Here is a 72,089-nt window from a genome sequence, read left to right on the forward strand (position 1 = left end):
GCATGAGAGATCATGAGATAATCTTATGGAAAGTGATAGCTTCACATATAACAAGTATGACGATTGAAACTTGTTGAGAGTAGACCAACATAGACCTCAGTCATTATTGCAATTAATAAGAAGTAATAAGGAAAGAGAGGTTCACATATAAATATATCATCTTAGACACTTTCTATATTTGTGAGCATTCACCAAACTATTAGCCTAGAAGTAGATGTTGGACAAGGAAGACAACATAATGAATTGTGTTTGCTTAGTTCCAAACAATGTTATATGATTAGAGATGCCTTAGCATGTGACGATTGCTTCCACTTCATATTAGCCAAAACTGCTGCACCAAGTAGAGATACTACTTGTGCATCCATAAACCTTCAACCCAGTTTTGCCATGAGTGTCCACCATACCTACCTATGGATTGAATAAGATCCCTCAAGTAAATTTTCATCGGTGCAAGCAATAAAAATTGCTCTCTAATATGTATGATCTATTAGTGTGTGGAAAATAAGCTTTGTACGAACCTGTGATGAGGAAGACATAAAAGCGACAGACTGCATAATAAAGTTCTTTATCACAGGAGGCAATATAAAGTGACGTTCCTCCGCACTAAGAGGACATGCATCCAAACCTCAAAAGCGCATGACAACCTCTGCTTCCCTCTGCGAAGGGACTATCTTGTACCTTTACTTTTAGCCCTTGTAAGTCATGGTGATCTTCACCAATTCCTTATTTAGCCTTTTTCTTGGTGAACGTCATATGCTTGGGAAAGATCTATATTCATATATCAACTTGGAGCTGAGTACTTATGCTTTATTATAGTTGACTTTACCCTTGAGGTAAATGGTTGGGAGGCAAATTACAAGCCCCTATCTTTCTCTGTGTCCAACTAAAACTTCGATACCATGAGTACCACGTGAGTTGTAACAATTGTGGAAAACAAAAGAGATGATTGAGTATGTGGATTTGCCTTACAAGCTCTTATTTGACTCTTTCCGATGTTATGATAAATTGCAATTGCTTCAATGACTTTGGACGGTTGTTGGCCACTTCTCGGTAAGGTTTTTGTTTCATACTTTGCTCTGTGAAGGAATTGTTACTTTCCCATAAGGATCTCTATGATGTATTGTTGTTCTATGTGTGATCATGATGCCCTCATGTCTGTATTTTGTTTTATCGACACCTTCATCCCTAAACATGTAGACATGTTTTGGGTCTTGGTTTTCGCTTGAGGACAAGCGAGGTCTAAGCTTGGGGGAGTTGATACGTCCATTTTGCATCATGCTTTCATGTTGATATTTATCGCTTTATGGACTATTATTATACTTTGTGGAACCTTACTTGTGCCTTTTCTCTCTTATTTTGCAAGGTTTATTTGAAGAGGGAGAATACCGGCAGCTGGAATTCTGGACTGGAAAAGGAGCAAGTCTGAGTCCTCTATTCTGCGCAACTCCAAATGCCTTGAAAATCAACGTGGATGTTTTTTGGATTTTATAAAAAATACTGGGCAAAAGAAGTGTCAGAGGGGAGCAACCAGGGGCCCACAAGCCTGGTTGCCGCGGCCTACCCCCCTGGCCGCGGCAACAGGGCTTGTGGGCACCCTGGCGGCCCACTGGCCCCCCCTCTTTTGCTATATGAAGGGTTTCGTCCGGAAAAAAATCAGGGTGGAGCTTTTTCGTGGATTCGCCGCCGCCACGAGGCGGAACTTGAGCAGATCCAATCTAGAGCTCCGAAATGACGATCCTGCCGGGGAAACTTCCCTCCCGGAGGGGGAAATAGTTGCCATCGTCATCACCAACACTCCTCTCGTCGGAGGAGAGGCATCTCCATCAACATCTTCATCAGCACCATCTCCTCTCCAATCCCTAGTTCATCTCTTGTAACCAATCTCCGTCTCGCGACTCCGATTCGTACTTGTAAGGTTGCTCGTAGTGTTGATTACTCTTTGTAGTTGATGCTCGTCGTACCCAAGCGCCGGTCCACCCACATATCAAACTATCAAAGTAACGAACGCGGATCATATGAACATGATGAAACTAGCATGATAGAAATTCCCGTGTGTCCTCGGGAGCGCTTTTCCTCTTGTAAGATTTTGTTCAGGCTTGTCCCTTGCTACAAAAGGGATTGGGCCACTTGATGCACCATTGATACTACTTGTTACTTGTTACTTTTCGCTTGCTATGTTTCACCTCACTACACCATCACTTGTTACCGCTACTTTCACTGCTTGCAGTTATTACCTTGTTGAAAACCGTTTATCAGAGCCTTCTCCTCCTTGTTGGGTTCGACACTCTTACTTATCGAAAGGACTACGATTGATCCTCTATACCTGTGGGTCATCTTTTACTGGCAAGTCTCTTTACTCGTTCCGTAATACAAGATCCCGTGGCTTACACTAAGTCACATTGCTTGCAAGGCTTGTGTGTGATGTTGTATTACCGAGTGGGCCCCGAGATACCTCTCCGTCACATAGAGTGACAAGTCCCAGTCTTGATCCATACTAACTCAACAGACACCTTCGGAGATACCTGTAGAGCATCTTTATAGTCACCCAGTTACGTTGTGACGTTTGATACACACAAGGTATTCCTCCGGTGCCAGTGAGTTATATGATCTCATGGTCATAGGAATAAATACTTGACACGCAGAAAAACAGTAGCAACAAAATGACACGATCAACCAAGCTACGTTCATTAGTTTGGGTCTAGTCCATCACATGATTCTCCTAATGATGTGATCCCGTTATCAAGTGACAACACTTGCCCATGGTCAGGAAACCTTGACCATCTTTGATCAACGATCTAGTCAACTAGAGGCTTACTAGGGACAGTGTTTTGTCCATGTATCCACACAAGCATTGTGTTTCCAATCAATACAATTATAGCATGGATAATAAACGATTATCATGAACAAAGGAATATAATAATAACTAATTTATTATTGCCTCTAGGGCATATTTCCAACAGTCTCCCACTTGCACTAGAGTCAATAATCTAGTTCACATCACCATGTGATTTCAACGAATCCAACACCCATATATTGATCACGTCTTGCTCGTGAGAGAGGTTTTAGTCAACGGTTCTGAAACTTTCACATCCGTGTGTTCTTTACAAATCTTTATGACATCTTATAGATGCTTCTACTACGTGCCATTAAGAAATACTCCAAATATCTACTCTACTATATGAATCCGTTTCACTACTCATAGTTATTCTGATTAGTGTCAAAGCTTGCATCGACGTAACCCTTTACGACGAACTCTTTAACCACCTCCATAATCGAGAAAAATTCCTTAGTCCATCAGTCACTAAGGATAACTTTGACTGATGTTCAGTGATTCAATCCTGGATCACTCTCTGTACCACTTAACAAACTTGTGGCAAGGCACATATCAGGTGCGGTACACAGCATGGCATACTGTAGAGTCTACGGCTAAGGCATAGGGGACGACCTTCGTCCTTTCTCTTTCTTCTGCCGTGGTCGGGCTTTTGAGTCTTACTCATATTCACACCTTACAGTACAACCAAGAACTCCTTCTTTGCTGATCTATTTTGAACTCCTTCAAAAACTTGTCAAGGCATGTATTTCATTTGAAAGTTCTATTGAGCATATTGATCTATCTCTATAGATCTTGATGCTCAATGTTCAAATAACTCTATCCAGGTCTTCCTTTGAAAAACTCCTTTCAAACAACCTTTTATGCTTCATAGAAATTCTACATTACTTCTGATCAACAATATGTCAACCACATATACTTATCAGAAATTCTATAGTGCTCCCACTCACTTCTTTGGAAATACAAGTTTCTCATAAACCTTGTACAAACCCAAAATCTTTGATCATCTCATCAAAGTGTATATTCCAACTCCGAGATGCTTGCACCAGTCCATTGAAGGATCGCTGGAGCTTGCATACTTGTTAGTATCCTTAGGATCGACAAAACATTCTGATTGTATCACATACAATCTTTCCTCAAGGAAACCGTCGAGGAAACAATGTTTTGACTTCCTATGTGCAATATTTCACAAATAATGCAGCAACTACTAACATAATTCCAACAGACTTTTAGCATCGCTACGAGTGAGAAAGTCACATCATAGTCAACTCTTTGATCTTGTCGAAAACATCTTTGCGACAAGTCGAGCTTTTCTTAATAGTGACTTATCACCATCATCGTCTGTCTTCCTTTTAAAGATCCATCTTTACTTAATAGTCTTACTACCATCAAGCAGTTCTTCCAAAGTCTACACTTTGTTTTATACATGGATTCTCTCTCAAATTTCATGGCCTCCAGCCATTTGTCGGAATCCGGCCCCACCATTGCTTCTCCATAACTCGTAGGTTCATTGTTGTTCAATAACATGACCTCCAAGACAGGGTTACCGTTCCACTCTGTAGTAGTACGCGACCTTGTCGACCTACGAGTTCTGTAGTAACTTGATCTGATGCTCAATGATCACTATCATGAGCTTCCACTTCAATTGGTGTAGGCGCCACAGGAACAACTATAAACGTAGCATATGATCGTGTCAGTTTATTGCTATTGTTTTCTAGATATCAATGTATCTATTCCTATGACCATGAAATCATGCAACTCCCGGACACCGGAGGAATACCTTGTGTGTATCAAACGTCACAACGTAACTGGGTGACTATAAAGGTGCTCTACAGGTATCTCCAAAGGTGTCTGTTGGGTTGGCATGGATCAAGACTGGGATTTGTCACTCCGTGTGACGGAGAGGTATCTCGGGGCCCACTCGGTAATACAACATCACAAAAAGCCTTGCAAGCAATGTGACTAAGGAGTTAGTTACGGGATCTTGTATTACGAAACGAGTAAAGAGACTTGTCGGTAAGGAGATTGAACTAGGTATGGAGATACCGGCGATCGAATCTCGGGCGAGTAACATACCGAAGGATAAAGCGAACAGCGTACGGGATTAACTGGATCCTTGACATAGAGGTTCAACCGATAGAGATCTTCGTAGAATATGTGGGAGCCAATATGGACATCCAGGTCCCACTATTGGTTATTGACCGGAGAGTGTCTCAGGTCATGTCTGCATAGTTCTCAAACCCGTAGGATGTGCACACTTAAGGTTCGGTGACGTTTCGGTATAGTTGAGTTATATGTGTTGGCGACCAAAGTTTTGTTCGGAGTCCTGGATGAGATCCCGGACGTCACGACGAGTTACGAAATGGTCCGGAAACAAAGATTGATATATAGGAAGTTGGTATTTGGATTCCAGAAGGTTTTCGGGCATTATCGGCAGTGTACCAGGAGTGACGAATGGGTTCCGAGGGCCTACTGGGTGGGCCCACCATGCTTCAAGGGGTACACATGAGTTTATTGGATGTGCAATAAGTATTAATGGGCTGACAAGTAATCTAAGGAAAGCCCATGAGAAAAAAGGTGGAAAATCCAAAAGTGGTGGACAATTTAGGAAGGAGTCCTAATCCAAGTGGGATTGTAGGAGGACTCCTCCCTCCTCCACTTTAGTCGAGGCAAGGAGGCTCTCCTTGAGACTCAAGCCTAGCCCCTCCCTCCTCCTATATATACTAGAGGGTTTAGGTCTTTTTGAGACACAACTTTGCCACGTGCAACCCTAAACCTCTACTTCGTAGTTCTTCCTCTAGATCGGATTTCTACGGTGCTTAGGCGAAGCCCTGCAGGAATAGATCACCACCACCACCGGCACGCCGTCACGCTTCCGGAGAACTCATCTACATCCCTGTATATCTTGCTGGATCAAGAAGGCGGAGATCGTCATCGAGTTGTACGTGTGTAGAACACGGAGGTGTTGTCCGTTCGGCACTTGATCGGGATGGATCGTGAGACGGTTCGTGGGACGGATCGTGGGACGGTTCGTGAATACGTACCACTACATCAACCGTGTTTATTAACGCTTCCGCTTAGAGATCTACAAGGGTATGTGGATCCGATCTCCCTATCGTAGATGATCATCACCATGATAGGTCTTCGTGTGCGTAGGAAAAAATTTGTTTCCCATGCTACGTTCCCCAACAGGATCATGTTGTGCGCAATTACTATGGATGACGCAAACTCTTATGGATTATGGCATTCATGTGAAACATGTTCCATTGTTGTGTTACAATGAAAGTGCTATTAAAATTGGCTATAATCCCGTGCAGCATTCTAAAACTAAACATATTCAAGTGCGACATCATTTCATTCGTGATCATGTTGGTAAAGGATATATTAATATAAAGCATGTTCGTACCAACAAACAATTGGCTGATATCTTTACCAAATTGATGAGAAAGTGTTTTGTCATTTGAGGAGTGAGTTGAACATCATTGATACTTCAAACTTGATCTAGACTCAGTCGGATGCATGCAAGGGCATGATCTTACTTGACTATTCCATGATGATATTGATATGACACTATCTTATATCTTGGAAAACTATGACCCCTTGAATTGCATCTAACCTTTTGTAGGTACTTGAAAGAACTACACCTCACAAGATTGCCATCAACTCACATCACAAGCAATCTTGTCATGACCAAGTATGAACAACCCCTTCTTTGGACATGAAGGAAGAAGACAACAAAATCATTACCTTGACAACTACATGATGATAAATTCACTATTGTCATTTGGATATATTATGTTCTTCCTTGCATGACTAACCAATGTAAGTGCAGAGTGAACCAAAACGACAAGGATAGCTCCAAACTCAAGATGATCTTCATCAACATTGAGCATCAACAACAAGTTCACCTACATGCCACATCATCAACATCATTCGAAGGTATGTACTCATATCCTTGATATAGATTTACACCAAGTCATGTGGTAAAGCAACTCAAGTGATATGAATACATTAAAATGCATAATCGAAAAATGGTAACCCCACTTTGCGCTTAACAATGAGTATGACCTATGATCAAGCATTCTTTCTTGACTCCTCAAGTCAATATACTCTAATATAGGTGACCTAGTCACCGCACAACATCTAGATGAAATTCTTGTATGGTTCATGTTATTGTTGCTTGATTTCAACCATTCAATTCTCATCTATATGTATGTATTTTTTTAATGAGTTTTTTTTTCTTATTTAAAGTTTTTGGATATTTTCTGCCTATATGAAGTTGAGAAGTTGAATTTCATTGCAACCCGGTCTCACCGATCTAGGAAACTCGGTCTAACTGATTTCTTCTAGAGGCCTGCTATCATTCCGGGTTCTGCCGAACCATATTGCCTCGGTGACTCCACATTTTATCACTGCCTATGATCTTTTGGTATTTCTGGATTTTTGTCACAAAGGGGGAGAAAGCTTTTCAATGATCCCAAGTTTTATTACCTCCTGAGCTCTTATCGATCATTTCCATTTATGCCAAAGGGGGACATACTCTTGTTTCCCATAATTTTCAAAGAGGAGAAAAACTTCTTAGGAGGAGAAAACTTCAATGACCCTACAATATAAGAGGGAGAAGCATCTATGATTCCTAACAAATGGGGAGATAAATCAAGGGACTCTTATCTATACTTCAGACGGAGATATAGAGCAGAATCCATGATCCCTACTCTCCATGAACCCTTACCCTCTGACCTTTTTGTAAATTAATGTCAAAGGGGGAGAAATAGCAAAGCTTCCAATAAGCTTCAGCCAAAGGGGGAGATATATCAAAACCTCTTGCATTAGAATGAAAGATCTGTGATATATCAAACCTTACACAATCAGGGGGAAAGATACCATTAAGTGGGAGAGATATAAAACTAAAATAAATTGGTTTATTGCCTACTTTGGATTAAACTTGTCTCACCCTACCTACTCCCAATATATACATGCTATGATTCAGGGGGGAGGTAATCTTACATATTCACATTTATGGGAGAAAGTTCTAAGTATTATTGGAGGCATATATTTATCATCAAATCATATTTTCTCATATGTTCTTCATATCTTGGTACTGCTGAAGCTCATTGCATCTTTACAATATAATACTCTTGTGTTATCTAACATTTGTTTTCCCAAGTGTACTCCTACTACTAAGATTTTCAAGAACCTCAAGGTAAGTATATGCATCATATCCTTGTTCATGATGATCCCTTGTTTTTTACACATATTGTTTGCAACAGTGAATCTTGAACATGGAAATCCTTTCATTCACATATGTTTGATGCATATAACCAAGATTTACATGACTTGTCTTGTCCTTTCTACCATGTGTGTGCCCATGCAGTCCAAAGCAACTATCCTTTAAAAAGGGATTGCACACATTTAGGGGGAGCTTGTATTAGCCATGTATCTTTCAAAAGCTGTCATATTCTACTGCTTATCTTTATTTGAAGTTTTGATTGTATGTTGTCATCAATTACCAAAAAGGGGGAGATTGAAAGCACATATGCTCCCTTGGTGGTTTTTATAATTCATGACAACATACATTGTCTCTTGGACTAACACTTTTACCTAGCATATTTCAGGTATAGTACACAAAGAGCATTGGCCAAAGGATTGTGAGGAGAAACCCCTCGATGCAAGGAAAGGAATAGGATTGGCAAGGCTTCAAGCTACAAGACTCTACATTTTGTATTTGTGAGAAATCACTTTTGAATCCATAGGAAAGCCAATATTATTAAAAGGGGTGAGGTATTTATGAAGAATTGGTTGCTCAAGTGCTTAGAGATAGCCACGACAAATACTCAACATTTCTCTCACAAAATCTTTGTCCCAAGCCTAAACAACAAAATCGGTGCCACAAAGTTTTTCCATTTGGCCCTACCAATTTTCCCAATGACACATCCTTTGTGAAACCCTAATCTCTCGGTACCACCAACTTTCATATCGGTGCCACCAAAAGACAGTGACCAACTTTCTGTTATCTCTATTTCAAGAATCGGAATTTCCGAGATTGAAATCGGTACCACCGGGAATCGGAAACTGCCCTAGGTCATCGTATTAGTACCACCGAGATTCATATATCGGTCTCACCAAGAATTCAAAATTTGCCACATTTAATGCAACTCAGTACCACCAAGATTAATTTCGGTGTCACCGAGTTGGGCAATAATGTTGTAACGATTGGATTTTGAGAGATGTCTATATATATCCCTCCACCACCTCTCATTCGCAGAGGAAGCACTCAGAACACACACAACTTGCCATATCCATTTTTCTGAGAGAGAGCCACCTACTCATGCATTGAGATCAAGATATTCCAATCCATCTGTTTGAAACTTGATCTCTAGCCTCCCCAAGTTGCTTTCAACAAAATCAATCTCTCCTACCCATGCCAAATTTGTGAGAGAGTGACTGAGTGTTGAGGAGACTAGCTTTTCAAGCACAAGAGCTAGGGGTTCATCGTTCTACCACATATATTACCTTTTGGAGGGTGGTTCCTCCTAGATTGGTTAGGCGTCGCTTGGGAGCCTCCTACTTCATGTTGTGGAGTTGAATCAAGAAGTTTGTACAGGCAAGGAGATCGCCTACTTTGTGAAGATCTACCCTGAGTGAGGCAAGTCCTTTGTGGACATAAGCGATGGTGGAACAGACAAGGCTGCTTCTTCGTGGACCCCTTGTGGGTGGAGCCCTCCGTCGACTCTCGTAGCTGTTACTCTCCGTGGGTTGATGTCTCCACTAACCTGGACGTACGAAAGCACCACCTATCGGAACCACGCCAAAAATCACCGTGCCCATCTTTGCGTTTGATCTTCCTAAACTTAACTCCTTACTACATGTGCAATGTCTTTACTTTGCGCTGCCATATATGTTGACTAGCATGTGTAGGATGAACTAGACTTGTTAGAATTGCTAAAATCTACCAACAACGAAAGTTGGGAAACGGCTAGGTTTTAATTTTTGCAAGTAGTCTATTCACCCCCCCCCCACACACACACACACACCTCTAGACTTTCCTTCTAGCGTTCCAACGGCATCACCTATCGATAGTAGGCATGATTTGGTGTCTCCATATAAGACGCAATGTGTAGCATCCTCCGATAGCACATCCACCGGTGGCTTCACTTGCCGGCGACAAGCACCGTCCGACAACTCTGAAAGAGGCACATGTGTCACCCGTCGAGGTGCATCGAACCCGATCTGTCGATGGAAGGGATGTCCCATATCACCACCGAGTGCGGGATCCCAAGATTCGTCGCCATAAGGACCCGCCATCTGGCTCGTCATCCCCGGCGGTGGGTCGTTACCCTCCGTGGGTTGATGTCTCCACTAACGTGGACGTACGATAGCACCACATATGGGAACCACGCCAAAAATCACCGTGTCCATCTTTGCGTTTGATCTTCCTAAACTTTACTCCTTACTACATGTGCAATGTCTTCACTTTGCGCTGCCATATATGTTGACTCGCATGTGTAGGATGCAATAGACTTGTTAAAATTGCTAAAATCTACCAACAACGAAAGTTTGGAAAATGCTAGGTTTTAATTTATGCAAGTAGTCTATTCACCCCCCCCCCCTCTAGACTTCCCTTCTAGCGTTCCAACAGCATCACCTGTCGATAGCAGGCATGATTTGGAGTCTCCATATAAGATGCAATGCGTAGCATCCTCCGATAACACATCCACCGGTGGCTTTACTTGCCCGTGACAAGCATCACCCGACAACTCCGAAAGAGGCACACGTGTCACCCGTCGAGCTGCATCGAACCATATTTGTTGATGGAGGAACGTCCCATATCGCCACGGAGTGCGGGATCCTAAAATTCGCCGCCATAAGGACCCGCCATCTGGCCCGTCATCCCCAGCGGTGGGGACGCCGCCGCCACCGGCCCCACCTCCATCGTTTGGCCATCTCACCGTGTATCACCACAAACGCCTCCAACACGAGCTCTACCGCGCCACCATGGATCGAGGAAGAGGCTGCACCTCCACGGATTGACCCTTGAAAACTGGCACGGATTGACCCTTGAAAACTGGGAGGGATTGTCACTTCCCGACTTATGCACTAACCAAGGATGTACATATAGTTTTTGATGAGTGATTCCATCACACCAAGCTTGATCCTCAATAAATGGGAGAAAATCACATGCTTGTCAATTCTAGAAATTGTACTCGGATTGTTAAGCTACACAACCGCATACTTAACCACTGATCAAGGCTCTCTCTGCATCATTTAATTGTATGAATAAAATAAATTGGGATAAGGCCAATAATTCTAGTAAGTCTGGTCCCAAACGGGGACTGAGACGGTAGAACTTCAGCTAGCTGTTATTCGTGTTAGGAATTAATTAAATTAATTAATTAAGGGATAATCCCTGCTATGTCAGTTGCTTTAGTTTAGCAACTTCTCCTTGTAACCGCCTTTGTACTGGGGTATATATACCCACATCTTCAATCAATGAGACAACTGTTTTCATCATTTGCTCTCTCTTTCCTTTTTACTCTTTACACGTTATCACGCACTCTGCTCTCGATTAGAGAAATAGGCCACATCGGAAGAACGGCAGATGCATCACAATGAATCGCCGGAGACATGCTCGAACCTCTGCCGTCGATGCGGCGACCACGGTCGGCCCTTCGCAGCGACGCCCTCCGGCACGCGCGCGGCGTCCTCCTCGTTGCAGCCCCGCTCTGGGACAAGGGACAGCGACACGCCGGCGACGCATCGTCGCTCCCTCCGGCCCGAGCGTGGTGCTCAACGCCCCTCGGCTTGGCTCCTCCCGACGCGGCAGCAGATCGGGTGCGGCGCCCTCCAACCTATGAGACGCTCCGGCATCAGCGGCAGCGGGAGGCACACAGACGACCAACGGCGCTACAGCGGCAGGAACTGGGCGATGTCATATCGATGAGGCGCAAGGCAGGACGACGGTGACTCCCACCGCCACCTGTCCGGAGCGCGCGTGACGGCTCCCGACCCAGCACGGCTTCACCCTCCCTGTGCGGTCATGGCGCTGCTACCGATCGGCGGCTACAAGATGCGGCACCGAATGGTCAAATACAATTCGGGAAATAAATCAAGAATTTGCTCCTCATCATCATCTCGTAATCAATCAATTTTGTATGTACATCTATGCACTAACGTGAATGGCTTTGTATCGAAAAAAAGGAACCGTGCATTGTCCATGGAGGCCATGGCGAGACCTTAACACCGGGCCTGATTGTGCATCCCTACACAACGCGTGGCATCGTGATCCTGCCGCATCCAATAGGGGGCGGCGAACCCCTCCGGCTCGTTCGCATCCGAAGCCCCGGCCCTTGGCAGGTCCTCTCCGGCGAGCACATAAGGCTGGGCGGCGGCTCCCCATCTCCCAGCGCCCGGCGTGGCAGCAGTATGCGGCACACCTCGGCGGCATCGTCCACAATAGTTCCTGCCGCCGGCTGCGGCTACAATGGTTTGGCTTTGTCCATAAAGCGAGCAACGCTGTAGATGTTTTTCAATTGCTACCGCATACGCATACACAAGAGAGAAAGAAATTGGGGATCTTATCTTCTTTGGAATTTATTCAATTCAACCCTGTACTTTAAGATAATCATATCTTGTCCCTGTAGTTTCAGATCCATTAAGGGTTAATTGTGATTTACTAAACCGTATGTTTTAGTACCCAAGATTTCTAAAACTGCCATTCAATCTCTAACACTTGCGGTTGCAGTTTTAAGTCTTCAGACTTAGTTTGCTCAGTTTAGTCTATGTACTTGATGTAAAGCGTACAAAAGAAGAAAAAAAAGACATGTTCAATCTGTCTACCTCATGCAATCAATATAATATGTTACTGTGGACAACAACTAAATTCTTGCAATAGAAATTCAATTTTCTTACAAGTATGGATGTAAATTCAAACAAGAATTAAGAAGTGTCATACTTAATATGACTACCTCAAATCACATTTGTGGATCACAAGGTATTGATGGCATCTACTGCATAATCTACAGATTATCCATCATTACTGTAAGGTCTACATCTTGTCATTTTTGATAAGATGACTACTTTTAATGTGATTTTCGAATTCATAATGTGATTACCCAAAATTTTATTTGTGAAATCGCAAGGTACTGGTGGCATCTACCGCGCCATTTGCAGATTATCCACCACTATGGTGAGGTCTACATATTGTCATTCGGACAAGATGACTACCTTCAAAGTGCTTTTCCAAATATTAATATGTGACTACCTCAGGATATCATAAGGTAATATTGGTATCTACTGCAAAATCTTGCAGATTATCCAATACTACTGTGAGGTCTACATCATGTCATCCTGACATATGATTACCTTCAAAGTGATTTTCTTAAATATAGCATAACATAAGGTAATAGAATTATAAACATCTACTGACAATAGTCAGACTATGTTTTCTATTATTGCGAGATCTACACCATATTGGTGATTATCTTCAAAGTGTTATCCTATATAAATTGAGGTCTACACATATGGTTATAAGGCATCAGCCGTACTAGAATTTGCTCCTCCGAAGCATTTATTGTTGTTGTTCACTTAAATATTTTACTCTCATAGTAAATATTGTTCTTGCACATTTTGCTTGAATATGTCATAGAAAACTATGAAAACAACTGCATATACGTGTGGTTACCTTCTACTACATTTGTAAAATGCATGGCAATGGAGCCTACGTCACTATTTCTAATTATAGTGTCATCCATCCATCAAGATGGATACCATAATTTATAGTGAGTGTCTCAAACACTATTGCAAGATCCACATCACATTGTGGTCCTTATTTTCATAGTGACTAAGCAATATTAAAATTGCAAAGTCTATGTTTTGGCTGGGACTCTAAAGTCACACTTTTCTCACAAATGAAGCCCAAAACATTAGCAACGATTTCATCGCATGCACTATACTGAAGCTTTACACCCCATGTTCACCAAGCATCGCCTTGGCGGACTGTGCTCAACAATATCATTTCATCCATATATTTTATTTTACTCCAAGAAGTAAATTAAATAATGCATGACCATTTCATGTAACACATGGCTATTCTATTGATGCACATATGTATTTTATATGTCACCAACTTCACTTGATTCTCAAACTAAGTATATGATGGATACATGTGTATTGTCCTTGAATATTTCCCTAAGAGAAACATGCTGCCATGAGCACATCGCGAATAATCACCCATTCGTTTCTCAAGACCTCAAGTCTATCGCAGCTCACATTTTTGTCACTCAATCAACTTTAAGTTGAGATCTCATGATCAAATATTTTCATCCGAAGATCCAATTGAAAAGCCCTCAATACACTTTACATCTTCTTATGATAGTCCTACCATTTTCATGATGAAGAAACATGGAATTTCATAAAATCATCAGATTCACCCAACGGGTGCTATTCCATTATTTGAAATTTTTGCTAGTATTGTGAATAATAATCAAGTCATTGGTCACAAAATAGAACCATGATGTATTCAAAGTAAAGTGGAGGCTAAAATACAACCAAAGATGGAATTATTTCTTAATAGGGAATATCTCGTTTTCCAACGATCAACGACAACTCTCAAGTTTGTCAAATGTGTGGTTATTTAAACATCGTACCTATGATTACCAAACCCTCAAACATATGGTGAAACCACATCACAAATTTATTCAAAAGGCTGATAAATTCAATGGGATAAATTTGAAAATTTACAAATAACAACCAAAATATTTTGGTAGATGCTTGTTCTCAGAATCTTCATTAGAAGGAGAACTAAAGTTTAGTGCAGTAAATGGAGGATGAAATCATTTGCACTCAATAATGTGGGAGATCTCACGTAATCTCCTAATTATCCAACATATTATTAGCCTATACTTGTACTACTACATGTAGTACACTGTCCAATATCCTATTTCTTGGACATCATATTTGATAAATTTTGAATGTATGAATCAATTCATACTCAGTTTTGTTGCGTAAAAAAATAATTTTCTAAATCTTACAAAATATTTGGCTTTAAGCCTTACAATCCTGGTTTGGGGTTGATTAGAAAATTATTTACAATTCTATTGGTCACAACTTAACAAGTTGCAACATTTCCCAAATCATCAGATTTTATGTGCACCACATGTGCCATAGGGGAAATTAATTTAAGGAACTCTCACCTTACAATTCTAAATGAGCCAACTCATTCTTCCTTAAACACATTCAGAAGATATGTGCATTCTCAACCATTGTGTGGTATTTTATAGATACTTTATGGTACTCATGGAAACATTTATAAAATGATTCTAGTGTGTCTCTTGTCAGACAAACCATGAATGATATAACTAAATCAATTGCTCAAATTATCAAAGTAAGAGCAAGTTATCCTAAACAAGGGATAAATCCATTCGAATGGACAACTTTGTTGAACTCATTTCACAAGAAATGTCTGATTATATATAATACTTTATGTACATACCCAAAATGGTTTAGTTGAATATCTTATCAAAGATAGTGAAATTAATAATATGACCAACCTTATAGAATCATGATTTACTAGCCTCATGCTAGACAAATACGGCATTACACACCGTAAGTATGATATAAATCATACCAACTGCATAGCATACTACTTTCCCTTTTAGTAATTACGTGGAAATCAACAAAGTATTTCCTATCTGCGATAATTCGGTTACATACCGATATCACCACTCCAGCATACATCAATGGGCTCTCACAGAAAATTAGGGATCTAAGTGAGGAATGACAATTTATCCGTCAATCAAAATTATTCATAGCTCGTATGCTGATTGCATCAGCAATAAGGACATTTCTGCCATTAGGGGGAGATAAGTACCACAAAGAATGCCAAGAAATAAATTAGGAATGTTATTCACATTCAATCCTTATATCCACGTACTCAAATAATCTGAACAAGAAGTTTAGAATCACATATTTGCAACACATTGCAAAACTGCCACATACATTTACTGATGACAAAGGTGTCACTCAATTTTATATTCCTGCAGTAAAGTGTCAGAAAGAGTGGAGGTACCTGATAAACCACTCTTCTCCCGAAATGAGAGCAAGAGGGGGAGAAATCTGACCACACGAGATATAATCTCACATATGCTTCCGCGGAAATAGAGAAAATCAAATCCTCAACCAGTAAATGTAATTCAACATCAAGTTGAAAGACACCTCACTGGATGCTCATCATCCAAAGCCCGACATAAATGTGCACAAATGTTTTCGTGTCGGGACATCGAAACACCTTGACTCCATTGTTGTAGGAAATCACAAGGAGTTAAAAGGAATAAATACATTTCCACAAATTTCATTGATTCCTCCAGAATCATATAACATAAGTCTACATTTGTCGACATATATTTCTTCTGAAAATTGCTAAAACCTTTTGGGCCCTGAACCAAAATCCATGGTAGAGTGCCTCTTGTACTCATATTGGTTCACATAAAAGGAAGCAAGTAATGAAGAATAGCACTCGCTCTACAAACGAATGGTATTTACCACAGTAATACCTACTCCTCATAAGTATCTTCCATATGGAATACTAAAAACTTCTCATTCATAGACAAAGTCAATGAGGTGGTGAGAAAGCGAGGCTTGTAGCAAAAGGGTTCACGCAGAGACCCGACATCAAATTATGATGTAACATACCTTCTTGGTATGAGTGGAACTATGTTTCGATAATAAATACCATTGGCAGTACAAATAATATTATCCATGCAGTTGATGGATGAAATGACTACATACTCATATGAGTCACTCATTTCGGAAATATATATTAAAGTCCCTGAAGGGCTTACAATTCCGAATCCAAAATAAATCGCAACATATTTGTGTAAAATGTCAGAAGTCACTCTATGGCTTGAAATAGTCGGAAATCATATGGTACTACCGACTAAATGAGTTCCTTCTTCAAAGGATTACTCAAAGGATGATAAATTGTTTGTGTTAATAAAGGTATCCCAAATTTGAATTCCTTATATCACCTCAGTGTATATCGATGATTTCATCATCAATGTCTCTACAAGACCTAAACATACACAAAATCATCTCAAGACGGAAAATTTGGATTTAACCAAATTTAGCTTAAGTTTACAACTTGATCATTCTCTCAAGAATACATATCAGTCTACATATATCCAAACATATACAAGAAGTTCAATTTGGATATATCATATCAACAAAAGACATGTATGGTCATACTACCTTTGATAAGGTACAAATCCATTCATACCTAGGGGTGATAATGAAGTGATACTAGGACCTGAAGTTCTGTATATCACTAATGTCAAAGCACTCATATACTTGCAAACTACGTCAGGCCTGACACTATATTTGCTATCTTTATTCAGAATGCAACCCCCAACAAAAGGTATATGGTTGATATAAGTAATATCATCTTATATCTGAAGATTACAATAAATCTTGGATATTTCCATCAGGAAATAGAAGATATGACCATGATATGATGTAATGATATTGGCTTTTTATTTGATCCCAATGACACCATATCACTGACTGAATTTGTTGGAATAGCCTTCACATGGAAGTTATATAAATGGATTTTAATGGTTCCAATTATCATTCTAACATAATTGCTTATCTAAAGGCATTGCAAAATATGCATAACTTAACAAAATGATTAACCACACTCAAAATCATGTGGTTGAGATTCATCAGAATCACATTACTTGATTTATAAAGCTACTTCCACTTGTGTTACTCAATACCAACAGGTTATATGAAGAGCAATATCATAAATCACATTGCTCGGAAACTATTTATCCTCATGGATTATAGAAAAGTGAGGAAATAATTTGCAAACGAAATCATGTGAAAATCCAACAGATTATACACAATCTTATGTTCATGTCAATGAAATTGGTATGAGACATCCACCATATTTGCAAAGTTCAGGGGGAGTAATCTCCCAAACTATAACCTATTAACAATCATCAGATTGCATGTATTGTACTCTTTTTCCCTCGATGAGTTTTTCCCTAATGGTTTCTCATAAAAGGTTTTTAACGAGACAATATAATCACAAGTGTTTGTATATGCCATATCATTTTCTCCTTATATTTTTCCCATTGGGTTTTAAAGGAGTTTTCAATGGCATGTCAAATGCACTCTTTTCCCTTATGAGTTTTTCTCTCAAAAGTTTCTCATAATGGTTTTTAATGAGGCAATATCTTATCAAAGATCATATGTCATACTTTCTATTTTCCCTATTGGGGTTTTTAAAGAAAGTAATCAAGACATATCAATTGTTCTCTAAATTCACCAATGAGTTTTCTCCTTCTTCAAAGGTTTTTCTCATATGAGTTATCAAGAGACAATAATCATTATATGTTGCATTATTTTCTCCTTATTATTTTTCCCACTGGGTTTTAAGGAGTTTTAGCAACATATCTACACTATTCTCCTCATATTTTTCCCACAGGGTTTTTGGAGGAGACTTTAAAGATTATACAACGATTTCTCAAAATGAAGATGATGAACATTCTCGAAAGCAAACACATACAAGGAGGAGTCTTTATCAACATGATATATATTATAAAGACAAGCATTGATTAGGGGGGGTGTTAGGAATTAATTAAATTAATTAATTAAGGGATAACCCCTGCTATGTCAGTTGCTTTAGTTTAGCAACTGCTCCTTGTAACCGCCTTTGTACTGGGGTATATATACCCACATCTTCAATCAATGAGACAACTGTTTTCATCATTTGCTCTCTCTTTCCTTTTTACTCTTTACAATTCGTAGCGGATAGCTAGAATCAGTGACGTGGATTTGTGGCCGACCGGCAGCCGCAGAATCTTACGGTCGCCGCTGGATAAGTTCTGGTAATTCCCAAATCAGCGAGAGAGCAATCGGTTTCCATCCATGAATAAACAACAATTGCCCTGCACAACGAAGCAAACAGCTCTTCTGTGCCGTCGTTTCCTGACCCTCAGTAATACTGTCTGTCCGGACAAAATACCTCCGCTGCTTTCTGCACTGGAGAGTGTCGTGCGAGAGGTTTCAATAGCCATGCTCTTCTTAGCCCGCCGGTCGGATCCCGGCGACGGCGACCGGCGGCCTGGCACGAAACTGGATACGGAGCAATTACAGTTTACTGTAATGCCGCAAGCCACCGGGGCAGAGAGGGCGACGTCTCCATCCTGACCCATTTTGTTTAAGGCAACAACCCAATTGTAAGAGCGGAGCTCTACCAACTGAGCTATATCTCCCCGAGCTAGACTAAGCAATAAAGTACCTCGTATTTTACCTTCTGCATTCTGGCGATTTGTACCCAAAAACTAATTTAAACTGCATTCAAAATAAAAATTGGATTTCTTCGTCTATGAATATCCAAATTTTTACACCTAATACTCCATAGATAGTTCGAATTGGATAGCAGCAATAATCAATTTTAGCAGCTGTTTCATCTTTGCTTTAAAGAAATATTAAAATGAATAAGTTGTTTCCGGCTTTTCCGCATATGATGCAGGATCAGGATGGCGAGCGCCGTCCGGAAAACCGTCTCTCGCATTCCCGCTTAACCCCCCCTGGTTTGTACAACAAAATTTAAAAATGCTGCTTTGTCCGGTATAAAGCGCGCCATCCCGCCGCGCCCCCAAACAACTCAGCTCAGCCACAAGCCCGCAACTCACTGCTCGATTCTCCTTGCGTAGTAGAGTTCCAAACCAGAGAGCAAGAAGCGGATTGTTTAAGGCTGTGTATCCGTCGAGGTTGATCGACGATGGGTGACCTGATTCCGGGGCTCCCGGAGGAGGTGGCGCAGGAATGCCTGGTCCGGGTGGGGTTCCGTCAGCTCCCAGCAGCGCGCCGCACCTCGAGGCAGTGGAAGGCGGCAAAATTGACAAAAATGACCCCTGGGACGAAAGAACTCACGGATTGACCCCTCGGGGGAAATAATTCACCGGCCTGACCCTTTTGTGTGGCGCCCGACACCTAGGCGCCACACTGTACTGTGTGACGCCTAGAGGTTAGGCACCACACCCCCGACCACGTGGCAGGAAGGGCCCCACCCCCAGGCAGTGTGACGCCTAAGCCTCAGGCGTCACACATTGTAATGTGTGGCGCCTGACCCTTAGGCGCCACACACTGACTTACAGAGCCACGGGCCAGCCCCCTCCCCACCCCCCTCCCCACCCCCTCCCTCATTCAAACAGAAACTTCCATTGCGGCGGCTGGCTCTCATCCCCTCCCTAATCCCCTCCCCCATCTCCTTCAGATCTGAGGATTTCTTGCTTGGATTGATCCCCCAAGGTAATGTCCTCCCCCATCCCTTCCCTTTCCCATCCTTCTATCCAATTTTATTATGTTTTGGTTGAGTAGATCGATTTGAGTAGGTTCTTAGGATTTGACTAGTTAGGATTTGGTTGAGTATATGAGTAGTTAGTAGTTAGTAGTAGTAGTAGGTATAGGAATTGCATTAGGTTTTGGTTTTGGTTGAGTATATGAATAGTGAGTAGTAGTAGTAGTTAGTAGTAGTAGTAGTAGTTAGTAGTAGAGGTAGGTATAGGAATTGTATTAGGTTTTGACTAGTTAGGATATGAGTTAGGATTTGACTAGTTAGTATATGAGTTAGGATTTGCATTAGGTTTTAACTAGTTAGGATATGAGTTAGGATTTGACTAGTTAGTATATGAGTTAGGATTTGCATTAGGTTTTAACTAGTTAGGATATGAGTTAGGTTTTGACTAGTTAGGATATGAGTTAGGATTTGCATTAGGTTTTAACTAGTTAGGATATGAGTTAGGTTTTGACTAGTTAGGATATGAGTTAGGATTTGACTAGTTAGTTGAGTATATGACTAGTTAGTAGTTAGTAGTAGTAGTAGTTAGTAGTAGTAGGTATAGGAATTGCATTAGGTTTTAGTTTCTAGTTAGTGGTAGTAGTTAGTATTAGTAGTAGTTCATATGAGTATATGAGTCTTATTTGAATATTAGTAAATGAGTAATTTTTGTGCTTTGTAGGATGGTGTGGCTTCTGAATGATCTTTATGACGCTGAACACCGGGCCTATTTCATGTCGGAGAAGAAGATGGTAAGTAGAAAATGATTAGTAGATTAGTAATATTTTGAAAATGTAATAAGCACTTGATATCTTCTTCTCCTATATGTTTGCAGGAGCTTACGCCCCTGAAGATCCGGTCTCATGGGGCATCCTCCGTAATGCATTACGATGAGCGGTACACCCCGTACATCGAGATGACGGGACTCCTTCCATTCGTGCAGCTTGTGAGTCGGTCAACTCCAAATCTGAACGCTGCGGCAGTCACAGCACTCATTGATCGTTGGAGGCCGGAGACACATAGTTTTCACCTCCGGACAGGAGAGATGACGGTTACTCTTCAAGATGTTTCCATGATCACCGCTCTTCCCATCGAGGGGAAGCCACTATGTATGAGCACTGATTCTGAGGGATGGCGGCATCAAATGGAGGCTCTTATTGGTATGTCGCCGCAGGAGCCGGAGGTGGAAGATGGAGGGAAGAAAGATAGAGTCCCTGCCGGCGCCACTTTCACTTGGATTGCCGCCAACTTTGCTCATTGTCCTGAGGACGCAGATGACGAGGTCATCCAGAGGTATGCTCGCGTCTACATGTGGTACGTCATCTCTAGGACTATCTTTGCGGACGGCACAGGCAAGAATGCTCCTTGGATGTGGCTGAAGGCGTTGACTGTTTTGGACAACAAGTTCAGCTGGGGCTCGGCCGCACTGGCTTACTTGTATCGGCAGGTAATAAATTGTTAATATTAAGTACTCTCTGTTATCTTTTTCTGCTAAACTGATGCATGTTTGTTGTTACTTGTAGTTGGACGATGCTTGTCGCGGGACGACAAAGGACGGTGGAGTTGGTGGTTGTATGCTCCTACTTTCAGTATGGAGCTGGGAACGCCTACCTGTTGGACGCCCTAAAAGCTCAAAGTGGAATACCTGGGATGACCCCGACAACCCTGTACGGCAACCTACATGGGCTTACAAGTGGGACTTGGTATCGGAGGTGGCAAGCGAAGTGAACCTATTGTACAAGCAATACACCAACGAGATGGATTCGCTTACCCCCGAGCAGGTAAGATGGTTTCAGAGTTGACTTCCAGCTTCTATGTTGTGAGTGAAATGAATTGTGGTATTCATCTTGTGTTGTAGGTTGAATGGGAGCCATATGGTGTCGGGACAAACTTTGGTGATGCACACACGTTCGAGCTGAATCCACTATGCGTGCAGGAAAGACATCTTTGGCTAATGCGTTGTCCCCTAATATGCAATTGGGCGGTTGAGTGGCATCTCCCGCATCGTGTGCTGCGTCAATTTGGTTACTTTCAGCCACACCCGCCGGAGTGGGTGGACACGGACACACAGCTTCACAGGTAACAAAAAATAATTAGTGATTAGTTTTGTTCTTAGTGTTGAGCGAGCTACTGATGTGTTTTGTTCAAAGCAGGTTGGATAGGAGGAGGCAGCGAAAAATCAAGGACTGGCAGAAGCATCATAAGAGTTGCGTCCTTATGTTCGAGCAAAGTGTGCAGGCAACTTCGAGCATACAACGAACCCAGTACCGTCAGCATTGTGCTCTTGCGTTCAGCAACTACCTAAGATGGTTTCAGGAGAGTACTCGTGTCGAGATTTGTCCGCCGGCTTACGAGGAGGACATATTGGAAGAACCCACTGAGTACGATGAACTTGCCCAAGGCGGTTGCAGCAAGTTGATTCGCGAAGGGTACCAAACTTCCTTCGCCCCTGTCCTGAACTTTGTGGTAAGTGTGCTCCCCTATGTAATTTATGAATTCTAGCGGACCTATTCACTTGCACTTATTTGTTGTCATTGTCTTGTGATCATAGCGCAAAGAGGTCAAGAAACAAGCTCACGAGTCCGAAGATATTCTAGATAACACACCTGGAGGAAAAAAGGGAGAATCTGCACTTCGTCTATTCATAAAGGTGTTGTGTCATTATTATTATTTTGCCCACGAATGCAACATTATAGGTTACCTAATATATGTCATTTATATTTGAATCTAACAGGAACAGGGCAAGAAGTTACGGCGCCTATCCAACATTTTAGGTTGCCGTGACCCTGAATATGTTTCACCTTCGAGATCCGGTTCATCCGAAAGAAATACTCTTGACGATTCAGCTTCTTCGGGCGCTCGTATGGATTATGGTGACATTACCCAAAGAAATACTCAGGAGGATGATGTTGACACTCCTCAGGTATGACATAGCCATACAGTTTGCACTTTCATTCAACCTTCAGCCTTGAACCTTCAAATTTGAACTTTCAACCTTCATATGTATTAGGCTGAGGACGACATGACGTTGAAGGCTTTCCAACGCTCCGCTTACATGTTGAAGCCCAGGAAGGAATTTAAGCGCTACTCACCGGATGATTATGCGAAAGGGAAGAATCCGGTGGCCGAGAGCTCTCGTTTGTCAAGGATGAGAAGCAGGGAGGATGAGGTTGAGGATGACGATGACGATGAGTCCGATGACCCGGATCAATTTGTGGTTGCGAGACGGAAGAAGCTAGTATCCAAGAGGGGACGAGGCCCCAAGTGATTTGGAGTTGGTGTTGCACTTGTCGAGCTGAACTATTTACTGTAGTCTTGAACTATTTCGAGTTGTGAACCATTTAGTTGTTGTTGCAGTTGTTGTGAACCATTTAGTGCTGTCAAAAGATCCTTATTGCTGGAATATATTGCTTTATTGCTGTCAAAAGATCCTTATTGCTGTCAATATATTGATTTATTGCTGTTATAAGATCTTTATTGCTGTCAAAAATTGCTTTATTGCTGTCCAAATTCAGTTCCAGCAGGTTTTCACATGTGTGGCGCCTAAGGCTTAGGCGCCACACATGTGTAATGTGGCGCCTAAGGCTTAGGCGCCACACATGGGCTTATACAGCCTCAGCGCAGCCCCTCCCCACCCCTCCTCCCCCAGTATAAGTCCATGTGTGGCGCCTAAGCCTTAGGCGCCACACATGTGTAGTGTGGCGCCTAAGGCTTAGGCGCCACACATGGGCTTATACAGCCTCAGCGTAGCCCCTCCCCACCCCCCCTCCCCCAGTATAAGTCCATGTGTGGCGCCTAAGCCTTAGGCGCCACACTACACATGTGTGGCGCCTAAGGCTTAGGCGCCACACACTCTGTCATGCCTAGAACTGCATCTTAATGGAGGAGGAGTTCAAAAATAGTGGTGGAGGAGTTCAGATACATACGTTAAAACATACAACACAAAGCACATAGTAGTGGTGGTGGAGTTCAAACATACATACGGTTCTTGAAGTAACTTACGTCCAAAAGTGCATACATAGTGGAGTTTCATTGTCATAAAGCGCGGAACCAAACAAGGTTCAACAACACATAGATTACAAGCATCCGGCTCTATTGGGTCGAGCAAGGCCCCTTACCCTTCTTCTTCTTCCTCTCTTCTTCCTCTTCCTCTCTTCTTCCTCTTCCTCTTCCCTTTTGCGCAGTTTTGAAGCCTCTTCCTTAACCCTCTCCGTGAAGCGCTGATGCTCCCGCTCTCTCTTTGCTGCGGCCTCTGCCAACATCTTCTTAAAGTTAGCTTCATATTCTTTTTTACGTTTCTCTAGCGTCTTCCTGTCATTCTCCTTTATCCTAGCCTCATATCGCTTATGCTCAAGGAACATTTGCCACTCCTCATCCCTCTTTGCCTTATCCTCCTCATCCTTCTTCTTTCGCGCTTCCGCTGCATCCTCCTCTCTCAACTTCTTTGCAGCCCTATCCATCAACAGCTGCTCCTCACTGGCTGCATCCTTCTCCTCCCCCCACTCCGCTTTTGCCTTGTTCGGCTGAGAAGCGGCCATACCTACAAAACAGGCATCATAGCTCATAGTTAGGAAAATAACACACAAAGGAGCATCAAAAACAACATGATAAAGATAAGTGAAATATGTGACATACGGAAATGGTCCTTGTAGGTATCCACGCATACCAATCCTAGTAAGTCCACCACCTATCCCACCACTGCCTCTAGCACCACCACGACCTATCCCACCCCTACCTCCAGCACCACCACGACCTATCCCACCACTGCCTCTACCACCACCACTTCCTCTAGTACCACGTCCTCTAGTAAGCCCAAGTCGGCTAGGAACATGTTGAGTAGGAACTTGTTGGCTCGTGCTTCCTTGACCCGTCCCTTTTTGGCTCGTGCTTCCTTGACCCGTCCCTTGTTGGCTCGTGCTTCCTTGACCCGTCCCTTGTTGGCTTGAACTTGGTTGGCTAGGACTTGGTTGGCTAGGACTTGGTTGGCTTGACCTGGAATCATTGTTTTTGGACTTCTTTCGCGCCGTACACCTTCTTCTGTTGTGCCCTGTTACACCGCAATCTCCACATTGTGATCTCTCAGTAGGCTCTTGGAATTGGTTGTTCCTCATTTCTCTACCACCACCATGGCCCCATCCATCCATGTCTCCTCTAAAACGCTTTGTCTTTCGTCTTCCCAGTTTCACAACCTTCCACTCTGGGTCGGGTCATAGTTGTACTCCATGATACTCCGGCCATTGTGATTGGTCAAAGTATGGTTCAAATCTAGGAGCCCATGTATGCTTCGTGGTCATGATCGAGAACTCGGACTCCCTCAAGGTTAGTGGATGGTTGACGTCCACATTCCTACTGCGAGCTGCCGTGTACAAATGCGAGCATGCGAGATGAAGCAACCTTGGTCTCCCACAAGAGCAATCACACAAGGATAAAGAAACCTTGAACGCCCTGTTTCCGTGTTGCTGGCCATCGTTTGTCGTTCCTCCGGGCTCATTCACTTCGTATGTCCAATCCTCGTTGTTGTACAGGGTAGCCGTTTGGGAGTCAGCCTTCCGTGATTGAAATACCATCCATTTGTCAACCTTTGGTGGAAACTGTTACTTATACTTTTTCTTGTTCTCTCCCGCAATCTGATAATCTGTTTCTTGTGAGTACTTTAGAAAGTATGCTCTCAACTTGTCGAATGTGTATTGAACTATTGCCGTCACTGGCAACGCACGGACACCCTTCAACACCCGGTTGAAGCATTCTGCCATGTTACTGGTCATTTGACCATATCTTCGGCCATCTTCGTCATAAGCTCGTGCCCACTTGGCCCGAAGTTCAATGTGCCTGTTAAGAAACTCAAGCCCACATGCATCAAGTTTTTTGTTTACAAGCAAAGCATTGTACAATCTTGCAAATCGTTTGTCAGAAAATGCTTGACAACAATCCTGAAGATCATCCGCCAACTCCTTGCTACCACATGCCCGGTAGAAGTTTGCACAGAAATGCCTCATGCACCATCGATGATGCAAAGGAGCATGGCCGGGAATGACAATGTCAACCGCGTTAAGTATGCCTTGATGACGATCCGATATGACACATATTTCCCTCTCAAACGGTAATACTTTGGTTCTCAAAATATGCAAGAACCATTCTCAGTTAACATTGTTCTCTGCCTCAACCAAAGCAAAAGCCAAAGGCATCAACCGGTTATTGGCATCACTTGCTATTGCAACCAACAAAGTGCCCTTGAATTGTCCGGTCAAAAACGTGCCATCGATGGAGATGACAGGACGACAGTGCTGGAAAGCCCTCACACATTGCTCAAATGCCCAAAATGCACGGCCAAATACGCGAACCCTATTTCCATTCTTAATCCTTGTTTTCTCCCCATACGGCTCGACCACATGAACCATGCCCGGGTTAGTGTGGGCAATAGCTCCCAACAACCTAGGTATGCGGTTGTATGCTTCCTCCCAATCACCATACAACATCTTGAATGCGGCTTGCTTTGCTTTCCATGCCTTACCATATTTCACCTCGTAGTGAAAGAGGGCTTTCACAAGGTCTTGTACGCTTTTTATGCTCATTGTAGGAAGAGAGGAGATGGAGTTGGAAAGCCTATAAGCGATGAACTCGGAGGTTAGTTGTCTATGGCTTTGCGACGATAGGGCACCATCAACCCTCTTGCCTTGACACATGTGAGGCATACAACTGACAATGTTCCATCCTGGCCCTCCTTTCCATGGTCTTGCACGGACAATCCAAGGACAACATCTATCCTCACATGCAACCGTGTAACGCAGCTTCATGTTTGAATGAACAACTTTGTGTGGCCTGTAATGCGTAACAGAATATTCATCCAACCACATCTTCAGTTCAAAGAATGTTTCGAACTTTGACCCCGGCAAAATAATATTCTTCCCATGTGTGTCCCGATGAGAAGGTGGCCTAACTCCAAACAATATGCCTTCGCCTCCGTCAACCACGGCTTCATCCGCAAGGCTAAGATCCTCGAACAATGGTGTCCGGTGATCACGCTTTAATACCTTCGTGAAAGCTTCAGCCTCCTTTGCCGTGAACCCTTCCTCATCAACTTCTTCATCGGGACCCTCATCGTCAGACTCAGAGGCATACCCACGTGAGTACGGAATGGAATGGTCCATTGTCTCTTGCAAATTATATTTGTCCAAATCACCAAGATTGTTGTCATGAAGAACATTACCATCATCATAGTGCTCATAATTAGCCTCTACCAATGGTTCATGTTCAATGTTGACCTCTTCGTTAGCCTCATACACACAAGAAAGAGGTTCAATGCTGGCCTCTTCGTTGATGGTTGCAGGAATAGCTTCAACAATCGAAGAGGAAACCCGTTTCAAATCCAACAAGTTAGGAACATTTGTTTTCATGGCAAATAACTCTAGAGCCTTGTCTAGTGATTCGGCCACCGTATCCTTGTATGCAAGCCAACGTTGCTCGGAGTTGACACGCATGGTCTTCCAACGAATGTGCATTCCGAATCCCACATTATGCCTACCAGCAAACTCAACTACATCATTAGGGTCCATCCAATTCAAATCCTTTCGGACTTGTTCCAACAATTCAGCATAGCTAGGACACAAATCGAACACCATGTCAAGCTCATCCGGGTCCGGATCAATATTGCCTTTTAAAAAGGCATCCTTGTCCACGTGATGAACATAAACACATGTTCTTCTCATACCTAAACAACAAAACATAGAACCTTTTTATGAGCAATCATACAATTAGAATAACCGTAGCCTAACTTCCAAATAACCCTAACCCCCTCATAACCCTAACACAACCAAACATCCCTAACCCTAGCCTAACCCTAGCCTAACCCTAGCATAACCCTAGCCTAACCCTAAAACAACCATAATGCACACATCCAAACAACCCTAATCCTAACCCCATCATACCCCTTATCCTAACATACAAACAAATAAAACAATTTGATATACATCCCACATTTCATGAAAAACTAGGGTTTCCTCAAATTTGCAAAAAAAAGAACACAAAAGATTTTCCTTTGGATGAGAATGAGGGGAGAGGTGGGGATTACCTTAGGGGAGTGATTGGACAACAAATGCCCGCTCCAAACCTTCAGATTTGGTGATGTAGAGAAGGATTTGAGGGAGGGGGCAGTGGCTGGGAGGGGGGCTGGGGGAGGGGAATGAGGGAGGGGGTGGGGAGGGGGGTGGGGAGGGGGCTGGCCCGTGGCTCTGTAAGTCAGTGTGTGGCGCCTAAGGGTCAGGCGCCACACATTACAATGTGTGACGCCTGAGGCTTAGGCGTCACACTGCCTGGGGGTGGGGCCCTCCCTGCCACGTGGTCGGGGGTGTGGTGCCTAACCTCTAGGCGTCACACAGTACAGTGTGGCGCCTAGGTGTCGGGCGCCACACAAAAGGGTCAGGCCGGTGAATTATTTCTCACGAGGGGTCAATCCGTGAGTTCTTTCGTCCCAGGGGTCATTTTTGTCAATTTTGCCGTGGAAGGCGGAGGTGGAATCGCCGCTCTACGGACGCCTCCGCCGGGCCAACGGCCATACCCGACCGATACTCGCCCTCGCCCAGGCCCTTCCCCCGCTCGCCGCCTCCGGCCCGGCCCACAAGTACGCTGCGTCCGCCGCCCTCTCCAACTCCTACAGGCTCGTGCTCCACGACCCGGTCGACGGAGGCTGGGCCACGCTGCCCCCGCTCCCAGGCGGCCGGGGGCTCCCGCTCTTCTGCCAGCTCGCCGCCGTGTCTTGTAGCGAGAGGAGGAAGCTGGTGGTGCTGGGCGGGTGGGACCCTGAGACGTGGGTGCCGACGGACACGGTGCACGTGTATGACTTCCTGGACGGCGCGTGGCGAAGCGGCGCGCCGATGCCTGGGCCGCGTCGGTCGTTCTTCGCGTGCGCGGCGGTCGGAGGAAGGGTGTTCGTCGGAGGCGGCCACGACGAGGAGAAGAACGCGCTGCGGTCGGCGGCGGCATACGACGCCGAGGCCAATGCGTGGGCGGCGCTGCCTGACATGGCACTGCAGCGGGACGAAGCCAGGGGGGTCTGCCTCGGCGCCAGGTTCGTCGTGGTTGGTGGGTACCCGACGGAGGCGCAGGGCCGGTTCACCGGCACCGGCGAGGCATTCGACACAGACGTCTGGGCGTGGGGTCCAGTGCTGGACAGGGTGGTCGACGAGGGGGCGTGCCCGAGGACGTGCTGCACTGCGCCGTCCGCGGCAGGCGCCATGTACATGCTACGTCACGGCCATCTCGCGGTGCGGGACGGCGACAACGAGTGGCGGTCGGTGGCACCGATACCGAAGGACGGGCGCGCGGCGATGGTCGTCGTGGCCATCGAGGACGGCCATGTGGCCGCCATCGGCGCCGGGCACCACGGCGGTGAGCAGGCCGTGTATGTGCTCAGCAAGGACACTGAAACCAACGGGGCGTCGCCATCCTAGGCGCGCGCCCTGGCGTCGCAGGAGTTTGCCGGGCACGTGCAAGCCGCGTGTTGCGTAGAAGTATGATACAGTAACAACAAATCAGTATATGTGGAAAAATATAAGATGTTTAAACTTTTTTTCTGAATGAAATATATATACAACATTTTAATGTGTTTGCTCATTCATTTTCAGTCAGTATATCTCTATCTTTATCTAAACTTTACTCATTTTCAGTCAGTATATCTCTATCTTTATCTAAACTTTACCTAATACTAAAGCGACTACTCCTTCTGCCCGCACACTGTCGTGGTCTATTTGCAAAAAAAGACCTTCTGTTTTTGAGAAATCAAATCATAGTCCTATTTTAAAAAAAATGTTTCGCTTTTACAGAAACACCCCTCCCCACGATCAGCGCATTATCAACATGCGCCCGCTCCGGTGGCCACAGGTGGGTCGCGGTTGTGCGGAGCCTTCAGTGGACGCCGGAGATGGCCGGAGGGAGGAGGCTCGAGGGGCTCGGGAGCGGACGCCGGAGACATATTTTACGTTGTTTGCATGTGCACAAGTTAACATGCTAGAATTTTTATTATGGGCCGCTAAAAAGTTCGGCCTCACAACCTGCCATCCCCTCTCTTCTGCGAGCAAGAAACAGAATTTGTGTCAAATTTCCAATTCGAATTAATAGTCCCACCCCGACACCTTACATGAAATCCTAGCAGATTATATACGCTCCAAATTGCATGAACCAACAAGCCAACAAGAACAGGATGAGATACGACAAATTGATGAGGAGAGACACATGAATCCAACAAAAAACAGTATGGGATGCCCAACCTAAGAGAAAGCTCAAGACATGAAGAGTACATGCATGGATAAGCTCGCGTCGCCCCAACCGCTGGGCCGTAGTAGGAGGCCAGATCATAGCGATGGAGACGAGTTGGGGGTGTGGAGCGTTGGGAGGAACGCGGCAGAGGAGCTGGAGGTGGTGCTCAATGGCCGGATTGACAGGGGCAGGGGATCGTGTGGGGGTGGCTCCAGCGTGTGAGAGAGACTCTGGAGGTGGGTGGCGGCGAACAAGGGAGCGAACGAGGAGATATTTTGAGGAGGGGATCGGGGCTTCTAGGGTTATAGAGCAGGCGGACCTGGCTGGGCCTTTTAAGACGCGATAGAATGTGGGATGGCCCGTGCTGCTGTTTGTCTTCTTTACTTCCATTTCTCACTTATAGAAATTAGAGAGAGGGGAAAGAGAAGAAAATAAATAGCCAGCGATTTTATAATATGTTGAACCTTTTTACATTGAGCCTAAGATTTATACTTAGCCAAAATTAAAAAAGCACACACCCATTTCCGGGAAAATCACATTTAGACTCATTTAAATTTCCAAAAATGTTGGTAGTTTTGATGAATATATATATAGGGTCGCGCTATTCGTCACCCTGGATAAGAAATAGTTATTCTTCACCCCCTCTGTTTTAATATCAATGCATCGTAATTTTACGTTCCGTAAACTTTGCCTTATTTTATACGTAAAACGAGACTGTAAAAAATATAACCAATATAAAAATATTTTATATCACGTAAATTTAAGAACATACAAAAATAGTGCAAAAATTACAAAAATACATTTTTTTTCTAGTATTATGATTTATATTTTTGTTTTTCTTTTGTCAAATTTTACGTAGTGATTTAATATAAATGTAAATATTTGTATTTAAAATTTAATTTATTTGTAAATTGATCGTAAGATTATCTCGGACGAAGAATAAACTATTCTGCACCCTGGGTGATGAATAGAGTTTATATATATATAGACACTCTATTATGCATCCAGGGTAAAGAATAACTTATTCCTCACCCTGGCCGTTCGACTGAGACAAAAGAAATATCAAAATGCAGAATGTAACTTTCTAGCATGCATGTTGTAAAATTACCTTGACTACTCTTGTAAAATTACCTCACTTCTATTATAAATTATGACAACATTTTTTAGTGAGATATTGATACGCCACATTTTCATTGCATGCAGAATGTAATTTTACGGCATGCATGTTATAAAATTAGTTCACTTTCTTTTATACGGTGCTAGACCAACTTCTTCTCATAGTGTAATATCACCTTAGGTGTGTTCTTTTCTCATAGTGTAATATTATCCGGGTCGCGTTATTCGTCATCCTGGGTGAGGAATAGTTATTCTTCACCCCCTCTATTTTAACATTAATGCATCGTAATTTTACATTTTATATATTTTTTTCTTATTTTATATGTTAAAAGAGACCGTAAGAAAATATAATCAACTTAAAAATATTTTATGTCACGTAAAATTACGAACATATAAAAATAGTGCAAAAAATACAATAAATTCAATTTTTTTGGTCTTGTGACCTATATTTTTGTTTTTTGTCAAATTTTACATAATGATTCAATATAAACATAATTATTTGTATTTGAAATGTAATTTATTTGTAAATTGATCGTAATATTATCTCAGGTGAAGAATAAACTATTCTGCACCTTGGGTGATGAATAGAGTTTATATATATATATATATATATATCTTTACCTATTAATAAAGCACCTACTGCTTCTATGGTACGTCATTAAAATTACCCTCTGAGTTGGCTTAAATTACCCACTATGTCACTCATAAGTGAAAAAACGGTTCAAATTTTTTTTTGTCAAAGTCGTCGTCGCGTGCAGTTATTAAGATGTGAGAACTAAAAATCATGACCACACACTCGGTTTGGTGGCTAGAGCGGGTGCCTTTTACACAGCACACTCAGGTTCGACCCCTGGTAGGCACACATTTTTTTCATCCCTATTATTTCTCTTTGTATATAGCAGCAAACATGGGTTAATGGACCAGCCCATGTTTTATTATTTCAATATATTTTTTCTTTAAAGTAATACATGATTTCCCAAAATTCCAACATTTTTAGTTTGAAAAAATGTTCATGAAATCATAGAATGTTTGGACATTAAAACAAAGGTTCAGAAAATCAGAAAATGTTCACGGATTCAAAAAATGTTGATGGTTTTAAATTTTTTTTGCATATTATAAAATAATTCACACAATGTCAGTGAATTTTCAAAAATCGAATACCCAAGTTGTTCCCCAATTACAAAAAAAGTCATCGATTCAAAAAATGTTCGTTGAATAAAAAACTGTCCATGCATTTTAGAAAAAAGATAAGTTTACATCAATCGACAAAACTTGATCATATGGACACTGATTTTCTCTTTTTATAGCAGCAAACATGAGTTCATGGGCCAGCCCATGTTTTATTATACCATTTATTTTGTACTTCTTTAAACTAATTCATGATTTTTCAAAATTCCATTTTTTTAGTTCTGAAAAATATTGTTCCTGAAACCATAGAATCTTTGGGAATTGAAACATAGGTTCAGGAAATAATAAAACGTTCACCGTTTAAAAAATTGATGATTTTTAAAAACTGTTCACATGTTAAAAAATGATTCACAATTTTGAAAAATATATTCAGAAAATATAAAATGTTCATGATTTTGAAAATGACCATTTATCCAAAACATATTAGTGAATTCGAAGAAAATGTCTATGAAGTAAAAATAACGTTGAGAAAAACTAAAAAAATCTTGAATTTCACAATTTATTCCCATTTTAAAAAAGTTTATAGACTGAGTGAAAAACTATCCATGCATTTCAGAAAAAAGATAGTGGGCATCAATCAACAAAATTTAACCACGACCATTATTGACGAGGATGGAAGAAAAGATAAGTGGCAATATGATGGGCCACCGTGTTAAGTACAAAAATAAAGGATGCTCATATATCGGAGTATTGAGCCATACTTATTTAGCTACAACGTGATTTTTTTGTCTCCCGTTGCAACGCACGGGCATATTTGCTAGTATATATATAATAAAATACAGATCGTTTCTGTCCGTTCACCATCAAATATTATTTTCACATTTTTTATTATTCAAGGTGGTACTAATGATTACATAAAAGTTTAGTTGTTTCGTTCAGCCATACTAGCAAAATGGCCCGTGCGTTGCCACGGAAGAAAAAAAACATAATCTCCAATAATGGTGACCACATTATGTTCACATATCATCGCTTGATTTAGAAATTTTGTCCACAAATGCAAGAAAATGTTTCTTCTTTTAAATATATTCACAAGTTGAAGCAATCTTTACATTTTTAAAAAATTTATATCATGGTTGTCAAAAATCTCGATAACTCAAAGATTTATTGTGAATTTCAAGAATTTTTTTTAGAAAACATAACAATAATAATCCGATCCATCCAACCGTTAATTCTTGAAAATTCACACAGGTATATTGTCACAAAGACTTAGAAGCATTAATGTTTAACAACATACATTAGATCTTTCATGAACAATTTTACAAATATGGGAACAATTTTAAAACCGAGAACATTTTTTACAATTTACAAATATTTACTAAAAATCGTCAATATTTTTATATTTCGAACGGGTTTAAATATTTTCTTTTGAATTGGAGACCAATTCAAGAAAAGACGAACATAATTTTTTATGTTGGAGGATTTTATTTTAAATTCGCAAACATTTTTTGAAACGCATGAAGTTTTTCTGAATAAACAAACATTTTCATATATCAATAATATATTTACTAAATTCATGGACATTGTTTTAAAATTTGCAAAAAAATATAAAAATCTGGTGTTTTTTTTAATCCTATTTTTAATTCAAAATAAAAATTCATCAGCATTTTAATTCAAAATTCCTATTTTTTAATATGCAAAAGTTTTTGTAATTTTGAATTATTTAAAGTATGAATAAACAAAAATGGAACGGAAAAGTTTAAATCAAAAAAACTATCAAAACAGGAATTAGCTATTTTTAAAAATTTAGAACATTTTTTAAATGCATTAACACATTTTGAATTAGAAAGTATTTTGTTAAATGCCTTTAATAATTTTTAATATATGGAATTGTATTTGAGATCATGGACTATTCTTATTGTACAAACATTTTTCTAAAATTGGAAACATTTTATTGTATGTGCGAGCATTTTTTACAAAACTCTGAGCAGTTTTTGAAGTCACAAACATTTTAATTTTTTAAGTATGTTGATTTATAATTTTCAGTTTATGAAAATTTTAAATATTATTTGAATTTATAAATTATTTAAAGTAAAAAAATAAAACGGAACTGAAAAATAAATAAATAAACAGAACTAAAAGCAGGCGCCTGTGCATGGGCCGGCCCATACGGTGTGCTGGATATTCTCCGAATGTGGAGAGCGTAATATAGGAGGTTTTTACATGGGCCAGCCCAGTCCAGAACTAAAATTCGCTTTGTGAAACGTTTTCTATTATTTACCGATGACATGGTGGGTAATTTATGCAAAATTTAGGAGTAATTTACAAGACGGACGACCAGAAACCGTATTTGCTTTATTATTAAGAAGAGATATAGTCATAGTCCGTCAATTGGGCCGGCCGCTCGCGTCTGCCTGCCGGCCCAGCGGCCACTTATTCTGTGAAAAGGTTGAGAATTGTCGATGCACATTATGCTGGTATATCGGATGATGCCATGTTGTGGTGGGCTAATTATGGAGACAAAGTTGTTATATTAAAGGAAAGAGATGTATTTCTACAGGACAGAATTGTACATGCTGAAAATAGAAGGATGGATTTCAAGAGGCATATGACGTTGGATTTCATGAGATATTATTAAAGGAATCGAGAATTGTACACGGTGCAAATAGAAGGATACAGATTTCAGGAGGCAAGTACTACAAAAAGGAAAGATGGATTTCAGGACTGTGAACTACAAAATGATTTCTAGGTTCTTCAATGTAGCTATGATATTGCTTTTCATATACTCCGTATCAATTAGCATGTACGACTACATGTGCAATATAAACAAATGATCTAAAAGTATGCCTGTTCACCCGGTGATTAGCAATCATGTCCCATGTTGGAACTAGCACCCAAAAATCCATGCAATAAATTCATCCCGTTATTTCTCCTATCATCAAACTTAGGCTGGTTGTAATGAGAGTATCATATACTAGTATCATGCATACGATACTAATGTGTGATACTACATCCGTAATGCATAATATCATATGCTAGTATAATAGAACAATTCATTTATTGTCATGCATGACACATAGTAACATAATATTTAATATGATACGATATCATAATATGGTACTCAATCATCTATTTCTTTATTTAATTCCATGCCACCTCATCAAATATGCCTGGTTGGCATGCATGATACTACTTATGGTACTCTCATTACGACCAACCTTATCCCTAATCCCGCAATCCAGATAACATGGTTTATGATAATTGATGTTAACTCCGCAATAGAGTATTATTTTTTTCTTCTATTGCAACGCACGGGCATATGTGCTAGTAACAACTCTTCACAGAGGGGGGGGGTTGATATGAGCACTTAAGTGAAAGTGCGACATGTAGTACACGGTGATGACAACATGCAGTATTTTCATTTGATTGCCAATGGAAAACACACAAAGAAAAAATATTCCAACTTAAGCAAGATGATGGTACAATTGTAGGGCACGAAAACCGGAAATGGTATATCTTTGAATACTATAAGAAATTATTCGAGGATCCCTATGACAATTTTGTGTCGATGGATGAGCAGACGATCGGTGATATTCCTCAGTTCGGGACAGACGAGAATGAGATATTAACCACACCATTTACGGAGAAAGAGGTGTTTGAGGCTATATCACAAATGAAGAGAAATAAGGCACTAGGTCCGAATGGGTTTCTGGTTGAGTTCTATAAGAGATGTTGGCACATTATTAAAGGTGACTTACTTCCGATGTTCCAGGACTTGTTTAATGGCCACTTACAACTTTTCCATCTAAACTTTGGGATAATTACGTTGTTGCCAAAGAAGAAGGGGGTGGTGCGCATTGTACAATTCAGGCTTGTTTGCTTGCTTAATGTGAGCTTCAAAATATTTACAAAAATCGAGACGGATAGATTGACGCCGATTGCACATGCTGTGGTACGGCCGAGTTAGATGGCTTTCATGTTGGGCAGAAACATACTAGAGGGTGTGGTTATCCTTCATGAAACCGTGCATGAAATTCACTCGAAGAAACTAGATGGGATTATCTTCAAGGTGGATTTTGAGAAAGATTATGATAAGGTTAAATGGACTTTCCTTGATGAGATATGGAGAAAGCACATTCAATCCTTTGTACAAAAAGGTAGCATTGGAATCAAAGTTAATGATGATATTGGTCATTACTTTCAAACGCACAAAGGTCTCCGGCAGGGAGACCCAATGTCCCCCATTCTATTTAATGTAGTTGCAAATATGCTGGCAATTCAAATAGGAAGGGCTAAAGAGGAAGGCGAGATAGGTGGACTAATACCACATCTAGTGAATGGTGGTGTGTCTATTCTACAATATGCTGATGACACTATCTTGTATATGGAACACGATATTGCAAAAGCAAGAAATATGAAATTTATTATATGCTTATTCAAAAATTTCTCGAGCTTGAAAATTAATTTGCACAAGAGTGAACTGTTATGGTTTGGGAGAGCCAAAGATGAACAAGATATATAAAAACAACTGTTCAGATGTGAACTGGGAAGCCTATCATTCAGTTATCTAGAAATACCAATTCACCACCGTAAGCTATCAAACAAGAGTGGAAGTGTATTGAGGATCATTTTAAGAAAAACCTAAGTTGTTGGAAGGGTAAGCTTTTCTCTTACAGAGGACGACTAATATTGATTAACTCGGTGCTTACGAGTATGCCTATGTTCCTTATGTATCGATCCCGCTTTTTTTGGCAGAGTGATGAAGTTAAGAGGAAATACATGCTTACTAGGTGGGATATTATTTGTAGACCCAAGGACCAGGGAGGTCTCGGGATTGAGAATTTAGAGGTAAAGAACAGGTGTCTGCTCAGTAAATGGTTGTTCAGACTATTTGTGGAGACAGAAGGTATGTGGGTAATTTTTTGCATAATAAGTACTTACAGTCTAAAATCTTGGCCCAGGTTATAGTCAGGCCCAATGATTCACCATTTTGGAAAGGCTTGATGAAAATGAAAGCGACCTTCTACATAAAGCTAAATTTATCATTGAAAACGGAGATTCCACGAGATTTTGGAAGGATACGTGGTTGGGGGAGACGCCTCTAGCCATACAATATCCATATCTCTATAATATTGTGAAACGTAAGGAGGCCTAAGTCGCCACAATATTACAGTCTAATCCTCTAAATATTCAATTCCGAAGAGCTTTAATAGGTCATCGATGGAAGGCTTGGTTACACTTGGTCAGAAGACTGATGGATGTCTGGTTATCGGACGAGTCCGATAGGCTTCATTTGAAGCTAATAAATAATGGCATCTTTACAGTAAAATTGATGTATTTGAACCTTATTGGCACAACACTAGTCTCCAAGTTGATTCATATTTGGAAGGTCAAAGTAGCCTTACGAATCAAAGTCTTCATGTAGTTTGTTCACAACAAGGTGATTATCACCAGGGATAATTTGGCAAAGCGCAATTGGGAGGAAAGTAAACGTTGTAGCTTTTGTGATCATGATGAAACTATCAAACACCTTTTTCTCCAATGTCCGCTAGCAAAAAATTTATGACAAACAGTTCGTATAGCCTTTAATATCATACCTTCGGATAGCATTGAAACGTTGTTTTAGACGTGGCTAAATGGAGTGGACATAGTTATTGCTACACATGTTCGTATAGGAGTATGTGCATTGCTTTGGGCTATATGAAACTGCAGGAATGACATGACTTGTAACACACAAACACATATAAATTTTTTCAGGTACTTTACACGACATCGACGTTGATCCGTACATGGTCGTTACTCACTCCTGCGAAAACCAGGCAGCCTTTGGTTATTGGCTGTGTCCGTTGGGAGGTGATAGCTCGGGATATCTACAACCGGTTTGGATGGCGGTGGAGTAATATGATAGATGACTATGCATCTAGGCCTATGTTAGCCGGTTGTGGCATCTTTTGATTTATTTTCGATTATTTTGTTGCTCCTTCAGAGCTTGTTCGGAACCACACACCATTTAATTGCTTTTATTAATAAAGTGACTGCATGAATCATATTGATGCAGAGGCCGGAGGAAATCCTCTTTTTTTTTAAAAAATGGGCTAGTAATAAGAAAGCAAATAGGGCTTTTAGTCATCCGTCATAAAATTGCCTCCAAAATTGACTTAAATTACCCACTATGGCACCTATAAGTAAAGAGAACATTTTATTTTCCTTTTTAGAAATGCCGTAAGGATTGGTTCTTATAGGTTAATAAACTATAATATGCAATGAGCACGCAATGAGTGTAGCGGCTAAGGCACCAACCTACCACCTACTCAACCGTGGTTTGATCTCTCGTTAGAGCATCTCTAGCAGATCCCGTAAACTGGTTAAATCCGTAAAAAACTGGGGTGTTTACAGTTTCGGATGAAAAAACAACGCCTAGCACACCTCAAAAGCTTGTTCATCTCTTAAACTTTTTAAGAGGCATGGTAAATACATCCATGAAAACCTTATATGTACAGTTTCAAAGGCAATATATAGTTCACCTCGTAAACCGGTCAAACCTCGTTGGAGCAGACACGCCGCCGCGAAACTGGCTGGAATGTACTTGTAACTCACCGGAATCCGTCGCCGCATGTCGAAAGAAGCCGCCGCATGCCAGAGTTTGCCGCCGTCAGACCGAATTGCGGTCGGTTCAACCACCACTACCGAGGCAAGTCCGTCCACAGGCAGGGCGAAGCAGGCCATCGGCGGTCCGAATCAGGACGGGACAACACCGAAGAAGAGCGAGGCAGGGGTGGGGGAGCTCGCGCGGCCACGTCAGGGAACGCGCGTGCGACGACGGGCAGTGCCAGGCTCAAATTAGGGACGAGCGGGTGCTCCAGGGAGCGCGCAGTCGGGACGGGCGATGCAGGGCTCCTCTACTACATGTGTGGCCTGGAATAGGCAGCGCAGGGACGAGGCGGGGCAAGGCGGGTGGCGCTAGGGCGAACCGGGGTGCTCGGGCGAGGCACATCGTGCCCGAAGACGGACTCGTCGTGACGGGAGGAAAAAAGAAAAAAAAATGAGCTATAGTGGATTATAATTTTATTTATGGGATTTCTTTTGTCCGGGTAATTTTGCATCTAAAAACGATTTACGGTATCCTTATACATGTTTTTAAGATCAATTTTTATGGGGTGTCATAGAAATGCATTTATGCCTTTTTTTTCCTCTCTGTGCCTCCTACCCACTCGACAAGCAGTATTGGGGCGGGTCATGACGGCCAGGTTATTTATTGCATTTTGACTTTTTCTTTAACTTTGTTTACAATCAATTCAGGATTTCCGAAAAAACTAAATCACAAAAAGTTGTGAGTTTTCTAAACAATATATCAAGAAATCATAAAATATTTAGGATTTCAAAAATTGTTTGCATATTATATAAAAATTTCACAATTTTGAAAAAATGTTCGTGAAATAAAATATGTTGCAATTTAAAAACAATATTATGTATACAAAACATATTTTGTATTTTGAAAATAATGTCCGTATTTTTTTTCCAAATGTTCATGATTTCAAACAATTGTTCGCATATTATATAAAAAATCCATGACTTCAAAAAATGGTGGTGAGATAAAATATGTTCATAATTTAGAAAAATGATCATGTATACAATACTATTCGGTAATTTGTAAATAATGTCCCTAAATGTTTTCAATTTTATCAAAGAAAATAATTTTTTCATGATTTCAAACAACTGTTCGCATATTATATAAATTTTTCATGATTGCAAAAAAAGTACGTGAAATAAAATATGTTCATAATTTTTGAAAAGATGATCGTGTATACAAAACCTATTCGGTAATTTGAAAATAATGTCCCTAAATGTTCTCAAAATGTTCAAAAAACTTTAAAATAGAGCTGTAAATAACAAAGAAAACAACAGTCACTTAGTAGAGGTTTTATTAGGGATATGTAAAGATTGTTTAATGATTCTATCTAGTCCCTCACATGCCAGGTAAGAAAAAAGTTTCCGTGTTCTGTACAGCACCAGGACCCAAAAAAATTACACAACTTCCTATGGGTTTGTTTTTGTATACTTTATTATAATAACTAAATGTTTATTTTGCCGCCATACACAACTATGTCTATTCTGGTACCATAGTTTTACTGATTATGAAAAAAGAACGCTAAGCTAGGTCAAGGCGAGACACATTATTCATCATTCTAGCTTAGGCATAGTCCATTAATGCAGTTTGCTTGACAAAAAAATAATTCATTATTGCCCCTTAGGATATCAAATTGTGATGAGACCATCACATTTTATAAAATGAAGACTTAAAATTTCCTTATCTCACCACGACATCATTCAGACATAGTTCGTGAAATGAGATTTTAAAGTCCTTATCTCACCCTGTCACTTTATTCAGACTTTTTCATCTCTACCACATATGCATAATCTGGTTGGCTTTCTTCCATTGTAACCTACAGAAATATTTGTTATCTATATCTATATACCTAATAAATAAAAGGCTATTGTTTCCGACGGTACATCATGACAATTGCCCTTAAAATTATAAAATATTATCCACTAATGCCACCTATAAATAATAAATAATATTTTACACAGGAGAATCCTTTGCCTGGGCCGGTCCATGCAGTAGGGACCTCGTATAATGCGTTCTGCATGCTGGGAGAAGAAGCATCGCCCCCACTTGGGCCGTCCAATATTCAGGAGGCGAGTTTATGTAATTTTATTTTTGCTTTTACTACTTTAAATAATTTGAGTCTTCAAAAAGGTTCAAAAAATAAAATTCGAGAACTTTGAAATAAAATGTTTAATCATAAAATGCTTGCAGATTAAAAAAACTTTGCTTAGTCAAAAACTGTTCTAACTTTTGAAAATAAATGTTTGAGAGATAAAAAATTCATGATTTTATAAAATATTCGAGTATTAAAAGTGAGAACTCAACAAAAATCATGATTTTCTAAAATATCCGCGGATTAAAAGGTCAATGAAATTGAACAAATTTTATCCAATTCAAAAAATGTCCATGAACAGAAAAATATCGTAAATATTTAAAAAACAATCATGAATTAGAAAATAGTTTACTCATTCCTAAAATGTTCGTTGATGCAAAAAATTATCATGCATTTCAAAAAATGTTCTAAAATCAAAAAATGTTCGTGAATTTCAAAAATTGTCCCACCAATTTCCAGGAAAATGTTTATTGATTCTTGAAATGTTCGCCGACTCAAGAAATCGTTTAAAAATATGCTACCATATTTTTAAAATTGTTGGCAAATAGTGTAAAATGCCTATGAATTAAAGAATTGTTTTTTATTGCAGAAAATATTCAAAAATTTGTAAAAGTGACCATGGATTTGAAAATGTCTATGATTTTAAATACATTCATGAGTTTTAAAATATGTTCAAGATTTCAAAAGTCGTTCAATGTTTCACGAAATTGAGAGTGATAGTGTATTTCGCTGACGCAACAAAATGTGATCATCGTGATTAAAGATTATGATATTTTTTTCCTGTTGGAAAGCACAAGGTCTTTTGCTAGTAATCTATTAAATATTCATAACATCTTGTATTCATGAACGGAGGGAGTATATCCGAATGTAAGTGGCATTCAGAAAACAAAATAAAATTTAAACCATACTAGAAAAATGTGCAAGACTTTAACCATAACAATTGTCATCATATACACATAGAGCAACTCTAGCAGACCCCGCATCCCGCCCCGACCCGCAAAATAACCGCCAAATTGCGGGTCGGGGCCGGAAAATCCATACGAGCAGACCCTGCATCCCGCGCCGACCCGCATTATTTTTTGCAGGGCGCGGCAAATCTTCTCCCCCAACCTCCATCTTCACGGGCTGGGAGGCCGACCCGAGCTCAACCCCTAGCCGGCGCAAGATTTGGCGGGAGGGACATTTCCGCGCGCCCTTTCCCCGGTCCCCGCACCCTTCGCCACCATTGCCACCCCTCCGCAAGCTCCGGTTCCTCCTCCCCGTCCGTTCCACGCCGCCATGGAGGACCCCATGTTGTCCCCCGTCACCGTCGAGGTCGCGCATGCTCCTTCCCCTCAGGCGGATTCTTGATAACCCACAAGTATAGGGGATCACAACAGTTTTCGAGGGTAGAGTATTCAACCCAAATTTGTTGATTCGACACAAGGGGAAGCCAAAGAATATTCTCAAGTATTAGCAGTTGAGTTGTCAATTCAACCACACCTGAAAGATTTAGTATTTGCAGCAAAGTATCAGTAGCAAGGTAGTGTGATAGCAACAGTAGCAACGGTAACCAGTAGCAACAACGACAACAATAACAGCAAAGTAACAGTAGTAGCAGTGACAGCAGTAGCGACAGAGCAACTGTAGAAGCAGCGACATCAATAGAAGTAACAGTAGCAGCAGTGACAGCAGTAGCAGCAGCAAAGTAACATAGCAAGGACTAGTAGGAAAAACTCGTTGGCATTGGATCGGTGATGGATGATTATGCCGGATGATATTCATCATGCAACAGTTATAACACCGAGAGATATGTAACTAGCTCTAATTCGTCAATGTAATGTAGGCATGCATTCCGTATATAGTCATACGTGCTTAGGGAAAAGAACTTGTATGACATCTATTGTCCATCCCTCCCGTGGCAGCGGGGTACTAATGGAAACTACGGGATATTAAGGTTCTCCTTTTAATAGAGAACCGGAACAACGCATTAGCACATAGTGAATACATGAACTCCTCATACTATGGTCATCTCCGGGAGTGGTTCCGGCTATTGTCACTCCGGGGTTGCCGGGTTATAACACATAGTAGGTAACTACAACTTACAAGATAGGATCAAGGACACACATATATTGACGAGAACATAATAAGTTCAGATCTGAAATCATGGCACTCGGGCCCTAGTGACAAGCATTAAGCATGGCCAAGTAGTAGCAACATCAATTTCAGAACATAATGGATACTAGGGATCAATCCCCATCAAAACTAACTCGATTACATGATAGATCTCATCCAACCCATCACCGTCCAGCAAGCCTACGATGAGATTACTCGCGAACGGTGAAGAGCATCATGGAATTGGCGATGAAGGAAGGTTGGTGATGACGATGGCGACGATCTCCCCTCTCCGAAGCCCAGAACGGACTCTAGATCTGCCCTCGAGAGGAAGAACAGGAGGTGGCAGCGCCTCCGTATCTTAAAACGCGATGAACTCTCCTCCTTGATTTTTTTCCGGACGGAAGGGACTAAATAGAGCTGGAATTGGAGGCGGTGGAGCTCCGTGGGCCCCACAAGCCTGTTAGGCGTGACCAGGGGGGCTTGTGGGCACCATGCTCCACTTCTCCGGTTGATTCTTGCGCCAGTATTTTTATATATTCCACAAAAAATCATCGTAAATTTCCAGGTCATTCCGAGAACTTTTATTTCTGCGCAAAAACAACACCATGGCAACTCTGCTGAAAACAACGTTAGTCTGGGTTAGTTCCATTCAAATCATGCAAATTAGAGTCCGAAACAGGGGCAAAAGAGTTTGGAAAAGTAGATACGACGGAGACGTATCAACTCCCCCAAGCTTAAAGCCTTGCTTGTCCTCAAGCAATTCAGTTGACAAACTGAAAGAGACAAAAGAAAAACTTTTATGAACTCTGTTTGATCTTGTTGTTGCAACTATGTCTAACTCATATTCAGATTTTCAGCAAGATGACAAGCTAACCACATAAGCAATGACATCTAGGTCTCATGGTAAACTCATATCAATAGCATAATCAACTAGCGAGCAATAATAATAAATTTCAAACGTCAACACTTCAATCAAAACAATCATGAAGCAATATGAACAGATAGTATCTCGCTAGCTCTTTCTAAGACCGCAAAACATAAATGCAGAGCACCTTCAAAGACAAAGGGCTGTCTGAACATTGTAATTCATGGCAAAGAAGATCCAGTCATAGTCATACTCAATATCAATTAAAAGCAAAGCATAAAAATGACAGAGGTGCTCTCTAATTGGTGCTTTTATAAGAAGAGGATGACTCAACAGAAACATAAATAGATAGGCCCTTCGCAGAGGGAAGCATTGATTTGCAGAGGTGCCAGAGCTCAAGCTTTGAAAACAGAGATAATAATTTTGGGTGGCATGCTTTCATTGTGAACGCAATGACCAAGAGTTTTCACCATCTTCCATGCTACACATACTATAGGCGGTTCCCAAACAGAAAAGTAAAGTTTTGACTCCCCCACCACCGATCAATCACACTCCACGACTAGCCGAATACTCGGGTGCCGTCCATACCAACAACAATCCAGGGGAGTTTTGTTTGCAATTATATTTTCGATTTGAGCATGGAACTGAGCATTCCAATTACTGGCGCCTTTCTCGTGAGTGATAGTGAATAAACACATATCGAGGATAACACGCCTAGCATGGAAGATACTGATCGCCCCTTGTCACCACATGAGCGGTTCGGGCATGCAAAACAGATTATTACTTGAAGGTTTAGAGAGTGGCACATGCAAATTTACTTGGAACGGCAGGTAGATACCGCATATAGGTAGGTATGGTGGACTCATATGGAACAACTTTGGGTTTATGGAAGTGGATGCACAAGCAGTATTCCCGCTTAGTACATGTGAAGTCTAGCAAAAGACGGGGAAGCGACCAACTAGAGAGCGACAACAGTCATCAAAATGCATTGAGATTAACCAACATTGAGTGCAAGCATGAGTAGGACATAAATCACCATGAACATGAATATCATAGAGGCTATGTTGATTTTGTTTCAAGTACATTCGTGAACTTGTGCCAAGTCAAGCCACTTGAATCATTCAAAGGAGGATACCATCCTATCATACTATATCATAATCATCTCGAGATTCATGTTGGCATCCAAGACAAACCATTATAAGCTCCTAGCTAATTAAGCATGGCATCAGAAACTATGATCTCTAAGTTGTCATTGCGAACATGTCTCTCTCACAACAAGGCTGAATCAGGAACGATGAGCTAGTCATATTTACAAAAAATAAAATAGATCGAGTTCATACCAACTTTTCCAGGGTCAGTCACTTCATCATATATCGTCATTATTGCCTTTCACTTGCACGACCGAATGATGTGAACAATAATAAGAGTGCTCTTGCATTGGACTAAGATGGAATCTGCAAGCAAACACAAAGGAGAAGACAAAGTAATATGGCTCTTTGACAGATAAACATATATGCATGCGAGAGCCACTAAACATTGTAACCATGGTCTTCTACCTTGACCCAAAGAAAAAGAAAACTATCTACACGGGAAAGCTCCCAATAAGCAAAAGAAGAACAAGAAATCTTTTTGGGTTTTCTCAAACTAGACAAACACACGAGAAGAAAGCGAGAAAAAGAAATAAACTAGCATGGATGATGCAGTGGCAAAGTGTGAACACCGACTATAAAAGTGAAAGCATGAGCAAGAATATAAAGTCGGTGAGAAACACATACTCCCCCAAGCTTAGGCTTTTGGCCTAAGTTGGTCTACTACCATGGATGGTCCGGGCGATACCCAAAATCACAATGGGGGTTGTACGGGAGCGCTGCAGCTACCGCCTGAATAGCTGCCTCACGGAGGCGAGCAACCTTTACCTCCCTCTCATACTCCTCTGCCTCTCCTCTGGTTATGTAATATCTCTGTTTTACCTGAAATTGAAAGAAGGCAGGAGCAGGAAGGGTAATATGGAAAACACGATGTCGGTTAAATATTAACCGGTATAGGAGGGATTCATTATCCCTCTTAAGGAACTGATATATAGCGTGTCATAGCGGCGCGATCAAGGAAAGCTGTATGGAGCGGGGGATCTCCTTCGCGGATGGGTACTCCAAGAAATTTTTCTATGCGAGTGGCATAGATCCCACCAAAGAAATCCCCTTCATTAGCATTATTATTCAACCTCCTTGCTATTATAGCTCCCATGTTGAAACTTCTATCACATGTTACTGCGCTCATGAGAATACTAAGGTCAGGTGCGCAGAGGTGACAATGCTCGATCTTGCCGTTAATGCATCTACCTATGAAGAGGGCAAAGTAATGCAAGGCAGGAAAATGAATGCTCCCCATGGTAGCCTGCGTAATATCTCTAGTTTCTCCAACAGTTATAATAGAGAAAAAATCCCTAACCGAAGATTTAGGAGGATCATTAAGACTACGCCAATCAGGTATCTTGCAAATTCTATTGAAATCCTCTAAATCCATGGTATACGATTTGTCATAGAGATCAAACAGTATAGATGTGTCACGACCAGCTGAAAATTTGAATCTACGAACAAAAGAGGTAGTGAGAGTAGTATACTGTTCACATCTATCGGAGATGAATTCTTCGAGCCCGGCATTGTGAACAAATGTATCAAACTCGTCTTTGAAACCCGCCTCAATCATCAATTCATCAGAAGTCCATTCACATGGTTGTACCTGTGCGTTCCCCGGTTGGTAAGGATCGGGCTCCCGAATCGCGAGACGGGGACCCCTCTTGCTTGAGGAACCACCATGATAGTTTCTCCTGAACATCTTCCTTTTCTGAAATTTTCAGTGACTCAAAGGAAAAGTGAACAAGGCTCAACGAAACTCATAGCAACTACTCCTTCAAGTGCCTAGAGGCCATATCACGCATCAAAACTACTTGGGACCAGCTAAAGTTAGCATGCAAAGCTCAAGAACAGGGTCACCAAGGTAGCACAAATACGCAACGAATAAGGCACTAGAGCAAAAACTAATTGGACCAATGGAGGAGTCACATACCAAGGAGCATTTCCCCCAAAACAGTTTGGTGAATGGGGCTTTGCACAAGGAGATCGAAAATCGCAGCAAGAAGAGCAAGAACACGGGTTTGAGCTGCAAAACGATTTTTTATGGAGGTAGGAGAAGGAGATGGGAGCTAGAATAAGTGGAGGGGGTACACATGGGCCCCACAAGCCTGGTAGGAGCAGCCAAGGGGGTGCCCGCGCCTCCAGGGCTTGTGGCCCACTGGTGCATCCCCCTGACTAGCTCTCCGTCTCAGAATTTTTCAAAAATTCCAGAAAAAATCATACTTGATTTTCAGGACATTCGGAGAACTTTTATTTTCAGGACACTTTTCTATGGGACGCAAAAAGCAGAAAACATGGAAAACTAAAGCTAAATCTATCATTTTTCTTCTAAGCAACCGAAGGTGAAAGCTTGGAACAGAGGTTTGTGACTCCTCGATTCATCCATCTCATGGTCATCAAAATAAATCCGTCAATGAGGTTGATCAAGTCTCCTTGACAAACTTTTTCGAATCGCGTAAAGACGGAGAATTTTCGAATATTCACTAGGTTACCTCAATGGGGATGTGCATATCCCCAACAATCAAATCATACTTCATCTTGACAGTAGGTATAGGGCATTCGAAGCTCCCAATAAGAATCGATGAAGTTTTTTCAATAGCATTGATGCAATGTACCCGACATTGTTTCTTCGGAAAATGCACCGTATGCTCATTACCATTGACATGGAAAGTGACATTGCCTTTGTTGCAATCTATAACAACCCCTGCAGTATTTAAAAAGGGTCTTCCAAGGATGACCGCCATGGCATCATCCTCGGGAATATCCAGAATAACGAAGTCCGTTAAGATAGTAACGTTAGCAACCACAATAGGAACATCCTCGCAAATGCCAATAGGGAAAGCAGTTGATTCGTCGGCCATTTGCAGAGAGATTTCAGTGGGTGTCAACTTATCCAGTTCAAGCCTACAATAAAGAGAGAGAGGCATAACACTAACACCAGCTCCAAGGTCGCATAAAGCAGTTCTAACGTAGTTGCCTTTAGTGGAGCAAGGTATAGTGGTCACTCCGGGATCACCTAGTTTCTTAGGAGTTCCACCATTGAAGGTGTAATTGGCAAGCATGGTGGAAATCTCAACCTCAGGTATCCTCCGCTTATTAGTCACAATATCCTTCATGTACTTGGCATAGGGGGACATTTTGAGCATATCTGTCAAACACATTTGCAGAAAGACAGGTCTAATCATTTCAACAAATTGCTCAAAATCCTCATCATCCTTTTTTTTGGATGGTTTGGGAGGAAAGGGCATGGGTTTCTGAACCCATGGTTCCCTTTCTTTACCATGCTTCCTAGCAATGAAATCATTATTATCATATCTCCTAGTCTTAGGTTGTGGGTTATCAAGAGCAACAGGTTCAATCTCCACATCCTTATCTTTGCTAGGTTGAGCATCAACATGAACACAACTATCGATATTATCACTAGGCTCATGTTCATCACCAGATTATGTTTCAGCATCAGAAACAGAGACATTGTTTGGACTCTCGGGTGTAACAGCAACAGGGTTGCTAGCATGCAAGTTCCTATCATCTTTCTTCTTCTTCCTAGGATGACTAGGTGCATCAGTGCTAACTCCTTGAGAATCTTGTTCAATTCTCTTAGGATGGCCCTCAGGATACAAAAGTTCCTGGGTCATTCTACCGCCTCTAGTGTCGACAGGTACGTCTCCATTGTATCTACTTTTCCAAACTCTTTTGCCCTTGTTTTGGACTCTAATTTGCATGATTTGAATGGAACTAACCCGGACTGACTCTGTTTTCAGCAGAACTGCCATGGTGTTGTTTTTATGCAGAAATGGAAGTTCTCGGAACGCCCTGAAAATTTACGGAGAATATTTCTGGAAAATATGAAAAATACCTGCGCAAAGATCCACCGGAGGGGACGGGCCAGTGGGCCACAAGCCCTATAGCCGCGGCTACCAAGCTTGTGGGGCCCATGTGGCTCTGCCACCCCCAAGACCAGCGCTATTTATTCCCTTTCGTCCCGGAAAAAAAATCAAGAGATAAGATTTCATCGCGTTTCACGATCCAGAGGCGCCACCACATCCCGTTGTTGCCCTGGAGGGCAGACCTGGAGTCCGTTTTGGGCTCCGGATCAAGGAGATCGTCGCCATCGTCATCATCAACCTTCTTCCCTCTCCAATTCCATGAATCTCTTCATCGTTCCTGAGTAATCTATTCATAGGCTCGCTGGGTGGTGATGAGTAGGATGAGATCTATCATGTAATCGAGTTAGTTTTGACGGGGATTGATCCCTAGTATCCACTATGTTCTGAGATTGATGTTGCTACTACTTTGCCATGCTTAATGCTTGTCACTAGGGCCCGTGTGCCATGAATTCAGATCTGAAATTATTATGTTGTCACGAATATATGTGTGTTTTAGATCCTATCTTGCAAGTTGTAGTTACCTACTATGTGTTATGGTCCGGAAACCCCGGAGTGACAATAACCGGAACCACTCCCGGTGATGACCATAGTTTGAAGAGTTCATCTGTTCACCAAGTGCTAATGCATTGGTCCGGTTCTTTATTAAAAGGAGAACCTTAATATCCCGTAGTATCCATTTGGACCCCGCTGCCACGGGAGGGATGGACAATAGATGTCATGCAAGTTCTTTTCCCTAAACACGTATGACTACACACGGAATGCATGCCTACATCACATTGACGAATGGGAGCTAGCCACATATCTCTCCATGTTATAACTGTTGCATGATGAATGTCATCCAACAAATCACTGATCCATTGCCTACGAGTTTGTCCCACTGCTGCTATTACTTGCTTTGCTCTGCTGCTGTTACTACTGTTGCTGCTACTGTTACTTGCGTTGTCCTGTTGCTGCTGCCACTACTCTTGCTACTACTGTTACTTGTTGCTACCGTTACTTGCTACTGCTGCTACTTGCTACTGCTGTCACTATTGCTGTTCCTTGCCACTGCTGTTACTCGTTACACTGCTGCTACGTGCTACAATACTTTTCTGGCGCCATTGATACTTCAGTTAGGAATAATCTGCCGTCAACAAATTCTTTCCTAGCACCGTTGCTATCATACTTCCTTTGCTGCTTATATCCTGCTTGCAGATACTAATCTTTCAGGTGTGGTTGAGCCGACAACTCAACTGGTAATGCTGGAGAATATCCTTTCACTCCCATCGTGTCGAACCAACAAATTTGGGTTGAATACTCTACCCTCGAAAACTGCCGCGATCCCACACGCTGGTGGGCCATTGCAAGACAATTGCTAATTGTTGAGCAACTGGAAGCAGCTCTTTTCTAGTGCCGTTGCCGGGGACTGCTAGCAGCTCTTTTCTGGCGCCGTTGCCGAGGAGGGATAGTTATATTCTCTGAGTCACTTGGGATTTATATCTGCTGATCACTATGAAGAATCTGAAAGATCCAAGAACCAAAGTCTTGCCCTCAACTACGAGGGGATGTAAGGAACTGCCATCTAGCTCTGCACTTGATTCACCTTCAGTTATGAGTAAGTTTGCGACACCACCTCCTGCTAGAAATCTTGATATGCCGCCTGTGCTTGATGATGCTTATGATGCTACTATGCCTGATACTGCTAGAGATGCTATGCCTGATACTGATAGAGATTCTATGCCTGATACCGCTATCCATGATGCTATGCTTGATACTGCCTTGCCTGATGATGCTAGAGATGCTATTTTGCCTAATGATGTTATGCTTGATACTGCTAGAGATACTACTTTGCCTGATATGCCACTAGGGGTATTCCTTGATGCTCATATTGCTAGAGTTACTGCCAATGCTCATGATGCTTCTGAAACTGCCGATACTATTGAGATAGAACCTGCTTTTGCTCCTGTTAGATCTAGCTCTCCTAGATATGAATTGACTGATATACCTGAGGGTTATGTTATGAAGGGAGAGATAGCTGAGGATTACTTCTCAAGTGGAAGGAAAAATCTCTGAAAGCTAGGATGAAATACGACCCGAAGTTTGCCACTTCACCTATCTTTATCACCGATGAGGATTATGAATTCTTTGCCGACCCTGAGATAATCTCTCTAGTCGAATCTGATCCTTTCCACGGTTATGAGTCTGAGACGGTCGTAGCCCATCTTACCAAACTACACGATATACCCACCCTTTTCACTAGTGAGGAGAAGATCCGCTACTACTATATCCTTAAGATGTTTCCTTTCTCTCTAAAGGATGACGCTAAAGCCTGGTTCACTTCTCTTGCTCCTGGATGTGTGAGTAGTCCCCAGGATATGGTCTATTACTTCTGGGAGAAATATTTCCCTGCCCATAAGAAGCAAGCTACCTTGCAGGAAATATAAAACTTTGCTCAACTCAAAGAAGAGAGTCTCCCACAAGCTTGGGGGAGGCTCATCGAGCTACAGAATGCTTTGCCTGATCACCCTCTTAAGAAGAACGAGATACTTGATATCTTCTATAATGGACTTACCGATGCTTCTAGAGACCACCTAGATAGTTGTGCCCGTTGTGTTTTTAGGGAACGAACTGTAGAACAAGCTGAGATTCTACTGAATAACATCTTGATCAACGATAATGCTTGGACTATTCCCGAACCACCTCCTAAGCCAACTCCTAAGAAAAGAGGTATTCTATTCCTCAGTCCCGAAGATATGCAAGAAGCCAAGAAATCTATGCAAGAGAAAGGCATTAGATCTGAAGAAGTCAAAAATCTACCGCCTATCGAAGAGATCCATGGTCTTGATAACCCGATACAAGTAGTAGAGGTGAATTCTCTGCGTAGATTCAATGAGAGTGATATTCCTTTTGACAAACCTGCTAGCCTATGCTTTGATGAATTTGACAACTTTGTTGCCAAACAACAGAGTTTCAATGATTATGTTAGCAGACAATTGGAACAAAGTACTCGTAAGCTTGTGTAGACAGAAATGTCAATGATCTGAAGCTTCTGAGTAAACATGCCTCTATGATTACTACTCAGGTAGAACAAGTACTTAAAGCTCAGAATGACTTGCTCAATGAATTAAATGACAACTCTGTCAGAGTCATTACTAGAGGAGGCAAAATGACTCAGGAACCTTTGTATCCTGAAGGCCATCCTAAGAGAATTGATCAAGATTCTGAAGGAATTAATGCTGATACACCGAGTCATCCTAAGAAGAAGAATAAACCTACATGTCAGTTCACCAAATACTGTCACACCTGAAGAACCAAATGATATTTGTGTGTCTGATGCAGAAACACAATCTGGTGATGAACATGAACCTGGTGACAATATGGACAACGATGTTCATAATAATGCTCAACCTAGCAATGATAAGGATGTGGAGATTGAACCTACGGTTAATCCTGATAACCCACAACCTAAGAGATACGATAAGAATGACTTCACTGCTAGGAAGCATGGTAAAGAAAGGGAGCCATGGGTTCAGAGACCCATCCCTTTCCTCCTAAGCCATCCAAGAAAAAGGATGATGAGGATTTTGAGCGCTTTATTGAAATGTTGAGACCCGTCTTTCTGCAGATGCGGTTAATTGATATGCTCAAAATGTCTCCATATGCCAAGTACATGAAAGATATCGTGACTAATAAACGGAAGATACCAGATCTTGAGATCTCCACCATGCTCGCCAATTACACTTTCAAAGGTGGAACTCCTAAGAAACTTGGTGATCCCGGAGTGCCCACTATACCTTGCTCCATTAAAGGAAACTACGTAAGAACTGCCTTATGTGACCTTGGAGCCGGTGTTAGTGTTATGCCTCTCTCTCTTTATCGTAGACTTGAACTGGATAAGTTGACACCCACTGAAATCTCTGTGCAAATGGCTGACAAATCAACCGCTTTCCCTGTTGGCATTTGCGAGGATGTGCCTATTGTGGTTGCTAACGTTACTATCTTAACGAACTTTGTTATCCTGGATATTCCTGAGGATGATGCCATGGCGATCATTCTTGGAAGACCGTTCTTAAACACCGCAAGGGCTATTATAGATTGCAGCAAAGGCAATATCACCTTCCATGTCAACGGTAATGAGCATACAGTGCACTTTCCGAAGAAACGATATCAAGTACATTGCATCAATGCTATCGAAAAAACTTCATCGATTCTTATTGGGAGCTTTGAATGCCCTATTCCTCGTGTTAAGATGAAGTATGATTTGCTTGTTGGGGAGATTCATATCCCCATTGAGGTGACTTAGTGCCTATTCGACAATTCTCCGTTTCCTTTTGCGATTCGAAAAAGTTTTGTCATGAGGATTTGATCAACCCCATTGACGGATTTCTTTCGATGACCATGAAATGGATGAATCAAGGAGTCACATACCTGTATTTTAAGCTTTCACTTTCTGTTGCTTAGAAGAAAAATGATAGATTTAGTTTAGTTTTTCCTGTTTTATGTTTTAGCGTCTCGGAGAAAAGTACCCCGAAAAATAAAAGTTCTCCGATGGTCCTGAAAATCAAATATGATTTTTTCTTGATTTTTTGAAAAATACTAGGACTGAGAGCTGGCGTGGGGGCCACACCAGTGGGCCACAAGCCCTATAGCCGCGGCCTCCCCCTGGCCGCGGATACCAAGCTTGTGGGGCCCACAGGGACCCCTCCACTCATTCCATCTCCCATCCTCTTCTTCTACCTCCAGAAAAAATCGTTTCGCAGCTCAAACCCGTGTTCTTGCTCATTTGGTTGTGATTTTCGATCTCCTTGCTCAAAGCACCATTCTCCGAACCGTTTTGGGGAAATTACTCCTTGGTAAGTGACTCCTCCATTGGTCCAATTAGTTTTTGCTCTAGTGCTTTATCCTTCACGAATTCTTGCTACCTTGGTGACCCTGTTCTTGATCTATAAATGTTGATTTTAGTTGGTACCAAGTAGTTTTAGCGCGTGATACGGTCTCTAGGCACTAGTAGGAGTAGTTGCTAAAAGTTGGGTTAATCCTTATTCACTTTTCTTTCGAAGTCTCTAAAAATTTTAGAATTTTTCAGAGTTAGAAAAGGGAAAAGATGAGGAGGTTCTTAAGAGGCTCTTCAAGCCGTAACCCCAAGGAGGATGAGAAGAACCACCCCAAGTACGTGGTTCCTCGAGTCACAGATGTTCGAGCGTGCGAATGGCCAAGTGGTGAACTTTTGCGCGCCGCTAGGCTTTATGAAGACTTTTATTACTTGGTGGAGAATGCAGGTCTTACCGCGTTCGTTGAAGATAAGTGCCCACAATACCTCCTTCTCACCAATATTTTCGTTCAAAGCTTCAACTTTTATCCGAGGAAGAATCCTCCTATGGTTGAGTTCATGTTATACGATATCCCCCAGCGCATGACACTACAAGATTTTTGCAATGTGTGCAAATTACCTTATGTTGGGGATATTCATGATCCTCGTCCACGGGACTTGGAGGCTTTCATAGATACTATTGTTGTTGGAGAGGAGAGAGGAGTGTCTCGCGCTAGAATTGCTAGCATACATTTTCCTATGGTTCGATACTTCTCATTATTTGTGGGAAAATGTTTGATTGGCCATGGGGAGGCTGGATCACTTAGCTCTCCAGACCTTGCGGTTTTGCGCGAAGGACTTTATAATAATAAGACTTATAGCCTAGGTGCTATAGTAGCTTAGCGGTTGAACACAAACCGTTCCAAAGGTGTCGTCTATGGAGGTATCTATGCTACCCGTCTTGCTAGACACTTTGAGATACCCATTAGACTGGAGGAGGAGGAAGAAATGCTTCTTCCTGAGAAATATCTGGATTATGACAGCATGGTTCGCCATGATTTTCTGGATAGAGATGCTAGTAAACGGATGATTTATAACCTGGTATTTAGTCAGGGTACTCGTGAGACTATTACTTTGCCTGCTCCTTCTTTGTTCGATCTTTATCCAGGCAGGTACATTATTATGCCCTCGGACATCTACGCGTATTGGGGCTTGGCCCAACCACAGGTGCCCGTGCCCGAGCCGCCAGTCGAGTACCAGACACCAGTTTATTAGTGGGAGCCAGAGGAGCTCACACAGCAGTGGCATCCACAGTCCGCTCCAGAGTATCCCGGAGCTGGTTATTTCCCTCCTTGGGAGTAGACCAAGCTATGCCAAAAGCCTAAGCTTGGGGGAGTACGTGTTTGCACCAACTTTACATTCGTGCTTCTTTCACTTTTTTAGTCGGTGTTTACACTTTGCCACTATAACATCCATGCTAGTTTATTTTTGTTTTCTTGTTTTCTTGTTTTGTTTCCTTTTGAGAAAACCCAAAAAGATTTTCCTTTCTTCTTTTGCTTGTTGGGAGCTCTCCCGTGTAAATAGTTTTCTTTTTCTTTGGGTCAAGGTAGAAGATATTGATTACACTGTTTAGTGGCTCTTGCATGCATACCTGTTTAGCTTTCAAAGAGCCATATTACTTTGTCTTCTCCTTTGTGTTTGCCTGCAGATTCAGCTTAGTCCAATGCACGAGCACTCTTATTATTGTTCACATCGTTCGGTCGTGCAAGTGAAAGGCAATAATGATGATATATGATGAAGTGACTGAGACTGGAAAAGCTGGTATGAACTCTATCTATTTTGTTTTTGTAAATCTGACTAGCTTGTCGTCCGAGATTCAGTTTTGTTGAGAGAGAACCATGTTTGCAATGAAAACTTAGAGATCATAGTTTCTTATGCCATGCTTAATTAGCTAGGAACTTATAATGGTTTGTCTTGAATGCCAACATAGATTTTGAGATGACTATGATGTAGTATGATAGGATGGTATTCTCCTTTGAATGATTCAAGTGGCTTGACTTGGCGCAAGTTCATGCATGTAGTTGAAACAAAATCAACATAGCCTCTATGATGTTCGTGTTCATGGTGATTTATATCCTGCTCATGCTTGCACTCAATGTTAGTCAAACTCATTGCATCTTGATGACTGTTGTCACTCTCTAGTTGGCCGCTTCCCAGTCTTTTGCTAGCCTTCACTTGTACTAAGCGGAATACTGCTTGTGCATCCACTTCCATAAACCCAAAAGTTTTTCCATGAGAGTCCACCATACCTACCTATTTGCGGTATCTACCAGCCGTTCCAAGTAAATTTGCAAGTGCCATTCTCTAAACCTTCAAGAAGTAATCTGTTTTGCATGCCTGAACCGCTCATGTGGTGAGAGGGGGCTATTGGTATCTTCCATGTTAGGCGTGTTATCCTCGACATGTGTTTATTCACTGTCATTCACGAGAAAGGGGCCGGTAATTGGAATGCCCAGTTCCACGCTTAAATCGAAAAATAACTGTAAAACAAGACTCCCCCCCCCGATTGATGTTAGTATGGACGGTACCCGAGGATTCGGCTAGCCGTGGAGTGTGATTGATTGGTGGTGAGGGAGTTAAAAATTTACTTTTCTGTTTGGGAACCGCCTATAGCATGAGTAGCATGGAAGATATTGAGAACTCTTGGTCATTGCGTTGACAATGGAAGCATGCCACCCAAAATTATTATCTCTGTTTTCAAAGCTTGAGCTCTGGCACCTCTGCAAATCAATGCTTCCCTCTGCGAAGGGCCTGTCTATTTATTTTCCTGTTGAGTCATCCTATTCTTATATAAGCACCAACTGGAGAGCACCTCTGTCATTTTTATGATTTGCTTTTGATTGATATTGAGTCAGCCCTTGATATTTGAAAGTGCTCTGCATTTATGTTTTGCGGTCTCAGAAAGAGCTAGCGAGATACCACCTATTCATATTGCTTCATGCTTGTTTTGATTGAATTGTTGGTATCTGAAACTCATTATTATTTGCTCGCTAGCTGTTTATGCCATTGATATTAGTTTACCGTGAGACCTATGTGTCACTTGCTTATGTGGTTAACTTGTGATCTTGCTAAAATTCTGGTTATGAGTTAGACATAGTTGCAACAACAAGATCAAACAGAGTTTGTCAAAGTTTTCTTTCTCTCTCAGTTTGTCAACTGAGTTGCTTGAGGACAAGCAAGGTTTTAAGCTTGGGGGAGTTGATATGTCTCCATCGTATCTGCTTTTCCAAACTCTTTTGCCCTTGTTTTGGACTCTAATTTGCATGATTTGAATGGAACTAACTCGGACTGACGCTGTTTTCAGCAGAACTGCCATGGTGTTGTTTTTGTGCAGAAATGAAAGTTCTCGGAACGTCCTAAAAATTTACGGAGAATATTTCTGGAAAATATGAAAAATACCCGCGCAAAGATCCACCGGAGGGGACGGGCCAGTGGGCCACAAGCCGTGTAGCCGCGACCTCCCCCTTGGCCGCGGCTACCAAGCTTGTGGGGCCCACGTGGCTCTGCCGCCCCCAATTCCAGCGCTATTTATTCCCTTTCATCCCGGAAAAAAATCAAGAGAGAAGATTTCATCGCGTTTCACGATCCAGAGGCGCCGCCACATCCCGTTCTTGCCCTGGAGGGCAGATCTGGAGTCCGTTTTGGGCTCCGGATCAAGGAGATCGTCGCCATCGTCATCATCAACCTTCTTCCCTCTCCAATTCCATGAAGCTCCTCGTCGTTCATGAGTAATCTATTCGTAGGCTCGCTGGGCGGTGATGAGTAGGATGATATCTATCATGTAATCGAGTTAGTTTTGATGGGGATTGATCCCTAGTATCCACTATGTTCTGAGATTGATGTTGCTACTACTTTGCCATGCTTAATGCTTGTCACTAGGGCCCGAGTGCCATGAATTTAGATATGAAATTATTATGTTGTCACCAATATATGTGTGTTTTAGATCCGATCTTGCAAGTTGTAGTTACCTACTATGTGTTATGATCCGGCAACCCCGGAGTGACAATAACCGGAACCACTCCCGGTGATGACCATAGTTTGAGGAGTTCATGTGTTCACCAAGTGCTAATGCGTTGGTCCGGTTCTTTACTAAAAGGAGAACCTTAATATCCCGTAGTATCCATTTGGACCCCGCTGCCACGGGAGGGATGGACAAATGATGTCATGCAAGTTCTTTTCCCTAAGCAGGTATGACTACACACGGAATGCATGCCTACATCACATTGACGAACGGGAGCTAGCCACATATCTCTGTGTGTTATAACTGTTGCATGATGAATGTCATCCAACAAATCACCGATCCATTGCCTACGAGTTTGTCCCACTGCTTCTGTTACTTGCTTTGCTCTGCTGCTGTTACTACTGTTGCTGCTACCGTTACTTACTGCTACTGTTACTTGCTTTGTCCTGCTGCTGCTGCCACTACTGTTGCTACTACTGTTACTTGCTGCTACTGTTACTTGCTACTGCTGCTACTTGCTACCGCTGTCACTATTGTTGTTCCTTACCACTACTGTTACTCGTTACACTTCTGCTACCTGCTACAATACTTTTCTGGCGCCATTGATACTTCAGTTAAGGATAATGTGCCGTCAACAGATTCTTTCCTAGCATCGTTGCTATCATACTACCTTTGCTGCTTATATCCTGCTTGCAGATACTAATCTTTCAGGTGTGGTTGAGCCGACAACTCAACTGCTAATACTGGAGAATATCCTTTCACTCCCATCGTGTCGAACCAATAAATTTGGGTTGAATACTCTACCCTCGAAAACTGCCGCGATCCCACACGCTAGTGGGCCATTGCAAGACAATTGCTAATTGTTGAGCAACTTGAAGCATCTCTTTTCTGGCGCCGTTGCGGGGGAATGCTAGCAACGACTCTAACAGAATTGTCATTCAACTCATTGAGCAAGTCATTTTGAGGCTTAAGTACTTGTTCTACCTGAGTAGTGACCATAGAGGCATGTTTACTCAAGAGCTTAAGATCATTGACATTTCTGTCCACACAAGAACTTAAATGACTAAGCATACGAGCATTCTGTTCCAATTGTCTGCTAACATAATCATTGAAACTTTGTTGTTTGGCAACAAAGTTATCAAATTCATCTAGGCATAAGCTAGCAGGTTTATCAAAAGGAATGTCACTCTCATTGAATCTATGAAGAGAATTTACCTCTACTACCTGTATCGGGTTATCAAGACCATGGATCTCTTTGATAGGTGGTAGATTTTTGACATCTTCAGATTTAATGCCTTTCTCTTTCATAGATTTCTTAGCTTCTTGCATATCTTCAGGACTAAGGAATAGGATACCTATTTCCTTCGGAGTTGGCTTCGGAGGTGGTTCGGGAATAGTCCAAGCATTCTCATTGCACAAGATATTATTCAATAGGATCTCAGCTTGTTCTACAATTCGTTCCCTAAAAACACAACCAGCACAACTATCTAGATGGTCTCTAGAAGCATCGGTTAGTCCATTATAGAAGATATCAAGTATTTCATTCTTATCAAGAGGGTGATCAGGCAAAGCATTCAGTAGTTGGACAAGCCTCCGCCAAGCTTGTGGGAGACTCTCTTCTTCAACTTGCGCAAAGTTATATATTTCCTGCAAGGCAGCTTGCTTCTTATGGGCTGGGAAATATTTCTCAGAGAAGTAGTAGATCATATCCTGGGGGCTACGCACACAACTAGGAACAAGAGAAGTGAACCAAGTGTTAGCATCATCCTTTAGCGAGAAAGGAAACAACTTAAGGATATAGTAGTGGCGGATCTTTTCCTCACTCGTGAATAGGGTGGCTATATCATGCAGTTTGGTAAGATGTGCTACAACCGTTTCAGACTCATAACCGTGAAAAGGATCAGATTCGACCAGAGTGATTAACTCAGGGTCGACAGAGAATTCATAATCCTTATCGGTCACAAAGATAGGAAAAGTAGCAAACTTCGGGTCGTATTTCATCCTAGCGTTCAAAGATTTTTCTTTCCACTTACGCAGTAACTTCTCAACATCATAGCTATCCTTACAAGCAAGAAAATCCTCAACTATCTCTCCCTCCATAACATAACCCTCAGGCATATCAGGCAATTCATATCTAGGAGAGCTAGTTCTAGCAGGTGAAAGAGCAGGTTCTACTTCAATAATCTCAGCAGTTTCAGAAGTATCATCACATCTAGCAGCAACTCTAGCAATTTGTGCATCAAGGAATGCACCTAGTGGCAAAGCAGTATCAAGCAAAGTATCATCACAAGCATCATGGATATCAGAAGTAGCATCATCAAGCACAGGCGACATATCAAAATTTATAGCAGGAGGTGGTGTCGCAAACTTACTCATAACTAAAGGTGAATCAAGTGCAGAGCTAGATGGCAGTTCCTTACGTGTCCTCGTAGTTGAGGGCAAGACTTTAGTTTTCGGATCTCTCGGATTCCTCATAGTGATCAGCAGACGTAAATCCCAAGTGACTCAGAGAATAGAGCTATGCCTCCCCGGCAAAGACACCAGAAAATGGTCTTGATAACCCACAAGTATAGGGGATCGCAACAGTTTTCGAGGGTAGAGTATTCAACCCAAATTTGTTGATTCGACACAAGGGGAAGCCAAAGAATATTCTCAAGTATTAGCAATTGAGTTGTCAATTCAACCACACCTGAAAGATTTAGTATCTGCAGCAAAGTATCAGTAGCAAGGTAGTGTGATAGCAACAGTAGCAACGGTAACCAGTAGCAAAAGCGACAACACTAGCAGCAGAGTAACAGTAGCAGCAATGACAACAGCAGCGACAGAGCAACAGTAGCAGCAGCGACAACAATAACAGTAACAGTAGCAACAGCATAGTAACGTAGCAAGGACCAGTAGGAAAAGCTCGTAGGCATTGGATCGATGATGGATGATTATTCCGGATGATATTCATCATGCAACAGTTATAACACAGAGAGATATGTAACTAGCTCCAGTTCGTCAATGTAATGTAGGCATGCATTCCGTATATAGTCATACGTGCTTAGGGAAAAGAACTTGTATGACATATATTGTCCATCCCTCCCGTGGCAGCATGGTCCTAATGGAAACTACGAGATATTAAGGTTCTCCTTTTAATAGAGAACCGGAACAACGCATTAGCACATAGTGAATACATGAACTCCTCATACTATGGTCATCTCCAGGAGTGGTTTCGGCTATTGTCACTCCGGGGTTGCCGGGTCATAACACATAGTAGGTGACTACAACTTGCAAGATAGGATCAAGAACACACATATATTAACGAGAACATAATAGGTTCAGATCTGAAATCATGGCATTCGGGCCCTAGTGACAAGCATTAAGCATGGGAAAGTAGTAGCAACATCAATCTCAGAACATAGTGGATACCAGGGATCAATCCCCATCAAAACTAACTCGATTACATGATAGATCTCATCCAACCCATCACCGTCCAGCAAGCCTACGATGAGAAAACTCATGAACGGTGAAGAGCATCATGGAATTGGCGATGAAGGAAGGTTGGTGATGACGATGGCGACGATCTCCCCTCTCCAGAGCCCAGAACGGACTCCAGATCTGCCCTCCACAGGAAGAACGGGAGGTGGTGGCGCCTCCGTATCGTAAAACGCGATGAACTCTCCTCCTTGATTTTTTTCCGGATGGAAGGGACTAAATAGAGCTGGAATTGGAGGCGGTGGAGCTCCTGGGCCCCACAAGCCTGCTAGGCGCAACCGGGGGGGGGGGGGCTGGTGGGCTTGTGGGCTCCATGCTGCACTTCTGCGGTTAATTCTTGCGCCAGTATTTTTATATATTCCACAAAAAATCCTCGTAAATTTCCAGGTCATTCCGAGAACTTTTTTATTTATATGCAAAAACAACACCATGGCAATTCTGCTGAAAACAACATTAGTCCAGGTTAGTTCCATTCAAGTCATGCAAATTAGAGTCCAAAACAAGGGCAAAAGAGTTTGGAAAAGTAGATACGACGGAGACGTATCACAGATCTCGTCGCCAGCCATGTTGTCCCCGCCGCCGTCGCCCAAGCACACGCCGCACCTTACCGAAAGAGGCACGACACCGTGGTCGTGCAGGGTGGGAATCCGGCTGCCCCGGCCGGGATGGCCCGTGCTCCGGGCGCCAACGCCGCAGTGCGATCCCGGCCGGCGGCGCAGAACACCGGCAAGGCCACGGTCGTAAAGCGGAGGAAGGTTCCGGCTTCAAGGAAGCCACATTATTCAACCTCTGACTTCACCCCCCCAAGTAGGTGCTCCGGCGATGCCGTTGAACAATTCCGCTCCCCCCGCGACCGAGGTGTTCGACGAAATGGCCGGAAGGTATGCCTCTTTGGTCTTGGCGACTCCTTTTCATTTTTCGCCATTAGTATTGATAGCTCGTGACTTGTTATCGTTCGTTATAGGAGTGGTTCGAACAATGCAACAAACGAGTTCATGAACATGTTGGACACGAACGCGGTTGACATTGATCAAGCCTCTTTCAAACCATTCAACTACAATGAAACGAACGGCGGCGTGGATGATCATGGTGATGCGGACGAACTGGAGGAGATAGAAGCGGAAGCGTTTGAGCAATCACAAGCAAAGGGTGGGAAAAGCCAAAGATAGAAGAACTACACGATCTTGGAAGATCAAGCTTTGATCCAAGCATGGAGTGCGGTGTCTCTTGATGCATGCACGGGTGTTTCTCAAACCGCCAAGAGATATTGGCAAAGGATCGAAGATCGATACGTCCGCATTATGAAAAAGTATCCTAATAGGACTGCACACACATTTCGGTCACTTCAAGGGCGTTGGGAGAATATCAAACCTATGCGCAGCCGTTGGGCAGCTTGCTTGGAGCAAGTATGCAATGCACCTCCAAGTGGCACCGTGGAGTCCGACTATGTGAGTTTGTTTTTCCTTTGTTAAATTTGTGCATCATCATAATGTATCATGGGAAATGATTGCATCATTTTGTTCACATTTTGTAGGACAAGATTGCTCAACATAGATACAAGGACATGGAAGATTCGAAAGGCAAATTCTTCAAATTAGAGCATTGTTGGGAGTTGCTCCAAAAGTGCGACAAGTGGAAGTTGATCAACAGAGAATCCCCACCAAAGAGAGGCTCACTTGTAAACATGGATGAAGATGAGGATGATGATGACCCAAGAAATTTGCACAAGCCTGATGGCGACAAGAAGACTAAAGAGAAGATGAAGAGAGAGCAAGAAGCAGCGAGCTTGAGGGAGAAGATTGATGCCATGGTGCAATCAAACGAGTTGATGTTGTTGAAGTCGTTGGAGATCAAGAAAGAGTTGGCCGAGAACAAGGCAAAAGAGAAGCAAGAAAAATGGCAAATGCTCAAGGAAGAGGGGCTCCGCAAAGCTGCCATTGAGGAGAGAAAAGCACGCGCCTCTGAAACCAAATCGATATCATTGTTGCTCGCCGAGGAGAACACGATCATGTCAATGAACCGCAATGACATGGATGACCTCACCAAAACATGGCATGATATGTGCTGCAACAACAAAAGTCCTTCCCTGGCGCGTAGGAATTCCTCTTGTTACTTATCTGATTTGCGTTGGTTTTTCCCTTGAAGAGGAAAGGGTGATGCAGCACAGGAGCAGTAAGTATTTCCCTCAGTTTGAGAACCAAGGTATCAATCCAGAAGGAGGGCCTCGTCAAGTCCAAAGTACCTGCGCAAAAACAAACAAGCTTGCACCCAACGCTTCAAAGGGGTTGTCAATTCCTTCAAGATTGTTTGCAAAGTGAGATCTGAAGGCGGAAAGAGCAACGAAGTAAAAAGTGTAAGGCTGAAAATATGGTGTGGAGTAGACCCTCGGGGCCATAGTTTTCACTAGAGGCTTCTCTCAAAATAGCAAGTATTACAGTGGGTGAACAAATTACTGTCGAGCAATTGATAGAACCGCGCAAAGTCATGACGATATCTAAGGCAATGATCTAGCATATAGGCATCACGTCCGAGACAAGTAAACCGATACTTTCTGCATCTAATACTATTACTCCACACATCGATCGCTATCCAGCATGCATCTAGTGTATTGAGTTCATGACGAACAGAGTAACGCTTTAAGCAAGATGACATGATGTAGAGGGATAATATCAAACCAATGATGAAAACCCCATCTTTTTACCCTTGATGGCAACAACACGATACGTGCCTCGCTACCCCGTCTGTTGCTGGGTGAGGTCACCGCACGGTATGAACCCAAAACCAAGCACTTCTCCCATGGCAAGAATCATAGATCTAGTTGGCCAAACAAAACCCACAACTCGAAGAGAATTACAAGGATATGAAATCATGCATAAGAGAGATCAGAAGAAACTCAAATATGATTCATAGATAATCTGATCATAAATCCACAATTCATCGGATCTCGACAAACACACCACAAAAGAAGATTACATCGGATAGATCTCCATGAAGATCATGGAGAACTTTGTATTGAAGATCCAAGAGAGAGAAGAAGCCATCTAGTTACTAGCTATGGACCCGTAGGTCTATGGTGAACTACTCACGCATCATCGGAGAGGTCATGGTGTTGATGAAGAAGCCTTCCGTGTCCGAATCCCACCTCCGGCAGGGCACCAAGACGTGCCCCAGATGGGATCTTGCGGAGATAGAAGCTTGAGGGCGCGGAAAAGTAATTACGATGCTCCCCTTATTTTTTGGAAGACGACAGGAAGAAGCTGGGCCGGGCCAGGTGAGCGACCGGTAAGACCTTTCTCATTTTCTTTTTTTCTGTTTTGTTTCTGTTTTGCTATTTCATTGATTTACTATTTATTTCAGCTCCCAAATAGTTTGTAAAAACTATGTTGAACACACCAGAATATTTGTTGGAATATATCCAACCATTCCTGGAGTTTTCAACATTTTTGAAAATTTAAAGTTTCTGATTTCAAATTTTAAACTTGAAACCAGTAGCTTTTTGCATTTATTTAAAATGCTTAAAGTAGCAAGAAAATAGTCTTCTTCATTGTTTATTTACTTCCATGATTTATCAGAAAGATTGAACTTTTCTTGAGACCATTTTGGGTTCATTGATTTTAACTAGTTTGAATTTTCCTTTATTTTGAGAAGTGGCTAGGGTTTTTGAGTTTTCCTTCACCACTTACCTTGTTCTTGTTGCAATTCTCTTGGATGCAATGCAAAGAAGATATGAGCACAATGCTAACTTGATTAAGGTGTCAGGGATGTGACACGGGCTATGCTCCATCATCCTCACACAACTAATATAAATCATGCACAACCCTAGAATTGGCCAAGTAATTGTTTTCGCACTCTTACTTTCTCAAACTTTTTATAACTATCACGCAATACATGAGCGCGAGCCATGGATATAGCACTATAGGTGGAATAGAGTGTGGTGGTGGTTGTGAGACAAAAAGGAGGAGATGGTCACATTGACTCGGCGTATCAATAGGCTATGGAGATGCCCATTAATAGATATCAATGTGAATGAGTAGGGATTGCCATACAAGAGATGCGCTAGAGCTATAAGTATGTGAAAGCTCAAAAAGAAAACTAGTGGGTGTGCATCCAACTTGCTTGCTCATGAAGACCTAGGGCAATTTTGAGGAAGCCCATCATTGGAATATACAAGCCAAGTTATATAAAATATTCGCACTAGCATATGGTAGTGACAAAGCAAGAAGCTCCCAATCATGAAGAAAATGGTGCTAATATGAAGCACAAGTGTGGAAAAGATAGTAGCATTGTCCCTTCTCTCTTTTTCTCTCATTTTTTTATTTGGGCTCTTAGGCCTATTTTTTTCTTTTCTCTTTTTTTTGGTTTTTGGGATCTTTGGCCTTTTTTTCCTCACATGGGACAATGCTCTAATAATGATGATCATCACACTTTTAGTTACTCAAAGCTCAAAGATCACAATCATGATGAATCCATAGGAAATGCCTCCGGTAGTGTACCGGGATGTGCAACGATCTAGTATGATCATGCAATGGCAATATGAGAGTGACGGCACAAGTCATGAGATGGAACAGTGGTAGTTGCATGGCAATATATCTCGAAATGGCTATGAAAATGCCATAGTAGGTAGGTATGGTGGCTGTTTTGAGGAAGGAATATGGTGGGTTTGTGCACCGGCGAGAATTGCGCGGCACTAGAGAGGCTAGCAATGGTGGAAGGTGAAACTACATCTAATCCATGGACTCAACATTAGTCATAAAGAACTCACATACTTGTTGCAAAAGTTTTTATTAGTAATCGAAAGAAAGTGCTAAACGCATACTACGAGGGGAAGGGTTGGTAGGTGTAAACCATCGCGCGATCCCGACCTCAACACAATGGATGACAATCAATAGATCAATTATGCTCCGACTTCCTAACATAGTGGTTCACCATACGTGCATGCTACGGGAATCACTAACTTCAGCACAAGTATTTCTAGATTCACAACACCCTACTAACATAGCTTTTAATATTCCCGAATCCATGTCTCAAAACTAATTGAGAGGAATCGAAACTTTTCTTTCTACTCAATGCACATGAAGATGGAAGTTTTTGCATCCTCTTTGGGTACCTAGCACATGGGACTACTTTGATAGCTTAAGCCAACTACCAAATAACGCACCGCCGTGCTCTAAAGATATAAGTGAAGCACAAGAGCAAAAGTATCTAGCTCAAAAGATATAAGTGAAGCACTAGAGCAAAAGTATCTAGCTCAAAAGATATAAGTGAAGCACAAGAGCAAAAGTATCTAGCTCAAAAGATATAAGTGAAGCACAAGAGCAAAAGTATCTAGCTCAAAAGATATAAGTGAAGCACAATGAGCATTCTAGCAAAATCACGATGAGTGCATGTTTCTTTCTCTCAAAAAGATGTGCAGCAAGGATGATTGTGACACAACAAAAAGAAAATACTCCTAAGATACAAGACGCTCCAAGCAAAACACATATCATGTGGTGAATAAAAATATAGCCCCAAGTAATGTTACCGATGGATTGAAGGCGAAAGAGGGGATGCCTTCCCGGGGCATCCCCAAGCTTAGGCTTTTTGGTGTCCTTGACTTTGGCTTGGGGTGACTTGGGCATCCCCAAGCTTGAGCTCTTTCCACTCCTTGTCTATTTGTCCATGAGAACGTCACCCAAAACTTGAAAACTTCACAACACAAAACTTAAACAGAAACTTGTGATAACATTAGTACAAGAAAACAAACTACCACTTCTTTTGGTACTGTAGCAAACTTGAATTCCATCTATATTTGTGATGGGCTACTATATTCTCACTTTTCCATGGCTAGTACCCCCCGATACTAACCATAGTTTCATCAAAACAAGCAACCAACTCAACAAAAACAGAATCTGTCAAAAACAGACCAGTCTGTAGCAATCTGTATACTTCGTATACTTATGTTACCTCAAAAAAACTGAAAAATTACGACGGTGTGGGGAAAAAGCATATTAATTAGCATAAAAAAGAATCAACTCAAAATCTCTTTATGAATAAAAATGAAAAATCATCTCGTGAGCAGAAAGTTTCTGTCTTTTTCCAGCATGGTCAAACAACCATTACCAAGATTGATCATAAAAGCTTTGCTTGGCTCAAACACAAAAAGAAACACAAAAAACACAATCACAACAGGATTATGAAAGTGTAGACGCAACAAAACAGAAAGAAAAAGATAAATCAATTGGGTTGCCTCCCAACAAGCGCTATTGTTTAACGCCCTTAGCTACGCATAGAAGCGACAGAATCACGTATCGTCGTCTTTGGTGCTCAAACCATAAGTGGCCCTCATCATGGATTCATAAGGAAATCTTATTTTCTTTCTAGGAAAGTGTTCCATACCCTTCCTTAAAGGAAATTGAAATCTAATATTCCCTTCCTTCATATCGATGATAGCACCAATAGTCCTCAGGAAAGGTCTACCAAGAATAATAGGGCATGTAGGATTGCAATCAATGTCAAGCACAATGAAATCCACGGGTACATAGTTCTTATTTGCAATAATAAGAACATCATTGATCCTTCCCATGGGTTTCTTGACAGTAGAATCATCAAGACGCAAATTAAGAGAACACTCTTCAATCTCATTAAAACTCGGAACATCACATAAAGACTTTGGAATCGCAGAAACACTAGCACCCAAATCACACAAAGCATTGCACTCGTAGTTTTTGATTTTGATTTTGATGGTAGGTTCCCACTCATCATGAAGATTTCTAGGGATAGAGACTTCCAATTCAAGTTTCTCTTCAAGAGCTTTTATCATAGCTTCGACGATATGATCGGTAAAGGCTTTGTTTTGGCTATAAGCGTGTGGAGAGTTTAACATGGATTACATCAAAGAAATGCATTCAATCAAGGAGCAACTATCATAATTGAATTCCTTGAAATCCACGGTAGTAACTTCATTACTACTCAAAGTTTTAACATCTTCTACTCCACTTTTAACGCTGTTAGCATCAAGATAGATGGACTCCGAATCATTGGGGCACTTTTCAACCAAACTGGATTCATATCCAGCCCCGTAATCATTAGGTTTGACACAAGAAAACAAAGATTCAATGGGAGTCACACCAAGCACTTTAAGATCTTCGTGATTCTCATCACGAGTTTCAGGTTTAGCAGCCATTTTATTGACTAAAGTAGCTTGCTTATCAGAAATCTGGCCCACTAGCTTTTCAAGACGAGCAAACTGGGAATTCAGCGCAAGGAATTCTTTAGCCATATCATCAACTTCTCTACTCATAAAAGCCAGAAAAGAATTTTTGCTCCTTCAACTCTCTACGGAAGTAACTATCATATTCAAACTGTGTAGACATGAAGCTTTTAACACTAGTTTCAATCTCTTCTAACTTCGCAAAGTGAGCATCAAAATCCCTTAGTGGGGCCAATCGGGCTTTAGCAGGCGAGCAATCACAGAAGCAAACAAAAAGCGGGCGAGAAAAAGGGCGAACGAAAAGGCTAACGAAAAGGCGAACGAAAAAGGAAAATTGGTGAAGTGGGGGAGAGGAAAACGAGAGGCAACTGGCAAAAAAAGTAAATGCAAGAGATGGGTTTGCGACACTTACTTGGATGAGTTCTTGACTTGATCTTCCTCCCGAGCAACGGCGCCAGAAATTCTTCTGCTGCGGCAACAAAAGTCCTTCCCAGGCGCGTAGGAATTCCTCTTATTACTTCTCTGATTTGCGTTGGTTTTTCCCTTGAAGAGGAAAGGGTGATGCAGCACAGGAGCAGTAAGTATTTCCCTCAGTCTGAGAACCAAGGTATCAATCCAGAAGGAGGGCCTCGTCAAGTCCAAAGTACCTGCGCAAAAACAAACAAGCTTGCACCCAACGCTTCAAAGGGGTTGTCAATCCCTTCAAGATTGTTTGCAAAGTGAGATCTGAAGGCGGAAAGAGCAACAAAGTAAAAAGTGTAAGGCTGAAAATATGGTGTGGAGTAGACCCTGGGGGCATAGTGTTCACTAGAGGCTTCTCTCAAAATAGCAAGTATTGCGGTGGGTGAACAAATTACTGTCGAGCAATTGATAGAACCGCGCAAAGTCATGATGATATCTAAGGCAATGATCTAGCATATAGGCATCACATCCGAGACAAGTAGACCGATACTTTCTGCATCTACTACTATTACTCCACACATCGACCGCTATCCAGCATGCATCTAGTGTATTGAGTTCATGACGAACAGAGTAACGCTTTAAGAAGATGACATGATGTAGAGGGATAATCTCAAACCAATGATGAAAACCCCATCTTTTTACCCTTGATGGCAACAACACAATACGTGCTTCGCTACCCCTTCTGTCACTGGGTGAGGTCACCGCACGGTATGAACCCAAAACCAAGCACTTCTCCCATCGCAAGAATCATAGATCTAGTTGGCCAAACAAAACCCACAACTCGAAGAGAATTACAAGGATATGAAATCATGCATAAGAGAGATCAGAAGAAACTCAAATATGATTCATAGATAATCTGATCATAAATCCACAATTCATCGGATCTCGACAAACACACCACAAAAGAAGATTACATCGGATAGATCTCCATGAAGATCATGGAGAACTTTGTATTGAAGATCCAAGAGAGAGAAGAAGCCATCTAGTTACTAGCTATGGACCCGTAGGTCTATGGTGAACTACTCACGCATCATCGGAGAGGTCATGGTGTTGATGAAGAAGCCTTCCGTGTCCGAATCCCACCTCCGGCAGGGCACCAAGACGTGCCCCAGATGGGATCTTGCGGAGATAGAAGCTTGAGGGCGCGGAAAAGTAATTACGATGCTCCCCTTATTTTTTGGGAATATTTGGGAATTTATAGGCGCAAGATCTAGGTCAGGGGACCTCCAGGGGGCCCACAAGCCTGCATGGCACGAGTCCCCTGGCCGCAGGGTGGGGGCTTGTGGGGCCCCTCGGGCTCTTCTGTCTTGGCCCCCAAGATCTCCGATCTTCTTCCGTTCCAGAAAAAATCTTTTCGGGGATTTTCTTCCGTTTGGACTCCGTCTCAAAATCTCCTCTGAAAGGGGTGAAAAACATGGAAAAAACAGGAACTGACACTGGATTAATAAGTTAGTCCCAAAAAATAAATAAAAGGCATGCAAAACATCCAAAGTTTGACAAGATAATAGCATGAAACCATCAAAAATTATAGATACGTTGGAGACGTATCAATATGGCAAGGAGAGAGATCTTGAAGAGGAAAATGGTCGCCTCGACAGGTCCGTGTTCCAGTTCCGGTGATGTTTTCTCTGCTCCATATGGTGCCAATGTGGATGATTTCGGTGCGGAAGTTGGAACAAGCGTTCCAACCAACGGATGTGGATTCGGTGGCGTCGATGAACTTCAATATGGACTCCATGGTGCGGAGTGAAGATCGACCCCCAAGATGATGCCAGACATGGGCGCAAACCTTTGCATGCCCTCTTTTGCGTAATGAGCTTCCCTTTTATTTGCACGCAAACTGTTTATTTCGTTTGAATTTGAACTTGTTTGCCAAACCCTATGTCAAATGCGAGATTTGTAGTTTTCTGTCTGCGGGTCGTCGCGGTGGAGCCCAAGAAGAACCCGCACACGCCGACCCGTAAAAAAGCATATTCCGCGAATATACTTTTTTACGGATCCGTTTGGGGGGTCTGCATCTGTGCCATCCCGCGCCGGCCCGCAAAAGTGGTTTTGCGCGAACTGCAAACGCGTTTTGCGGGACGGCGTGATGCGGGGTCTGCTAGAGTTGCTCTTAAAAGCTTAACGTGTTGATCGCTGCCTTTTCTGTTGGCCGACGGTCTTTTTGTTGGTCTATTGCGCCGCGGTCGGTAAGGTGGTTGCATTGGAGGGACTCTTGATGACCGCCGGTGATGCTTTGTTGCCCATAGGATCATCACATGATCTTTCATGCTTTTGTTCTAGTATTATTATTTTCTTTAGATCATGGCATGAAGCAAAGCCTTTAACTAAAACACTCTTTATTATATAACTCACAAACTCGATTACATTGGGGGTAACCCAAAGCAAAACTCAAGCCTAGATCATACTAAGAACTTGATTCTACTAGATAAAGATATTACCAAAAAGGATCGAACTAAGATAAAGGTAAAGGCAAAAGATGTGATGGTGATACGATACCGGGGCAACTCCCCCAAGCTTGGAACAAGCAAAGGGGAGTGCCCATACCCATGTGTTTAATTGTCTTCCTTCGGAGGTGATGGTGGTGGAGTTGGGGCAGAATGCTTAAGCTTGTTTAGTTTCCTTTTTAGCACAAAGTTCTGCTCTTTTAGATCGTTAACTTCCTCTTCAAGCCTCAACACCCATCGACATAATTCTTGCTTACTCTCCTGCAAAATACGGGAAGGGGTAAACAAAATCTTAGGCTTCTTCCTTGAGTTAGGGAGACCCGACTTCTTGAGCTCCAC

General features: G+C 42.0%; 1 protein-coding gene across 1 annotated transcript; it reads left to right on the forward strand.

Annotated features, from left to right (window-relative positions):
- The first annotated feature begins 19,613 nt into the window (after window positions 1-19,613).
- LOC123403337 (F-box/kelch-repeat protein At1g80440-like) lies at window positions 19,614-29,617 on the forward strand. Its single transcript, XM_045097278.1, has 2 exons — window positions 19,614-19,721; window positions 28,673-29,617. The coding sequence occupies exons 1-2, from the start codon at window positions 19,614-19,616 to the stop codon at window positions 29,615-29,617; spliced, it is 1,053 nt and encodes a 350-aa protein (XP_044953213.1).
- Window positions 29,618-72,089: the final 42,472 nt, after the last annotated feature.

The sequence above is a fragment of the Hordeum vulgare genome, chromosome 6H, assembly GCF_904849725.1.
Source record: "Hordeum vulgare subsp. vulgare chromosome 6H, MorexV3_pseudomolecules_assembly, whole genome shotgun sequence".
Taxonomy (NCBI): Eukaryota; Viridiplantae; Streptophyta; class Magnoliopsida; order Poales; family Poaceae; genus Hordeum; species Hordeum vulgare.

Coding starts and splice junctions, on each gene's coding strand:
- LOC123403337 (XM_045097278.1), top strand. CDS start 19,614: ATGGGTGACCTGATTCCGGGGCTCCCGGAGGAGGTGGCGCAGGAATGC. Junction 19,722..28,672: donor GCACCTCGAGGCAGTGGAAG/GCGGCAAAATTG, acceptor TTGCCGTGGAAG/GCGGAGGTGGAATCGCCGCT.